Source organism: Triturus cristatus, chromosome 11, assembly GCF_964204655.1.
Source record: "Triturus cristatus chromosome 11, aTriCri1.1, whole genome shotgun sequence".
NCBI classification, from domain to species: Eukaryota; Metazoa; Chordata; class Amphibia; order Caudata; family Salamandridae; genus Triturus; species Triturus cristatus.
This window is the reverse complement of record NC_140594.1, coordinates 1,072,422,686-1,072,494,774: the sequence shown is the minus strand read 5'-3', so window position 1 is coordinate 1,072,494,774 and position 72,089 is coordinate 1,072,422,686.

The following is a 72,089-nucleotide window of genomic DNA, read 5'->3' as shown; positions in this document are numbered from 1 at the left end:
AAAAATCTTTTCCACTGTGTTAAAATGGAGCACAACCTAAATTCATTGCTAAAATAATCATCAATTTACAGCATTTCATGTTCAGTCAGTGATGAAATGGTTTCACAAAGTTTTAAAAACTTTATTTCTCATTCAGAGAATTAGTTTGTATTTTTTTATTTTTTTTTCAAGTTAGACAGATAAGTGTGTTTGCAGAAATATTAGAAAAATCATGGCTATAGACAGCATACAAAATAACAGCGTGTTCCATAAAGGAATACATTCTTATCTTAATCTAAAGGACCTAACCTCTCCTAGCAAGAACCCATTAAGAGTTCTTTTAGAAAAGAGCAGGTAAATTTGGAGCAGAAGTTTAATAGCTAAGAAAGGTCGAACGCCCCCTAAAGAGTAGTTCCGGAAACTCTGCCGAGTTCCCTAACAGCTGCCGTAACAACCATTAGGTTGAAAGAAATAATCACAGCAGTAACTATGATCAGCATAAAGATAGAAAGTCTCCTCACAAAAGGCAAGGAAACAAGAAAATCACTGTTAGCCGTAGCTTACAGCAATCTCAGGCAGGAGTAGCACAGTCAAGTGCTAAGGGGCACAGCAGGAAAGGAGTGCATAGAATGAATCTCCTCTCTAACTAGGAACAGAAAAGCACAAAACATGTTTCAAACACAAACTGTTGAATCATCCCAAGCCAATGGGAAAGGATCTCCCTATGGTCTCGCTTCTTCTTCCCTGATTCCCACGGTAAACGTCTATGCGACATGTAGTTTTTTTAATGCGACTACAACGTATTAAAAAAAAATACACCTAGGAAGGTTCTTGTGAGTACCTTTGCAAGCCTACTCTGTTAGCTATTCAGTATCCCATAGTATAACAATGTTTTCTGTCTGAAATGACACATTAATTTCTGGCATGCCCTGGTATGATCATGGATATCAAACCTATAGCATGCATTTTCTTTCATTAATATTTTTGCTCATTATAAGCATGTGGCAGAAAAAAAGATCAAAAATACCATGAAATCATATGGTGTGAGGTAGAAAGAAATACATTCTGCAGCAAACAGCACATTTCATGAAGATGTCAAGTTTTGCAGTTCAATTATAACATTAATTCAGCAATTTTAAAAAGGCATTTATTTTCTTAAAGGGATAGGAAAATATCAAGTAAATATTGAGGCCTAGCAGTAAAAGAATGATAAAAATGAGAGCTTTATGTAAAAATAAGCAGCATTTTTACTTGTTTGATAAGCATGTTCTAGGTTAACATTAAAATATATTTCTATATTTTTATGAGGTTATATTTACGTAAAAATTTCCGACTTCCACAAAGCTAAAAGTTTTACTATAGATTTAGGATGTCGGTACCTGCTGTGGCTTTTCTTTAGTGGAAGTGATTTAACCACATTCAGTTTTTGATGCCCTTTTAGGAGGGTGTTCCAAGAGGTATTTCCATCTTCTAGCCTGTATATATTAGATATTGTGTGCATACCATTCAGTTGCACTCACTGGGTAATGATTGAATGAGTATTACTATGTAGATTGTTTACTTGTGAGTAAGCCACACCACCTCCCTGGAATGTAGCACACATTTTCCTCAACTAAGGTTTCTTGTTGAAGTGCAGATTCTACCGGTTGCTGTATGCTGAGGAGGCAGTGCAACCAATAAATATGGTGACTGAGATCCTAGAAGATGCGACCATCTGGATGTGTGCAAACATGTGCTCTGCATTCTGAACATATGTTATGAATGGCACACATATGCAGCTTTGACTCAAGTGCTAAAGGGGCTAATTGATCATCAAGTGCACGGTAGGGAGCACCAGTATACCAGAGCTGAAAGACCCTCCTTTGAACACAGTTAGCGCCCTTTAACCACTGACTGCCCCGGGACCTCCCGAACCACCCATGCTATGAAAATGCAGACATAGTCCATTTAAACTAAAGAGCGTACTCATATCTGATGATTGGCTGGGATCAAAACCAATGTGCAGCCAACCATGTGACATTGTTGCATGAGCAAGTCATATGACCGATGATTAGTCCCAAGTTGTCATCTTTGTTAGCCCCCTTTCACTATGGACCCCTATCTAGTATCCCCTTGAACTAAGTGCCTCTCCCATCCCTACCAATTATTCAAAAAGTCCAGGGTCCTCCTATGATAATTAGTCTTTGTCCCTCCACAAAATCCCTATTGTTGCCTACAATACTTTTTACTGTCTGCAAATGCTTCCGAAATGTCTTCCTACACTTGCTCCAGATTCCAAGGGAGGTGGCAATTCAAGCCACAGCACTGTTGCATTTAGACTATGGCAACTTACTGCATTTACACATCCACAAACACCTGTCTGCCAAACCTCAGGTAGTCTAAAAACATGGCAGCACGTTCTTCACCTGGGAGTACCCCACAGGGCCTTAATCTCCAAAAGGTGGATTGTGCAGAGGGCTCCTTTTAAAGCATTCTGACTAGCTCTCTGAGCAGTCTAAAAAGTGGGACATCTGTACCTCCAGAGGTTGCTCTCTCTACACTCCCTGTCGTCCATTGCATTCATTCACTTCAAAACCTCTTCAGCTCCCCTATATCCCCAGTGCACGACAGTGGGGGCTCCTACTATCTCTACTTTTTCAAACAAATCATATGCTATTATTTAGTAAGTCTTTTAAAAGTCACCTTCTTCCACATAAGCATTAAACTCTTTACTCTCTTCTATCCACCTTTTTACGTCAGGCAGCGCCATAAAACACAAAGGGGCATATCAACAACAACCGGCGATAATTATCTCTAAGCGCACTTCGCTAGGATAATTATCGCCGGCTAGCGTGAATTTTTATCGCTGAGATAGCGTGCTATTAGCAACGCTTATCTCAATGGCGATAAAAATCCTCACGCTAACAGGCTAACGTGAGATTCTCGCTGGAAACCCAGCGATAATCTCACGTTACCTTGTTGATAGGGACAGGCAAACTTAGCCATGATATCCTCCTTCCATAGGATATCATGGCTAAGTCAGAAAAATACCAGATGTAAAAAAGCAGCGTTAACCGCGGTTAGCGCTGCTTTTTTTGTCTCTAACAGGGTTAGCGACATTCTTGATAATAGGAGAAATGTCGCTTAGCGACATTTCTCCTATTATTTTACTCTGGAACGCCCCCTTTGCATCTCATTAGAGATGCAAGGGGAAGCGTAGAGTAAAAGGGTGCTAACATGCAAATTTGCATGTTAGCACCCTGTTGTTGATAGGGCGCTAGTTTTATCTCTCCTTTTTTGGCTTTTAAAGCCAAAAAAGCAGGGATAAAGCCCTTGTTGATATGCCCCAAAAGGCGGTAATAGCGCACATTATAAACTGTAATAGCGCTCTTTAAAAATGCTGCCTTTTGGCAAAGTTTGCACTATAGAGATACCATGTTTCTACATATACATATATTTTCCATTTATTCATTCATTCATGAATTCATTCTTTCATGGCAAGGCTTTGCATATATGATGCAGGGATTGTACCTTCTAGAGTTAAAGTCATAAAAATAGGCCTTACCAGACCTATTTTCAGTGACTATTTCGATTTGAAAATATTTGAGTTCACTTTCTTCTTCCTAGATGGTCCATCCATAGTTGCTGAAGTTGCTCTGATGGATATGACAAACATGACTCTAGCCGGAAACCTTCCACGCCAGGTAGATCTGCATTAGATGTTTAGTTATGTGCGCACTGTAGCTTTTTAGGCCATTAGGGATGCTTCGTGCCATTAGCGACCAATTAATTGCTTCACACATTAGCTGAGCCACCTGCCAAGTCTGGAATGCATGGGCTTGACAAATGTCATTAGATGATCTTGATAAATGATTACCCTGTACCAGATTTAGATGTTCTTCCAGAGACAGAGTTTGCAAAATGCACGACTGTTTCTCAGCAGCGTGTCAGTTTGAATTTACTTTCTGAGAAGCAACTAATTCAGTTCCTCTCTGGCCTCTTTTAGCCTCAATCTCCTCGTGAAGTAATGCACATTTCGATCAAATTGAGACACATACATGTTGCAAGCCAATAACACTTGAAGAGTTGCCATGTGATTTCCTGAGTGCTCAGTTTTTTTTCTCCAAAACTCCTTTCAGAGAGAGTCATGGTGATGTACTTTGGTGTATATTTTTAATGAGCGCACTTTTTTTGCACTCTTTAGCTTGATTAAAAGATGTGGCCAGATATCCCTCAAATGCCATTCTTTCTTTTTGTTCATTTGACGCACAACCATTCCATTCAACTACTCTGTCACTGCGGTGTTCAGATCAGGGCTTCATTTATGGCATTATGGCGTAGGGCAGTGCAGCAAGGCACCTTGTTGCACTGCCCTACGTCAAAATGAAAGGGCAGGAAATGCACCGTATTTAAGCAATACAGTGCATTCCTGTCCTTTCTCCCTGCGCTGCGGCAGTTTTGGGAGCCTAGCGAAAACATAGGTACCCTTGCACCATGGTGCAAGGGTGCCTCCATTGCAGAAAGGATTGCTTTTGTGCAGGAAGGGCACCTTGCACAAAAACAATCCTCCAGAGCCGTTTAACTCCTATGTGGGCTACAGAATGCAGCGCACATGGAAAGAGGAGAAAACGAGTAGAAATTAACATATTTTTCCTAGTTATGCCTCACCTACAGATTTGACACTTCCCGAGGTTTACATCACCCTGTAAATCTGGGCAGCGTAAAATTCCATGGGTGTTGCATGGAAAAACACCACTACAGTGCTGATGGAACACCTCCCGGGCGCATAGTAAGGTGACGCAGCAATTTGTGCTATGTCGCCTTACTCATGATTAATGAGGCCACTCAAAACCACGCAGGGTGGCTTTGCGTGGCTTCAGAAATCTTTATGAGAGCCCTGTGTCATGCATGTACCACTTTACATGGTACGAAAGTGGCACAGAGCTCTCATACATAAAGCAAGATGATGGCCCCACTCCCTCTGCATACTGTGGCGATGGGCCCTTGAGCAGTGGCTCAAGGATAAATATTACCCCTCCCCCTTAAAAATGTGAGTCTCTATTTCTCGCCGTGATTCATTGGCCTTGCGCCGCTCATCTTACGCCCCTGCCCTTGAGACTCGCACATCTCACAGATATTCATAGGTCATTATCTGAATGGGGGACCCCAGATGGGACAGGACCATTTTGTGCCTCAGGCACACCAGGTGCCAGGCACCTGGGTTACAGCCCATGTTCAGTTTATATTAAGAGTGGTGCGATATTATTCGATATTGGAACGTATTATGTCATTTTCATGTCATTTGCCAGACTTTTCAAGCACACACACACCTCTTCTTATTTAACTGGACCGTTGGCCAGTATGAGATCCTGTGGGACCATTTGGTTTTGGATTTGCCACAGCATATGCATGGTGGATGGACTTGTAGCTTTCTTCCAAATGTGCAAAAAATGGGTTCTACAGAGTGGCATGGAATGCAACATGTGTGACGTCAATTACAAGTTATTAATCTTCAATGTTACCGTATGTTTCATCATTTTCTCATGATTAGACAATTACAAGTGGTAAATTCGGAGAATAAAGTGATTTAAATGAAAATATTTGATAAGCAATCCAATCCATGGGATAAAACATTTTATGCACTCAAAATCCCTGATACAATTTGCCCTTTAATCATAAGTTTGTAGGACGCGAAGATATTACACACAATTCTACCTTGTGCAAAGGTTTCACATGCAACAAGAACAACTATCCTAGCCGATACTTACCCCCATTATGATGTGGAATAACATGAGCTTTCAACTTTATCGACAATTGAAGCAACACACGTTTGAGGGTCTTAGTGCCAATGCTAATGACAACTACAGAGCCACATCTGCATGAAGGTGCAATGATGTGAATGGATTCCACACCTACCCAGCTTCTGTGAGGTTTCTCCAGATGTTATCCATCCACTCAATCCTTCCAGACTTACTATGTCCAAGGTTCACAACGTGTTGTCCTCTTAGGTAAAAAGGTGCATTTGGTGTGGATTTTACCAACAATGGCCAAGATCTCACATCAATGTCAAGAAAGAATATTCCTCATTCTCCACCTGAGGACATTTGATCTTGACCTTGTCTATGTCACAAGAGCAGTCAAACCTAGCAATTATCTTGATATTTGTACAGATACAGTTAGGCAGATTCACACAGATAAACTTAAACTTTTTGTGTAAGCTATCTACTATTCGGTATTCACAAAGGTAACTTATACCAACATTCTAACTTTACTACTTTTAGGTATTCACAAAAGTAACCTTAGAACAAAAGTTTAACTTTACTAATTTTGGTATGGATGGACCACTATGTTAAGAAAACACCTACCGCTTAGCACACTGTCAGCAACTTTGACACTAATGCAGTAATGTCCATCCACAAAGGGGATTCGTTATTTCAAATTTTGCATTATGCAAAATTCCACAAATTTCACCATTTTATTTTCTCAGGAGGGAGATTAGTTTGCACAGAATTTCTTGTTGGTGCCTTTTTCTCTTTGAACCAGTACCCCTGCCACATTTGTGTCCTTTTACAAAATGTTTGAAAAAAATTTATGAAAAAAAATTGGTAATTTCTTTGAAGGTGACTGCTATTGAAGTTACTTTGCCAATGGGTTGAATACCTAATTTGGTAACTGGTTCAGGGGGGTGCAGCCCTATTTAAGTAGCAATCACATTTCCTGTCACGGTGAAGTCACACGCAAACCCCAAATTAACCTGCATTTGACCCTAGCTTGCCATAAAAGCAGCCAAGCTTAACTTAGAGGAAATGTTTAAAGTATTTATGCAACACTTCAAACTGTAATATAGTGAAAACACAACAAAACCTAAATTGCACACCAATTTAGAAAAATAGAGTACAATTTAATAAATTGTTTGAGATCAAAACAACAAAAATCCAAGCAGTAGAACCAGAGATATGCAGTTTTGAAGATTTAGAGCCTAACAGCACAACGTGCCAACTGTGATTATCTGGTCATGCCAGACTAGGGCAAAGTCACAAGTTCAGGCTGATTGTAATGGAGCATGGGTCAGATACAGGGACCATTTTAGGACCGCTGAACAAAGTACTTTAAAATCAGGTTGCAGAGAATTGCGTGATCCCAATTGGAGGACATGTCAGCAGCAGCACTTCCGCTGAGCTGATGGCTGCGAAGTGAGGTCCTACGTCAAGGATGCAAGGATGATCCATTGTGCAGTGGCAATTCCGGGGGCTATGATGTGAAGTCCTGCATCGAGGAGGCATTGTGCGCCAGCAGTTCTGAAGAGCTGCAGCACCCTGCATCAGGGATGCACCGTGCATCAGCAGTTCCAACGCGGGCGGTGATGCGATGTGTCGTGCTGCGTTGGTTGTCCTTGGACCACAGCCCTGCTGGAAAGCACCCTCAGGCCCACTTCCTGGGGGTGGCAGGACTCACAGCATACAGAGTCCAGGAGCTGGGTTCAAGGTGGTTGGATGCTTTTCTGTCCCTGATGCTCCGAACAGGAGGCCAGATAACTAGCCCATGGAGTCACTCTTGTGGTCCTGGGTTAAGATGCAGGTCTATTCCTTTTCACATGGGAAGCAGGGTGGCAGGGCAGCATAGTAGCAGGGCAGCAGAGCAGCAGTCCTACTTGCAGCAGAGCAGACAAGAAGTTCTTCTGAGTCTTCCACAGGTCCAGAGGTGTACTGAAGAGTTAGATCTGAGAGTCCAATATTTATACTTGGTGCCAAGTCTGAAGTAGGAGAAGGTTCTAGAGGTTTCCACCCCAGAGGTGTTTGATATTTCCTGCCTCCCTGCCCTACCCCAGCATGTCTGGGGGCACAAAAGACTAGTGTCAAATCCTTTGTTAGTGTGGTCAAGTAGAGCCTTTGTGATGTGCAAGTGTGGTAGGTGACAGCTTCGCACCCCATCAAGTCAGAGATGGCCTATCCTGCCAACACCTATCCCTCCTTTGTCTCACTGTCTGGGAGTAATACACAATGACAAACTGCCAGCTACACCTAGTCATGTGACGCAAGATACAGGTTGCAGTTACCAAATGGTTGGGACAAGAAAATGCCAACTTTCTCAAAGTTTCAAAGAACAGCGGTCCCTTATACTTAAATTATTGTTACTGTAATTTACATAGAAAAGCACTGACAACTATTTTTTGACTGTCCAACTGGACATAATCATTTTAATGTAAACAATTAATTAGAACAACATGTAAGAGGGACATTTGACAAAAAAGAAAAAGAAAAGGACTCCGGCATTAAAGTAGTAAGGCCTATGGCATTATACAGTAGTTAGACCAACAAATACACATTATAGCACCATAGCACATTTTGGTAAAAACTAAGGTTGTGTCAAGGTGCAAAGAGTCGATGACGTTTTGATCCCTTTGTCAAAATACTGAGATCATCTTCAGGACAACAATGATAATGCCTGAGAAGAATGCTAATCGCAATAGTAGCCTGGAGCGCATGTCCAGAATGTCGAGCAGTACAGTAAGCAGGGGATAACAGTTCTGAGTGATTCATGAGCGCGGTGGTGTAAGATTCCTCGGGATGTTACAAATACGCAGATGTACAAGGATTAGTGGGTGGCCGTCCTGAGCCTGGTGGTCAGACGGTGTGCATTAGACCCGTAGCAACCAGTCAACGACCAAGTGACATGTCCCGGTCCGGGAGCATTCGCTCAACCTTATACTTACTCCACTTTAACCACATCGATTGCCTCCAACAGCTCTTTACGGAATTATGAGCGTTCAATTTTGGTTCGCTCCAATGCTCTCCGTTTTGAGGGAAGACCACCCTAAGTCTGGCAGGTCTAACGATACCCACAAATGCATATCTCATTAGCTGCTTATAAACATTATGAAGTACCCGAAACTGTTGTTTATTGTCAATAAGTGTTGTTATGTAAGTGAGTGGGAGGGTGAAAGTGCAGGGCCTTTTTCACTCAAAGGGCCTCATTTACAATAGAATGGCACAGCGCGGAGCTACAAGCAATTTTACAGCGCCACACTGTGTCATACTAAAAGTGCAGGAATGTGCCATACTTACAAGAATACCGTGTATTCCTGTGCTGACCCCTGCGCCGGTGCTAAAAAAACAGCCTAGCGCTGACGCAGGCACCCTTGAACTATGTTCAAGGGTGCCTGCGTTGCAGGGATGATTGATTCTGTGAAGGAAGGGAAACCTTTCTGCACAAAATCAATCAATTGAGGCGATTTCCTCCTTCTATGTGTGCTTTAGAATGCAGCACACATAGAAAGAGGAAAAAACAAAGACAAATAAGTATATTTCTCCTTGTTGCGCCTCCCTAACGCCACTCCTGGGGTGGCGATAGAATCTGACGCATTACCAGGTTTACAATTCTTCGTAAATCTGGGAATGCTTTAGAGTCCATGGTTGTTGCGTGGGAACACTCACAGCAACACCCATGGAATGCCCATTCACGCAGAAAGGAGCACATATTGACATGGCCATGAAAAGCCACGTACAGTGGCTCTGCGTATCCTTGCATATATGCTGCGGCACATTGCTCCACCGGAGCATCAAAAAAAGTGACACTCCAGCGTGCAAAAGTGCTGCTAGGCATCGTAAATAAGGCCCCAATAGTTTGGAGATGACCGTCGTGTGGCATGGAAAGAAATAACTTGTTCAACTGGTATATGGCTTTCAAATTTGGGTGATTTTAATGCACAGATTGTAGGCTTACGCCTACACCAACTTCCAAATGCTCATTTTTTATGAATCGGTCAATACATTTTTGGATAAAGCATTGCGTTTAGTTGGGGGGGTTCTTCAAAGTAGTGAGTATGATTCAGATTAGCTTCATAAAGATATTTTATAATCAGAATATTCCTTACCATTTCAACCTGCTTGCCTTTTATCACAAAATCTTGATGGATTTCTTAAATGTAGCTCTTTTTAACAAATAGCAGAATAAAGCAAAGAAAGCAGTCACAGAATGAATAAATGAGGCAGAAAATTGAGATGTTGGGCAGTTCAGCTATTCAGAACACCTATTGTAAAGTCCCAGCGATCTTTGCGGTCACTTTAGCTTTCATTTCATTAAACATGTTTGTGTCTCGAGCTTGTCCCTGAAAGGCGCACACAAGTGTGCTGACCTTGTACAAAGCTAGAAAGCAATTAATTACTTGCATCAACATTCTATATTTTCCAGACAGCTAAATAGAGAAATTGCCTCTTTACAAATGTGCTGTGCAGAGATCAATCACACATTGCCCTACTGCACAACCTTTTAGGGCAACTCTAATGAAAGAAAACTAAATAGGGAGAACTAGAGGTTCTCAAAAGTTTTACCTTGTTTTCCCTGATGGATATACTTATTGTGATTCATTAGGGAGGTTATTGAAATAACCTCTTATTAAATGAAGTGCAGACTGTTTGTCTTCATTTATTGCCAGATACAATTTGATTTCTCAGCCTACTCTGAAAACCTACCTTCGGATCAATTACATGATTTGCACCAATGACTGAACAACTTTTTTTTGTTGATGATTGCCATGGTGAACTGGTCAATCCATGTAAAAAGTTATTTATCCCCAGTGCATTTTTCGATTATACATGCAGTGCATGCAGACCAGCCCCTTTTTACTTGTAATTAAGAATGGCAAAGCTAGAGGGGCATGGCCAACCAAGATGGCGACAGGACATGCCTCTAGGGAGCTCTGTCTCTCTGCCGCTAAATCCTTCATCATTCTGCTGCACCATACCAAGAACATACCCTTCCATGTTGTGGTTCTCCTGCCCCATATCTGCGGCATGAATAGGGAGAGCATCAGCTGATTTGAAGCTGAGCTGGAGGACTTTAAAGGGAGGTAGATCGGGTTCAGTGGGCCGCTCAGCTTAGGCCCAGTATCACCGTTATTATTATTATTATTATTATGGATTTGTAAAGCGCATGGCTGCCCTAGGGATTCCCAGCTCTGAGCAGTCTGGTACTGATTGTGGACAGGTTATACCTTAAAGATATTCCATAAACAGCCAGGTTTTGATCTTTTTCCGGAACTGCAGTTCTCCATCTATCCGCCTGTGTTCCGGTGGTAGGGAGTTCCACAGTTTGGGAGCAAGGTAGGAGAAAGATCTTCCTCCCCATTATTCCCTTCTGACCTTTGTCTGTTTTAGCCGTTCTTCTGAGCTAGATCTCAACTGCCTCTTTGGAATATAGGGGGAGATTAGATTCCTTACTTTTTTGGGCCCTTTATTGTGCCGTGCTCTATGTATAATGACCAATACCTTAAATTGTGTTCTGGCCTCCACTGGGTGCCAGTGTAGTCTTAGTAGATGCTTTTTTACTGATTCACGTGCCGGGATGTCACACAGTAATCTTGCTGCAGCATTCTGGGCTATCTGCAGTTTCTGGGTAACATATTTAGGTGCCCCCGGAACAGTGAATTACCATAGTCCAGTCGCGAGGTTACCAGCGAGTGGATCACTGTTTTCCTTAGTTGTGTGGGTATTCTGTCAAAAACGTTTCGTAGACTTCTGAGAAGTCCGAAGCAGGTTGCTGTGACCCTATTGGCTTGTGAGATGATAGAGAGAACTGTTTCTAGCCAGAAACACAGGATTTTTACTGTTTCTGCCGGAGTGGGTGGTTTACCTAGGGATACGGGCCAGTCTATTATGGGCCTGGGTATTGCCTTATTTCCAAAGAGCAATTGCTCAGTTTTGTCTCCATTTAACTTTAAGCAGCTTACCATCATCCATTCTTTTACTTTAACTAGGCAGGAGGATAGTCTCTCACCATCCCTGCAATTTTTTGGGTCCAGGGAGATGATCAACTGCGTATCATCGGCGTACGAAGTCATGAATATATCAAATTCCAGTCCAATTTTGGCCAGCGGTTCAACATAAACATTAAAAAGTGTTGGACTCAGTGAAGAGCCCTGTGGGACTCCACACTTCAGGGACATGGTTTTGGAGAGAATGGTGTTTACCTGTACTTGAAATGTACGATCACTCAAGAATGATGTCAACCATTTGAGTGCCAAGCCCCTTATTCCACTCTCTGAGAGCCGTCTGCACAATATACGATGATCCACCCTATCAAAAACAGCGCTCAAATCTAATAAGAGCAGTGCGGCTGGTTTTCCTTGGTCTAATGACTGTTTTAACTCCTCCACTACCACCCGCAGGGCAGTTTCTGTACTGTGCTGTGCCCTGCAGCCCATCTGTGTGTGGTGGAGGCAGTGATTAGCCTCTAAGAATTCGGACAAATTTCTATTGACGTATTTTTCTAATAGCTTGCCAACATATGGTAGAAGGGAGATGGGGTGGTAGTTCCCTGGTTGTGATTGATCTGCATTTGCTTTTTTCAACAGCGGTTTTATCACAGCATGTTTCCAGGCCGCTGGGACTGTGCCTGTTTCTAGTGACTGATTCATGATCTTCATTAAGATGGGTGCAGTAATGGATGCTACTGTTTTGAGAATATGTGGAGGTGCTGGATCCAGGGGTGAGCCAGACTTCACCGTCTCTAATAAGGTTTCTAGATCCTTCTGTTCCATCTTCGGGAAATTAGTAATAACCTGTTGTGAGGAAGCTGCTACATGTTCTTCTTCCCACTCTGTTATGTGGTATCCATCCGTTGTGAAGCAGCTATAAATGTCTGTCACCTTCGAGAGGAAATATGAGGCTGTTATTACACCTCTCCTCTGAAGTTTCGGATGGACCACTATCAATGCGTGGATTGGTCAGGGTTTTGATTATTGAGAACAGTTCCCTTGCTGAGTTCTGTGCTCCCCTGATTTTCTCCTCGAAGAACTTAGCTTGACTCATTTTAATACTTTCTAATAGCTGATTTGTACTTTGTTTTAAGTTGGGGATCATAGCTTTTTCTCCACTCTCTTTCGATTTGTTTACAATCTTTCTTTTGCTCCAGTAACTGGGAGTTAAACCATCCCTCTGCTCTGGTTCTAGTTTTGGGCTTGTGGGCGACCTTAGGGGCTACTACGTCTAGAGAGTGCGTGATCCAGGATTCCCATTGTGAGTAGCCCTCTTCAGCTGACCCTGGTATCTCTGATTGTGAACTTACAGTGTTCGTTAAGATGTCCCCCCAAGTGCCCGGATTGATCTTATCCCAGCATCTTTTCATTATCGTGCCCTTAAGAGTAGCGTCTCTGTGCTCATTTCCTGACTTTCATACCTTGAAAGGAATGAAATGATGGTCTGACCAAGGCACTTGAACAGGAATGACTACTTTGAGGTCGGGGTCATTGGAGATTACCACATCCAAGGTGTGGGCTGTAATATGTGTGGCTGTTTCTACCAGCTGAATCAGTTGTAGACTTTCTAAGTCTGATAGTAGCCTCTTTACACTTGGATGGCTTTTATCCTCCATGTGAAGATTCAAGTCTCCAAGTATTGTAATGTGGGCTTTCTTGAGTAAGAGACTAGCCATCGCGTCGGGTAGTTCTTCTAGGAACTCCCCATGTGGTCGATAGATCATTAGGCCTGATAGCGTGAAGGTGTGAGATAGCTGTATTGAAAAAAGGAGACATTCACATCCTTTCAGAGCCAATTGTTCTGTTGTACATTTGTACTCCTTTTGTAGGATAATGGCTAATCCCCCTCCTATCTGGCCCATCCTATCTAGTCTACGTGTCTCATATCCTGGTGGCACTGCCATAACTATATCAGGGAAGGAGTGATCCTTAAGCCAGCTTTCCGTTACTAATAGGACATCTAATTTAGTGTATTCTAATAATATTCGGGGTTCAGTTGTGTGTTTGGGCTGCTGATCAATTCACAATCCCAGCTCTGACTTATTTCTAACCTCCTTGGTGCTTTATTTGTCCTCTCTGTAATGTGAGGAGTGATCCATCTCTGTTTGCAGTGCTTGAAATCTCTTACTATCGGTGTGCATTTTGAAAAGTCCATACTGTTTCACAAACATTTTCTTTGAATATATTATGTCTGTTCAGATCCTCCATAGAATATCTAATTCTGGTGATTTTTCCAGGGGTCCTGGCCCCTGGCTCCGGATGGGTGCGGACGGGCGCACTCAGGCTTGCGTTAGGTGTGCCTTTGGCATGCCAGCGGCGCGCCCGCTGCGTGCGTCCGCTGCGCTTCCAGGCCATCATTGCTTTTATCCTATTTCCCTGGAGTGGCGAGCGACTGGACCGCCAACCCTTAACTCCCAAAATGGCGTCTGCGCCAATATCGTGAATTTAGCCCGTGTCTCCCTCCGCACAAACGGGAGCACCCGCGGCGGACCAGGGAGTGAGGGACAGGTAAGGAATACAGAGGAAATACAGAAATACAGCATTGAAGCGTATTATAGCAGCAAAAAGTCAAATTACTTTTTAAGAATGCTTAAAATCAGATTGTGCAAGATACTGATTAGCAGCTGTACAAATTAGCAACATTTTAGTGGTGAGCAATGTTCCCCTGCGCGCACCTCAGTTATTGACTGCAGCACGTCCGGGCCATCATTGCTTTTATCCTATTTCCCCTGGAGTGGTGAGCGACTGGACCGCAAACCCTTTACTATCAAAATGGCATATTACGAAGGATTTGAGGGCGCTACTGGAGAGGGCTGACAGCATCCTAATGAGATCCTGACCAGGGGCATGTGTAAGTTATTTATTCGGGTCGCCCGTGACTGCCAGTCAGCATTGGACCACCCGTCTTGTCTGCGCTGGCCGAGCCTGTGGCCGAAGTGATGCTCGGGGAGTTGGAGGGGCTGCAGGAGGGACCTGATGCTTGAGGAGGCTTAGCACCAGGGCCCACCAGTGTTCATCTGAGGGGTCCTTGTGAAAAATTGGATGCCCCAGGGACCCTAGTTAGCACTATGTTCACACACATATCTTCCTCAAACTCATCAACCAAATGTACCCTTACACTTGGTTTACTACTCCTACACACAACAGAGAAATGTCCAACTTTTAAGTATTTTTGGCATTTTTTCCAATTGTCGGACAACTTGGATATTACCTAGATGTGCCTTTAACCTACATCTGTAGAAAACAATTTGCAGTTTATTAAAGGATTTACAGCTTTTCCATTTTTCATTACCACTTCCATTAGCATAGCTTCCACCACTCTAACTTGAGGTATTACTAACATAGTTTTTTGTAATTTTCTTTTCACTGACACTCCACACATTAGATGACAAATTTTTCACAGATGCTAAAAGTTTAGCAGAAATGATTGGCCTCTCTAGTCTTTTAGCAATCTCAATCACTTCTGAAAAAGTTGGGTTTCGACAAGTTACAATCTTTCCTGAATTTTCTTTGAATAGCAATGCAAAATAAATTTATCTCCTATGTAAACATCACTAATATCTTCAAATTCTCAGGTAAATGCCAGCATTCGTAATGCCGCTATATATTCTTCCACATTTTCTTCTGGCGCTTATTTCCTCAAGTAAAAGGTGTGTCTCTCCACCATTATAGTTGGTTCGCTTGTATACTGTTTCTCCATTCTTTTGACTACCTCAGTATATTCATCCCACTGACCAAATTGATCATGAGGTGCATTCACTTCAAGTAGATTGCAAAACACTTCTTGCCCTGCTGTTCCTAGAAATCCATACATTAGTGCTTTCTTCCTTTCTCCATCAAACTTTTTACCATCAATTGCAATCAAGTAACTTTTAAAATTTCTGTGCCAATTCGTCCATTTTATTAATGGTTTTCCAGGACTTTGTAAAAAGAATCCATACTGATTGTTTGCCATGTATATGACTTTTAAAAACAAAAATGTAAAGAGATTTTGTTATTTTAATTATTTCCTTTTTAATTTTTCCTTGTACTTTATCAAAGTACATATATTATACTTTTAAGCGTGCCTGTCGTTGAAAGCAGGCTAAATTAGTTATTTTAATTATCCAATTATGTGGTGGTTTTTAATTAGATCCGGTTTCCAGAACAGGTTGCAATAAGACGTGTGCATCACCGTAAATAAGCACTTACCTTCTAGAGTTTTCCTTCCCAAAACATGCCCGCCACATATAGCAAGTACGTGCTTTCTCAAGTAATTTGGGCTCTCTCTAATACCCAGAGGCGATCAGCAAATGCGTCAGAGAAGACGAAAGAGACAGTGGGAATCACGTTTGGAAAAAGATCAGCATCCCGCTGTGAAAGGTGAGTGCGTGCAAGCCCCTGAGCGCGTGATGTGATTCCGCTGTAAGTATGTTGAAACAGCTAATCAGCTCGCGCAGTAACTGCCAAAGCCATACGATTACAGCGGAGTTATTTGTTTTTAATTTTAAAAAAATCAATAAGCGGGACACGCGTTAAAAATATACACAGTATGAAGCCTTATGATAAATGAAGTACTTGCTGTGTCTCAGTCAAACAACCGAAATAGTAAATTTTCTGTGGACCCCATGGTAGTGCGAATTCAAGGCAGAGCTGAATCCCATCCAAAAGTCGCCAAATGTAGTAAATGAAGAACAATCAAACAGCTTGAGCAGTAAACTGTTTCATGCCAAGAAAACAAGGTCCACAGGAAACAAAGCAAAACGTCTTCGCTATACAGTCCCACTCTTGTCAACTGACCCCCACCAACATTCCACACCCAGAATACCCTTACCTAATCACAAATGGAACGTTAGAGAGATTCAATTCCACTACAACATAATACAACACCCTCGCTTGACGACTCCGCGCTCTGTTGTCTGAGCGGGTGGGGCGGCCGGCGGTGGAGTGTTGGCTGGGATTTGCTTGCAGCACTGGACTGTTCCTGCTCATTACAGGTGGGGATTACAGAGGGATTAGACGACTCGGCCCATTGGGAGGGGAGTGCATGGAAACTTCAGTCTAGGGCTGACTATGACTGGAATTCAGGCCCTGAAGTAATGGGGTCGAGTTGTTAAAGGGCTTAAAGAGAAATGGCCTTTCCTGGTCCTTGAGGTGCCCAAGACTGGGAGTAAGACGCAGGTGGTGAAGACCTTGCATCCGTCTCTGGGCTAGGGGTTCTTCCTGGGACTTGTTGGAGGTGCTTGCAGGGGGCCCCATGGCAGCCAGAGCAAGGGGTCGAATAATATGGCTGGACTTGATATGCTGGAAACACAGGCCTGTTGAGTTGATCCCTACAGGTTGACAGGTGCGCGGGTGCACTGGTGGGGAGTTAGTCCTGGATCATCCTGGCTTTTTGTGCTGTTCAAGATGACATTGAGCATCTACCGACTGGGGCTCTGCTGGATGCTTAGACCTCTCGGCCCTTTGGAGGAGACAGGGGGTGGAGCCCATAGAAAACTCTTGGCTGCAGGCTTGTCCTCCCGAATTGCATAACATTAAGGTTTGCCACTGGCCTAATGCTCCATGGTCGGGCCGGTGTTATACCTGCCCTGCCCACATTACAACTCCTGTGTGATTGTGACTCCTTGGGTTTGCTGCATCTTGCTTGCTGCGGACCTGTGCTTGGCCATTGCCCACATTCAGCATTGATCCTGTTCATTGAGGGAATTGTGAAATACTTGAACATCTGGAATTGTGCTGTCCCCCTATCTCTGGTACCTATTGCTGTCAGGCAGGGTGGACAATAAGAGGCATTGTGACCTGGACTGGGTTGTGCGCTTGATGCTTACTGGTTGTGCAGATACAACAACAGTATGGGGAGGGACAGGCTGCCGAGACAACAGCATGGGAACACAATTACCCAATATACCTAATATACACGATTGTTGCAGGGGCACTGGCGTTAGTGTAATCCAAGGCAATGGCACTATGGACACCATGGTGGTGGAACCTTTGCACGTGCCAGCGACAAAGCAGAGCAGGCCCTTGGAAGAGGACTAGTCCTCGGATGATCTTTTCCAGAACAGTGATGTTGTTATGGATATTGTGCCACCTAGATAGAATTAGAGTTGCTTTCCTGTTACAGGGAGAATCCATGTTGTCTGTTTGTCCAGGTACTGAGGTGGGGAGTGAGAATTTGGTCAACTATCCTCAATGGGGAACTCCTTGTAGGGGGGAATATCCCACCAGTGCCACTGACGGGGACTGATAACTGCTTGGAGGGTCCTAATGTGGAGGATGATTGTTTGCATGCATATGATCCGCCCATCATGGGAAGTGAGGGAGCTCTAAGGGTTTAGCTGATTGCCGGTGGCACCAGTTTTTCAATAGGGATGTTATTTACTTTGTTGTCAGTGTGCATTAATGCTTCTTTTGTGAGCGGCAGGGGAGAGTTCCTCTTTCATGTTGATTTGTCCTTGGGGGAGGTTGGGTGACAATGCTATACACCTTGACACATCAATCTCTTTGGGCTTGTCTGATGCTGTGGTTTGGTCTTACTTGTCAGGTTGGGGGGGTTGTTAGCTGTTTTGTTTTACTTCTTAGTTTGCTTGCCTTGTCGGTTTGTTGCCATCATGTCACTAGAGGAGGCACGTTAGTTTACCGGCATACATTAAAGTTATAATGAGCAAGCCCGAGACTTACAAATTCCTCTCTTGGAATGTGCGGGGTTTCGGGATTAATAGAAAACACTACAGGGTGCTCTCCCTCCTTAAACGCCACACTGTGGATGTTGCATGCTTGCAGGAGACCCATCTCTCAGATGCAGAGGCTATGAAACTGGCCAGGAAATGGAGGGGGGCATGTTTATTCAGCCAATTATTACACTTACTCCTGTGGGATCCTTATATGGTGCACTGTGGGGGTTCCCTTTGCCCTGACCTATATGGAGGCAGATGTAAAGGAGCGTTATCTGTTGTTGCAGGGCAAACTTGATGTAGCTGAGGTAGCCTTTACTGACACCTACGGGCCTAACGTTGATGACAAGTCCTTTTTTTCTGAAGGTGCGGGATGTCCTCCTACCTGCAGTGGACTCACAGGTGCTGTGGCAGGTACTTGGACTGAGTGCTCGAAGATGTCCTTGATCGTCAGTCCCCACTTCTTTATACTGAGCCAAAGATGACCACTTCACTATTGGAGGTTATGGCTCAACTAGGCCTTTGTGACGTTTGGAGGGCTTCCCACACTGCCTTGAGGGAGTTTTCTTGTTATTCCCCAACTCACAGGACTTACAGTAAGCTCAATTGCATATTACTCTCTGACCCCCCGGGACCCATAGTCTTCAGAGGGACGCATTTGTTTTGCTACTTATCTGATCATGCCCCTGTCTACTGCGAAGTTGAGTGGGGTGGTAGCGCTTGATCACCATTAACGTGGGGATTTGCTCCTGAGGTGTTGCAGGACCCTGTGGGCGGAGAGACATTGGTGGGTGCCTATAAACTGGACACACAAGTATGTCTGCTGCAGGTGTTTTCAAATCAAAAGTTATTGCACAGCGCCTCCCCTCCCTAGGTCAGCACCCACTGCAGCTGCACCAGTCGCATTACCTTACAGCCAGCCCTGAGGCATCGCACCACAATGAGTTTGCTGTGGCTAATGCACATGCTCCATGAAGTGAGGTGTACTGATGAGGAATTGGTAGTATTTTCCATTGACATTGCCATAGCTTTTGTCACTGTGTACTGGCATTATCTTATGAGGGTGCTTGAGGAGATAGAGTTTGGTGTAGGTTTTCGTGTTTGGGTGAGCCTGTTATATACCGGGCCCACAGCAAGGGTAGGAGTCTGTAGCTTATGCTCAAATCAGTGGAGGGTGGGTAGGGGCACTCGTTAGGTGTGTCCATTATCACCCTTCTTGTTTGCTATGGCATTGGAGCCTCTGGCCAACCAAATCCGACAGGTCATGGCTCGAAGGGGGCTGCAATTAATCACCTAGTACCCCTATTTGTGGACGACACCCTTTTCTATTCTTTGACCCATCGGAGGTCTCTTCCACTCGTATTACATTACTTGGATGCCTTTGGGGATATATTGGGCCTTAGAATTAATCACAGGAAATCTTTGGTCTTTCCTTTGAAATCCCTGGTAGAATGTGAGCCGAATTAATTTGTGGAATTGCCCCAGTGCTGGTAGACGGACCGGTCCCCTTACTTAGGGGTTATATTGGCACATACCCCACAGACACTCATGCAGTATAATATCAGGAGGGTTACGGAGGGCCTGCGGTCCTCTTCTGGTGAAGTGGTGAAGGAATGCTCCCGGGTAGGGCCTGGGTGATTTTTCCAACATGCCAGTATATCAGCCATAGTTAGAGATATATGTCCCACCTTCCCGGTGGCTCCAAACATGCTGCTTACTTTTAGGGGACTGTTAGAGTTGGGTGAGTGCTGTCTTTTGGTCTCCCAATTGTACAAAGACATAATGGCAGATTGTGAACAGGTCCCATTTCCTGTTCGGGCGGCCTGGGAAGGTGATCTAGGGCTGCAGCTTGAGGATGTGCAGTGGACTAAAATGTGTGCACTGGTACAGTCGATATCATGCAATACCAGATTTAAATGTATACACTTTATTTTTATACACCACACATATGTGACTCCAGTCTTTTTGCATAAAATGGACGTTGGTAGGTCGAGTAGTTGTCCTAGATTTCAGGCCTCTGAGGCTTCTTTTTTAATTTGTCATGGAATTTTCCAGTGGTACATGCATTCTGGTTAACAGTGGTGGAGCGAGTGAACAATATGGTGTGGAAGCCAGTCACAACAGAATCTATTGTCTGCCTGTTAGGAGACATTGGTCGGTGAAAGGGCTGGAAAGTTGAGTTTGTGTTTGAGCTTCTGCTGCTGCTACTGGCAAAACGTATGTAGGTGATGATAAGGTGGAAGTGGACTTGAGGGTGTGGGCGGATCTACTGGTCTGGTTTCTACACCAAAGGGATGTTCTATCTCTATTCTCGACTGAGCAGGGATGCTCTTCTGGCTCTACTGATATGGGCAATGGCTGAATCCTGCCCTATTCTCAAAGGTGCTTGCTCCTGCGATATTGTTTAATACAAGTTGTATGGTCTGTACTTCTCTGTGACATAGTTGAGAATGGCTATAGTTTGTGTAATTGTTGTCATTATTTTTTGACAAAACCAATAAAAAAAAGTCTTTACAAAAAAAAAGAATGGTAAAGCTAGCATGCAGTTCAAGAAATATAGACCATCAGAAAAACAAGGAAGGAGATAACTTATAAGGGAATCCCTCGCTCCTGGTTTGCAAAAGAGCTCTACATAGACCTTTGTATCTGTGAAGAATTGACAATGCAAGAAGTAAGGATTTGTACACTGACGACCTAACATTACGTATGTTCTAAGTACTGTTTGCATGGCACATCTACTTATGGAGAAGAGATATTATTTGCATGTAAACATACCTCTACCACAAGAGCAAGATATGATTAGAGGTATGTGAAGCCTCATGAGTTCTTTAAAACAATGAAGAGCCACATATGAAAATGGAAGGACCGATGGTGCTCATTGCCATCCACCCTGTGCTTTGTCTGACCCCTCCACCAACTAACACACATTTTCAAGCGGCATGTCTAAATCGTGCCCAGTCAATACTCGTTCTGCCAGACCTCCCTCAAAAACAACACCTGCTCACACCTTTCCTGATTATTGTAAGACTGAGTATCGACCCTCATAATATCATGGTACAAGAATATAAAGGAAAGAATATTGAGGGGAAATATATCAAAAGATAAGTACATGCAGGGAAGTTTAGATTCACACCTAAAAAACTTGAAGAGATATATACCACGTAGGCACGTGTCGGGCTAGGTATAGAAAATCTAGACTTATTTACCTGTCAATATTTTTTCAATATTTTGTCCTCGATATTGTGTCCCATCGATATTTTGGGGTCAATATTCAGTGTGCACACCTTCCTGACAGCCCTGTCCTGTCCCAGATCCCCACCCCCGAAACCTAACCCTGTTCTTATAGAGGGTGGACTATTTTACATGCCATTACCATCTCCATATTCATTCATTTCTTTTACATTTAATGTGATGTGGCATTGCTGCACGAGCTTTGTGAGGTAGCATAGCACGGGTAATCCATGCTGTGTAGTAGCACTAAAAGAAGCAGTGCACCACTATACATGTGAAAACGCACTTAAACACTGTTTCTGCATGAAATTTCCCATTCAGAGGTAAATCCATGGTGATGCCAAGCATACAGCATTGCAGTAGCGCATTTAATGTATTGCGCTACTACAATACATTTAGCCTCATCCTAAAACAGAGAAAAACAATTTAGTTGTAAACCTTATGCTAAAATCTGGTTTCTGTGACCATATTTTTCTCCTGGGCATGATCTTTGTAGTCCTCTGTCTGAAAGGTGGACCATCTAGCTTCATGTGTGCACATCACTGAGTTGGAATTGTACACCCCACTTGTTGAAGTATTTTCATCAATGCAAAAATGAGCCATCACAACACAACTGGATCATTGCTTCAATAGAGATGTTTTCTTACCGTATTACTGAGTCATGAAATGTGCCTTTCTTTTCTCAGAACTCATTCAGGCTTTACTTGACAAGCAGGGGTTATTGGGCCTCGAACCCGGGAGTTGGAGAGTTTTACTACTGACGTTCAGTGCTAAGACCTAATATAGCACTGCATACGGGGAGCCAAGTACACCATTCCCACACCTGCCTCTCAGGGTAACATGAGCGAGCAGTAAGAGGCTTCTCGGGAAGGTAGTGTGGGGGTACAGACTCAGAACTCAAATAGTCAAACAGATGTAATATGCACTCTCCAGCCAAGTGCTTGTCTTCATAAAAATAGAACCTTAAACACACACCAAAATGTAATACTACACATAGGAACTGTCAGCCATTTACATGGTTTTAATATAGGTGCGGCGGGCTTCTAAACAGACAGAAATTCAAGCTTAAATCTGGCATAGGTGAGACCCCACTGTAAAATGTTGAAAGTAGTTTTCATGGTTCTTTGATCCCTAGGTCCATCCAAACTAGTCTCTTTGCTAATATTCCTCAGGGTGATTCTGTCAGCAGATGAAGTTTTAACATGGGGCACACAATGTTCAAGTTTATTTGGCTCAGGTTAACTGGTGGATCTGGCGCTCACAATACAAAAGCCTGCACTGGCTGGTAACTGCAACATGGGTGAGCATTCCTTCGATATTACAGTCTGAAAGTTTCACATTCTACAACTCTCAGCTTCAGTTCCTGAATACTATCTAGGTGGGAGTAGCGCAGGTAATGCAGCATTGCAAGCCTCCTCATTGACAGGATGCCTCCCACCAGGACTGGTACAGGCCTTTGATTATAAGGCTCAATGCTGTGGCCGAGTCAGCACCAGGTCACTGGCCTCTTTCAGAAGATTGGCACATGGACCCATAGAATGATTCAACACATTTGGCTTCTTGTGGAAAGATTCGAGCCAGCATACATTTTAATCTCCAGTTCAGACCACTTCTTCTGGACTGCCCCATAACCAAGGCAATGTAACTAGACTTCTCCTCTTTGGGCAATATCTTCATGAAGGGTCTGACGCGCTTTCTGCTTATCAATATGGAAAATGAGGCATAAATCGATGTAAATAAAATATTGTCTTGATTAATAGATTAGCCCGTTGCGAACTTTACATCAACCTTGACTCACAAACATGCTGTTAGGCAGGCCCTGAGACCTAGGGTGGGGAACTGCTGATTGATAAGTCACAGGTGGGAGGGTGAATAGCTGGCAGGCAAACACGCGGGCAGGAAACTCTTGATCAATCTTACAGATAGGTGCAGCAACATCACAGTGATTAGGGGAGATTGCCCCAATAAAGAGAAACATGGCCGGAAGGGGTGCGCATGCTCCTATAAACACCATATGGTCAGGTGCCATCTGAGTTAGGAACACATTGCCAATCAGGATCTTCACACATAGTGATCATGCACTCTCCATACCAGACATCTGGACACATTCACCACTGGCCACACTGTGTCAATGCAAGGTCGAGACCCACCTGTAGTAACCATTGACCATTAATTTATGACTCTAAAGGCAGAAACCAACATTCCTCACCATATATTGTATGCCAGAAACATTTTATTACCTATTGTATTTTGGTGGTGAGGGATTCCATGCTAACATTACAATTACGACTCTGCTGAACCACTTTCTATATTATCATGCTGATTCCCTGACCTGAGGGCTATAGGCTAGAAGGGGTTACAACACTGAGAAGGTGCTTGGCACCTTGGATCAATAGAATGAGACGTTCAAACAAAATGATGTCATCGTGCTCCAGACGCAATTGGACGCGGCAAGCAATGACTGCACATAGACACACAACGACAGGAGACTGGGCATTGCCGGGATCCTGGAAGGGATGAACACAGTCACACACGTAACCGGGCAGGCGGCAGACCTTGATCCAGTGAGTAAAGGAGGTGAGGGCAGTAAACATTTCAGTGACCTATCCATACTCACCGTAGCCAGGCAGATTACCCCACCACCATTTAAAAGACCCTGTAACTAATGCCTGTATTATTGGCATACTCTTTGGTTTTGAACTGGCAGAGTGTGACTACAGGCATCGCTTCCCACCACATCTATGTCACGCATAATTTCCGTGACTTAAGAAGACGCACCACTGTATGCATAATTGGTATTTTGATGACCCGGCTCCATCCAGGGGATTGTATTTACACTGATTCCTGGTTTTCTGCATGGTAACATTAAACTTTGAGTGTTTTCTTGTGCGTACGTTTTTATTACAATGCTCACTACCACCGATTGTGTGACGAACCAGAGTATATCGTAACCAGACCGAGGAGGTAATCACCTTTGGGACTACCCCATGGCACAACTGATGCACAGGTCCAGGCTTACCCATAATTTGAGGTAGCTACATGGGCAATTAGGACCTCTAATGGGGGTCTTGTGTAACACGATTGAATTACTTGCACGAGAGGCTGTGCGATCATAACATACAATATCACACAGCTTGTACATGGATGGCACTGGGCTTTGGGTGTAAATAAATCTCACACTGTACTCGAACAAATCACAGTTCCACAATTTCCAAACATGTATGTGGCTGATTGTTTTGTGTCTCCTTTCCTCTTCCAGATAACTTTCATTGTTGGTGGATATCGTAAGTCATGAAACCACTTTTTACTTATACAAACCTTAGCTTGTTGGTGTCCACAACACTAGCTCAGGATACTATATAGCCTGAGTTCCACTGGTCCGAAGAAAGCCAGAAGAAATCAGAGGATTTGGGTGAAACAAGTAGACCACTTCACCCCCCTGGGATGTGTGAGGTCATTTCCCCTCTTTCGCATCCAACTTTGATTTTTTAACCCTGCCCCAGGAACGTCATATTAAATTCCGGTTCATACTGCATACACTAGTATCCCCAAGGTACTTTTAAGGTTTCCACTCACTTCACTCACCTTCTCACTTCAAAAACAACCTGGCTCCACTGTAATCAGGCGTTGAAGCACACCTAGGTGTCTCTCAGCCCCCTAGGTAGGAACCCAATTATGAAGCATGCCACCAACTAGGTAAGTGGCTGAGGGTTCTTCTAAAAACCTAATGGGCTTCCCAAAAAGGAAACTATTTCTATGAGGCATTATTAATTGGTCTTCTTTGACTACCTTTACCTCGTTCTTATTGTTTATTTACCAGTCACCAAAAATATAGAAATTCACTTAAAAAACCAAAGGTTACAGGGACATTATAGTTAGGAAATAGAATTTGAAAAAACACGGAAAACCACTGGAAAAATAAAGGTTGCAGGGACTTTATAATTTGAAAATAGAATTTTTAAAAACTACAAAATTCACTGAAAAAAACAAATGTTACAGGAACGTTATTGTTAGGCTCAGAATTCACTCATACAAAACCAGTGAAATTCAGCAGTTATAGTTACCTGAGCTAATTATAACTCACTCCCCGCAGTACACTGCTATGACCACACATATTACATCACTCATGACATGGTAAGTGATATCATGCATGACATGACTTATAACATCTCAAATGCCATCACTGATGACATCATCCACAGAACCACTAACACACCCACTCATACCCCCATAGAAACTCTAGCATTCCCACTTAAACACCCACATAACCACTCACATACTTATTCACAGACCCATACCAGTACTCATATACCTACTCACTCCTCCATTGAGGCACTCGCATACCCACTCACTCACTCGTACAGCCACTCACACAACCCTTCACTCACCCATACAGCCACTCATAAAACCAGTCACTCACCTGTACAGCTACTCACATAGCCACATACTCACCTACACAACTTCTCACACACCCACTTCTATACCTACAGTTACTCACCCATATAGCCTCTTAATACAGCCACTCATGCATAGAAACACTCACTCACTCACTCACACACCACACAGCAATTTACATCCCCATTCACTTATCCATAAAACACTCACACATCTGCTCACTCACCCATACAGCCATTCAAAGACACTCTCCAATACAGCCACTCACAAACCAACTCACTTATCCAAACACCCACTTAAACAGCCACTCACTCACCCATACAGGCACTTGCACACCGAGTCACTCACTATTTCACCCATTCAGACACCCACTCACTCACCCATACAGTCACTACACACCCACTTACTCACCAATACTACCACTCACACAGCATCTCACTCACCCACACAGCTACTCACCCACCACTTATACACCCCTACAGCCACTTACACACTCAAACACACAAGGATACATGCAGTCGCACAGCTACATGCAGTCGCACAGCTACTCACTTAATATATGTTAGAAGTAGTATTACTCATCAGTAGTGCATCTAGTATACTAATTTAACTTTTGTAGTAGATTAGTGTATATGTTTAACATCCATAGACTCTTAAAATCACTTATACCCACTTGATGATGTCATTTGAGATGTAATCAGTGATGTCATTGATGTTACTGACCATGTCATGAGTAATGTAATATGTGAGGTCATAAGCAGTGTATTGCAGGGGTGTAAGTTACAGTTAGCTCAGCTAACTATAACTGCTGAATTTCAATGGTTTTGTATGAGTGAAATCTGAGCCTAACTAGGACGTCACTATAACGTTTGTTTTTTTCAGTTAATTTCTAAGGTTTTTTAAATTCTATTTTCTAACTATAACGTCACTGTAACGTTTGTTTTTTTCCCCAGAGAATTTCTAAGGTTTTTCTAATTCTATTTCCTAACTGTAACGTCCCGTTGCTTTTTATAAGTGAATATAACTATGTATATATGTATATAACTCTAGTAAAATTATGGCTTTGTGATTTTATTCTATCTACCTTTTCTCAGCTCCCCTATCTAATGTTTGTTATCCATGCATTAACATTAGTTTTCTTCATTTCCTGTTTCTGCAGCTGACTTTCTCCTGTCAGTTGCTTTCTTCTGGTTTTTTTTAGTAAGCTTTCCCTCCGCCCTCTGTTATATGTGAGGTACTGTTAAGGAAACAGATTTTTGGTAACATACTAAATAAACTATATCTCATGGCTCTACCATGCACTGTGTTCTGTAAATCACCTTGATTGAGATGTCATGTGTTGTTATGAAAGCTATTTTTTCAGAAAGTATATGTAATGCCAAATGCAAGGGTATAACCAGTGCATTGAGAAGGCGAGAGTTATAGTTTATATAGTTTGATGAGGGAGGTGAGATCACTGTGTATGAGACTGCGTGACTTATAGTAATTTCAAGATAGTTTGTTAGGTTAAAATGTATGTTATAAATAACATTCTGTACCTAGATGTGAGACATAGTAATGTGAAGGTGGTGTGTAAATTGCAAATTAAAGTTATAACTATATTTTTTGAATATTTAAGGTTTGTTTGTTTAAGTATGGTTTGTATGGAAAAAATAAATAAAGTTTTCCTAACTATAGCTTATGATGCTGGGTACGCTGGACTCTTGTGCTGTGGCGCGCACACCACCGCACTCGCCCCCAGAGCAGCTGATGCTCCCACAGGGAACAACCCTTATTGGGCCTTATCTGTGGCTCCTGCCGAAAAAGGTACTTTCAGATAGTACTCTTTTGGGCAACAAGTTTTATTTCTGCTGTGTAGCTAAAAGTACATGTACTTCCTGAAATAAGTGAGTTCATCACTCGCTGTTGGTGCAAATTTCAATTTGAGACTTATATTGATTCGAAATTTCTGATTCAGTATTTAAAAATAATGAATTCTTACTAATAGCATTATGCCTATCAGAAAGGTACATGAATCATATATAGCAATTGCAAATCTGTTGTTTGTATTTGTTGCAATTTAGGAAATTTTAGACATTCTTCTTTTTGTGCCTCAGGCACTTTGCGCTTAAAGAGTGTTCAATTAATGGGTCAGTACACAGGAGCGGCTCCTCCATGTGGGCAGAGGAGCATCACCCCTCTTGCTTTCTCACAGTGCGAGAAGCAGTCACATAAAATGCTATATCATTTTATGTCACTGCTCCTCGCACTGCGGGAAAGCAGAAAGGTTTGGTTGGGGGTGGCTGGTGGGTAGTCCTGCAACAGGGCAGGGGAGGAGTGGCTAGCCCAATGTTGCAGGCCCTGACTGTTTGATCGGCCCTCTGGGGCCGACCGAACCAGTCATGCGCGCTCTGCCATTTTCTCCATGTAGGCTGCATGCAGCCTGCAGGGAGAAAACGGCCTCCCCATAGACGCCTGTGTGGTCGGCGTCCCAGCCAATCACAACGCTGCAATTGCAGCGTTGTGATTGGCTTAGGGGAGTGGAGGGAGGCTGCCTGCTTCCTGCTGCTGCCAGGAGCAGAGACGACGCTGGACAGGATCGGGCGGCTAAGGTAAGTTATTTAAAAAAAAAAAAAAAAAAATTAAACCAACACCCCCCACCCCCGTGTGACCCCCTCTCCATATGAGCCTCCCGTACCCCCACCCACAAGTCATGCTGGCCGCGACTGTCAGTATATGCAAATTGGCCAAACTAAAAGTTGAGATCGAAATGCTTTTTATAAATTTCCAGGTTTGAGAATAGCTCTGTGAATCTTTCCATACCTGATTAAGTAGTGTTTGATGCAAATCAAGATTAAGTTGCTCTGCATGTTCTGGTACTGGTATTCCATGGTCCACTGAAAATTAGATTACAGGTGCATTGTGAGAGCTCTAATAAAATCGAATTACTCTGCTAAAAATGTGTACTATGGCCAGGGTAGAGGTGCAACCAATCATGAAGTGTCATTATTTGGAGACCAGGGCATAGTGCAAACCCTGATGGGTGCATTGCAATATTTCTTTAGATGTCTTGGCACTAGTGTACTAATGTGACATCAGTGGTGGCTGGGACAGGTAAGAGAGGTGAGGCGGTGGGCAGGGACGGAGAAGTCAACATATTTTGGGATAAGTTAAATTCAATGTTTAAAATTTTTTAAAACTTACCTTCCGCCCGGAACTGCCGCTCTTACCTGTGCTTGCCGCGACTGTGCGTCATGTATGTCAGGATTAGGATGCATTGTGAAAACACTCTTGATCGCTCAATGTTAGGATAAGTTAAAGAAGTAGTGCATAATAGCAACTCAATGGATGTATCAATACTGTGAAAGCACAAGTGATTAAGTCTGGGCATATGTGCTTGTCGGTCATTTGAAGATAGTAACTGGGCATCTGAAGCTGTAACTAGGCATAGCATAGTTAAACCGGACATTTGAGGTTTCACTCGAGTATGCCAAGTTCTAATGAGCATTATGTTTCCACTTGGGGCACTAAATCACTTTATGGCATTTTACATCTGGATCTGGCTAGATTACGAATGTATTCCTACTTATTCTTTGCAGCTCTCTGTGTAATGTTTAAAGGGCAACAAAACTACTCTTTTGCCTGTTTTATTGACTTATTTTAATTTCACATTTATTTGAGCTTGCATTCATTGTAGGTTTCAGGGATGTTCATTCTGTAATGCTTTCAAGAATAGAGGGCATATGAAGTAACACCTGTGATGTCATCAATTCAAAGTATGAGTGATGTCAATTCCAGTGATGCTGTCGGGATCAAACGGCATGATATATAGTTTCTGTAATCCCTGGAATGTTGCTTAATTGATGTCCATTCTCCTGCAGCCAGTGCTTAAATTGAGCCAGTGCTTTGCGGTGGGGGCCACTGGCACTTGTATTTTCAGACCGGCACTTATTTTCCCTCATCAGATACTGACCACCATGAAGAGAGGAAAAACACACAAAGTGGAAAGAGAGAGGAAGAGAAAGATGGAAAAACTGGCACATAGGGAGAAAGCAGGAACCTGTAAGAGTGGGTGAGATAAAGGGGCAGCAGTGTCTGGTAGTGGTTTAGAGGAGCCAGAGGTGAATTCCAGACTACACAGCCTAGGTATTGGATTCGCCAGTTATTAATAGCACCTCCAGAGCACAACTTGGGGACACTGGCACTCGTTATTTTATAGATTAAGCACTGGCTGCAACCAAGTGCTACTTTAGATGAACCAGTGACATTAAAGTGCCCCACTCTTTGTCATTTCAATGCGGGTGTCTTAAGGAATATTACATTAAAATGCACATCTTAATGAGTTAACTGGACGCACTGAAAAGCCAGCTGAAAGATTTAAGATAAACTAGCTGCACTGGCATGTGTTAGTTGAAATAAAAGAACGCGCTTTTGAGGATTTTAGGGCAGGAAGACCATTTTTTATGGGTAAAATGACAAAGTGCCTAGTGGCACCCCCTGCAAAATGCATTGCGTACAATGCATTGCGAGTAAATCATTTTAAATGTTCATAAAGCATGATTTAACAGTGCTTCCTCGGCACCGGCGTGCGGAATCAATTGCACTCCTCGGACCCGCGGCAGATGACAGGCGAGGCGACAGAGATGATTTGGCGCCTAATCTGGTGATTATGGTGCACGAGCCCACTACAGGGGTCGATGGAACGGCCCAGAGCACGCGCCTGGAATTCCACTGACTGCCATCTTGAGTCAGTGCTGAACAACGCATTGCACTGTGCGCGTAATTCAATGTCCTCAATTTTAAACTTTACTGTTATCAAGGCAGGATGGCTCACCTGAGTGTGATGCAAAGATCTGTGCAAGTCACAGATCTAAATTCAGATGAGTTGTCCTGCCTCTTTTCATTTCAGTAAGGTAAATAAAACCATGCCCAGCGAGTTAACGCATGGACGAGTGGCATTTACAGCTATTTCGCATTGCACGACTATGGAACACATATATAATACATCTGAGACAATTTAATGTTTAAACTGTGACCGGAGAAAACATGCCATCATTAGTTTTACGGAATGCAAGTATATCCACAACAATCTACCACTGACAGTGCAATTGGTAGTAAAAACCTAGGGGCAGATTTACAAGCCCCGTGCGCCACTTTTGAGACACTATTCCCATGTTAAAAGTGAAGCAAAAGTGGCGCACAGGGCTTGTAAATCTGCCCCCTATTTTCTAACATGAGATCATTTAAATGTTGAAGGATAGTTTGTAAACACTTGTTTGGTCATTGTTAGAAGGCGACCTCAGAGGAGACAGGGAGCACCTTGAGACCTACCCTCGGGGTATCGTAGCCGGGCACTGGCGGGAGACTCCTCAGGGGAAGAGTCTCGTATCTAGGATCGTACACACTGCACCACACGACAAAGAGACACCACACTGTATGTTCTGGGAAACAGATCTTTATCTAATCAGCTTTGTAGGATCTTTATGATCAACAAGGTGGATATTTACAAATAGAGCACGGGCTCAAAGAGTCTCGGTAGGGATAGGGGGTAGCGGGACAGTCTTTGGGGATACGGATCAATGCAGGGACGTACCCGGCGCACAGCTCACAATCCTCGAGCTGGGGGATACGTTGTGGTCATTGGGGTCCAGCCGGACCGAGGGAGTCTTTAGGAGCCGCGAGTCACTCAGCAGAGCTCAAGCACAAGGTCGGAGGTCTTATGATCTTCAGGGGAGCCGCGAGTCACTCAGCAGGGCTCAAGCACAAGGTCAGAGGTCTTACGATCTTCAGGGGAGCCGCGAGTCACTCAGCAGGGCTCAAGCACAAGGTCGAAGGTCTTACGATCTTCAGGGGAGCCGCGAGTCACTCAGCAGGGCTCAGGTGTTCCAAGGTTGCAAGGGAGCCGCAACCACGTCAGCAGGGCTCTCGTCGTTCCAGAGTCGAATCTGCCGGATAGTCCCAGAGCACCCCTTGTTATAGGTCAACCCCTCATTGATGTCCGGAGTCTGTGTAGGCAGGGGTCTTAGCACCGGGGGGTTGCTCGTTGGAGCTTCCTGCCATGTCGTCCTTTGATCCTTTCAGGGCCGGGTCGTGAGGAGTCCCAGACACACAGCAGGCGTGGAGCCAGCCCTCAGGGAGGCCGGAGGGCCGATCGAAACCCATCTCCCAAGGGGAGGTCAGAGGTGCGATGGAAACTGCTCCTCCCTCTCTCCCTCCGTGGAAGCGCGATGTCCTCCAGCCGGGGCGGCGCCTCTAGGCCTGGGTTGCGCTGGAGCCGGGCGGCCATTGTAGGTGCATGAAGTGGGCACGCGGGCTCTGTGGTGCTGGGAAGATGGAGGGCACGGACGGGGAAGTCCGGGTCGGGTGTGTGTGGGTTCTGGTGAGAAGGACCAGCTAGGCCGTGTACTCGGGGGCTGAATGAGGTGCACGGGTCAGGGTGTGTGGCTAGGGGTCAGGGATGGCCATGCCACAAGGCCGGGTCTAACAGTCATTACTATGTAGCTGATTTAGAATGCAGGATTACAGTAGGTGTGGCATTGTCCTCTGTGCAACCCTGCACCATATATGTTTAATGAAAACAATTATAGGATCTGTCAGTGTTTTTTATTAAAGCGTCACAATGCATGTTTGCATAGCTAATCATACTGATGTTCCACATGAATAGTCAGATATACAAAGTCATTAAGCAGTTGCAAACCCTTCGATTCACTGAAACACATGGTCTGCAACCACTAAGAGGCTTATTAGAAAGTACTCATCCCATTTTGCGATGCACTAACAGGCTATTGATTAGCAAAATTGATTGAGAAGGGTATAGCAATCTCTGTTTGGGAGGGGGCGTGTTTAGGGCATCTCTTACAAATAGCGATTCATTATAGTATGTTTTAACATTTTGTGACCAAGATCCATTTAAACATTTAGAGGCAGATTTACAAGCCTCTTACGCCACTTTTGCGTCACTTCTCCCATGTTAAAAGTGACTCAAAAGTGGCGCAAGGGGCTTGTAGATCTGCCCATTAAATTTTACTGACTCCTAATAATGCGCTGTAAGGTTTTACAAAAGATGAGGGGTCAACTTGGAACCCTATCTATTTTGTGAATGTAAAAAAAATGTTGGGAAGTAGCCAGTGGTCCACCACTGTCTACTCCGAAACAAACTATTAGAACGTTTTTAATTATTATAAAATACAGCCACGTTTCCTTTAGGGAAATGGACTTCATTTAATAACAAGCATTGGCATAGCCAATAGGTCTCGCTTTTGGGACCTTCAAAGTATTTAGTTATGCAGCACAATATCCTTGGTGCAACCACATCAACCGTTGCGTGGCTAAACACTTATAAGGTCCCATAGGCGAGACCTATTGGTGTGGTTGTGTGTGTGTGGTTGTGTGTGGTTGTGTGTGGTTGTGTGTGTGTATGTGGTTGTGTGTGTGTATGTGGTTGTGTGTGTGTGTGGTTGTGTGTGTGTGTGGTTGTGTGTGTGTGTGTGGTTGTGTGTGTGGTAGTGTGTGTGGGTGTGGTTGTGGGTATGGTTGTGGGTGCGGTTGTGGGTGCGGTTGTGGGTGTGTGTGTGGATGTGTGGTTGGGTGTGGTTGTGTGTGTAGATGTGTGTGTGGTTGTGGTTGTGTGTGGTTGTGTGTGGGTGGTTATGTGTGTGTGGTTGTGTGTGTGTGGTTGGATGTGTGTGTGGTTGTGTGTGTGTGTGCTTGTGTGTGTGCTTATGTGTGTGGTTGTGGTTGTGAGTGGGTGCGGTTGTGGGTGTGTGTGTGGATGTGTGGTTGGGTGTGGTTGTGTGTGTGGTTGTGGTTGGTTGTGTGGTCGTGTGTGTGGTTGTGTGTGTGCAGTTATGTGTGTGTGTGGTTGTGTGAGTGTGTGGCTGTGTGTGAGTAGTTGTGGTTGTGTGTGTGTGGTTGTGGTTGTGTGTGTGTGGTTGTGTGTGTGTGGTTATGTGTGTGGTTGTGGTTGGGTGTGTGGTTGTAGTTGGGTGTGTTTTTGTGTGTGGTTGTGTGTGTGTGTGTAGTTGTGTGTGTGTGGTTGTGTGTGTGTGTGGTTGTGTGTGGTTGTGTGTGTGTGTGGTTGTGTGTGTGGTTGTGTGTGTGTGGTTGTGTGGGTGTGGTTGTGTGGGTGTGGTTGTGTGAGTGTGTGTGGTTGTGTGAGTGAGTGTGGTTGTATGAATGAGTGTGGTTGTGTGTGTGGTTGTGTGTGTGTGGTTGTGTGTGTGGTTGTGTTTGTGGTTGTGTGTGTGGTTGTGGTTGGCTGTGTGGTTTTGTGTGTGGTTGTGTGTTTGGTTGTGTGGGTGTCATTGTGTGTGTGGTTGTGTGTGCCGTTGTGTGTGGGGTTGTGTGTGAGGTTGTGTGTGCGCTTGTGTGTGTGGTTGTGTGTGTGTGGTTGTGTGTGTGTGACTGTGTGTGGTTGTGTGTGGTTGTGTGTGTGATTGTGTGGTTGTGGTAGGGTGTGTGGTTGTGTGTGTGGTTGTGTGCGTGGTTGTGTGGGTGTGGTTGTGTGTGGGGTTGTTTGTGGGGTTGCATGTGTGTGGTTGTGGGTGTGTGGTTGTGAGTGTGGTTGTGGGTGTGATTGTGGGTGTGTGTGGTTGTGTGTTGTTGTGTGTGGTTGTGTGTGTGTGGTTGTGGGTGTGTGTGTGGTTGTTTGTGTGGTTGTGGTTGTGTGTGTGGATGGTTGTGGTTGTGTGTGTGGTTGTGTGTGTGGTTGTGTGTGGTTGTGTGTGTGGTTGTGTGTGTGTCTGGTTGTGTGTGTGGGTGTGGTTGTGTGTGTGGGTGTGGTTGTGTGTGTGGATGTGGTTGTGTGTGTGGGATTGTGTGTGTGGGATTGTGTGTATGTGGGTGTGTGTGTGTGGTGTTGTGTGTGTGGTTGTATGTGTGGTTGTGTGTGTGGGTGTGGTTGTGTGTGTGGTTGTGTGTGGTTGTGTGTGGTTGTGTGTGTGGCTGTGTGGGTAGTTGTGTGTGATTGTGTGTGTGTGGTTGTGGTTGTTTGTGTGTGTGGTTGTGGTTGTGTGTGTGGTTGTGGTTGTGTGTGTGTGTGGATGTGTGGTTGTGTGTGTGTGTGTGGTTGTATGTGTGTGTGGATGTGTGTGTGTGGTTATGGGTGTGGTTGTGTGTGGTTGTGTGTGTGGGTGTGTATGTGTTGTGGTTGTGTGTGCGGTTGTGTGTGGTTGTGTGTGTGTGGATGTGGTCATGTGTTTGTGTGTGGTTGTGTGTGTGGTTGTGTGTGTGGATGTGGGTGTGGTTGTAGGTGGGTGTGGTTGTGTGTGGTTGGGTTTTGTTGTGTGTGTGGTTGTGTGTGTGGTTGTGGGTGGGTGTGGTTGTGTGTGTGGGTGTGGTTGTGTATGTGGATGGGTGTGGTTGTGTGTGTGGATGGGTATGTGTTGTGTGTATGTGTGGTTGTATGGGTGTGGTTGTGTGAGTGGGTGTGGTTGTGTGAGTGGGTGGGTGTGGTTGTGTGTGTAGGGTTGTGTGTGTGGGTTTGTGTGTGTGGGGTTGTGTGTGTGTGTGTGGTTGTATGTGTGGTTATGGTTGTGTGTGTGGGTGTGGTTGAGTGTGGTTGTGTGTGTGGTTGGATGTGTGTGCGGTTGTGTGTGTGTGTGTGCTTGTGTGTGTGCTTAAGTGTGTGGTTGTGGTTGTGAGTGGGTGCGGTTGTGGGTATGTGTGTGGTTGTGTGAGTGTGTGGCTGTGTGTGAGTAGTTGTGGTTGTGTGTGTGTGGTTATGTGTGTGGTTGTGGTTGGGTGTGTGGTTGTGGTTGGGTGTGTGTTTGTGTGTGGTTGTGTGTGTGGTTGTGTGTGTGTAGTTGTGTGTGTGTGGTTGTGTGTGTGTGTGTGTGTGTGTGGTTGTGTGTGTGTGTGCAGTTGTGTGTATGTGTGGTTGTGTGCATGTGTGGTTGTGTGTGTGGTTGTGTGTGTGGTTGTGTGGGTGTGGTTGTGTGAGTGTGTGTGGTTGTGAGTGAGTGTGGTTGTGTGAATGAGTGTGGTTGTGTGTGTGGTTGTGTGTGTGTGGTTGTGTGTGGTTGTGTGTGTGGTTGTGTATGTGGTTGTGTGTGGTGTTGTGTGTGGGGTTGTGTGTGAGGTTGTGTGTGTGGTTGTGCGGTTGTGTGTGTGTGGTTGTGTGTGTGTGTGGTTGTGTGTGTGGTTGTATGTGGTTGTGTGTGTGGGTTTGTGGTTGTGTGTGTGGTAGTGTGTGTGATTGTGTGGTTGTGGTAGGGTGTGTGGTTGTGTGTGTGGTTGTGTGTGTGTGGTTGTGTGGGTGTGGTTGTATGTGGGATTGTTTGTGGGGTTGTGTGTGGGGTTGTGTGTGTGGGGTTGTGTGTGTGGGGTTGTGTGTGTGGTTGTGTGTGTGGTTGTGGGTGTAGGTGTGATTGTGGGTGTGTGTGGGTGTGTGTGGTTGGGTGTGGTTGTGTGTGTGTGGTTGTGGGTATGTGTGTGGTTGTTTGTGTGGTTGTGGTTGTGTGTGTGGATGGGTGTGGTTGTGTGTGTGGTTGTGTGTGTGTGGTTGTGTGTGGTTGTGTGTGTGGTTGTGTATGTGTCTGGTTGTGTGTGTGGGTGTGTGTGTGGGTGTGGTTGTGTGTGTGTGGATGTGTGTGGGGGGTTGTGTGTGTGGGATTGTGTGTGCAGGATTGTGTGTATGTGGGGCTGTGTGTGTGGTATTGTGTGTGTGGTTGTATGTGTGGTTGTGTGTGTGGTTGTGTGTGTGGGTGTGGTTGTGTGTGTGGCTGTGTGTGGTTGTGTGTGGTTGTGTGTGTGTGGCTGTGTGGGTGGTTGTGTGCGTGTGTGTGGTTGTGGTTGTGTGTGTGGTTGTGGTTGTGTGTGTGTGGATGTGTGGTTGTGTGTGTGTGGTTGTGTGTGTGTGTGGATGTGTGTGTGTGGTTATGGGTGTGGTTGTGTGTGGTTGTGTGTGTGTGATTGTGTGTGTGTTGTGGTTGTGTGTGGTTGTGGCTGGTTGTGTGTGTGGTTGTGTGGTTGTGTGTGGTTGTGTGTGTGGTTGTGTGTGTGGATGTGGGTGTGGTTGTGGGTGGGTGTGGTTGTGTGTGGTTGGGTGTTGTTGTGTGTGTGGTTGTGTGTGGTTGTGGGTGGGTGTGGTTGTGTGTGTGTGGGTGTGGTTATGTATGTGGATTGGTGTGCTTGTGTGTGTGGATGGGTGTGTGTTGTGTGTGGTTGTGTGTGTGTGGTTGTATGGGTGTGGTTGTGTGAGTGGGTGTGGTTGTGTGAGTGGGTGTGGTTGTATGTGTAGGGTTGTGTGTGTGGGGTTGTGTGTGTGGGGTTGTGTGTGTGTGTGGTTGTATGTGTGGATATGGTTGTGTGTGTGGGTGTGGTTGTGTGTTGTTGTGTGTGTGGTTATGTGTGTGTGGTTGTGTGTGTGCGTGGTTGTGTGTGTGTGTGTGTGTGTGTGGTTGTGTTTGGTTGTGTATGTGTGGTTGTATATGTGTGTGGTTGTGTGTGTGTTTGTGGTTGTGTGTGTGGTTGTGGTTGTATGTGTGGATGTGTGGTTGTGTGTGTGTGTGTGGTTGTGTGTGTGGATGTGTGGTTGTGTGTGTGGTTGTGTGTGTGGTTGTGGGTGTGGTTGTGTGTGGTTGTGTGTGTGATTGTGTGTTGTGGTTGTGTGTGTGGTTGTGTGTGTGGTTGTGTCTGCGGTTGTGTGTGTGGTTGTGTGTGTGGTTGTGGTTGTGTGTGTGATTGGGTGTGGTTGTGTGTGTGTGTGGTTGTGTGTGTGGTTTTGTGTGTTTATGTGTGTGATTGTGTGTGGTTGTGTGTGTGTGGTTGAGTGGTTGGGGGTGGTTGTGTGTGTGGTTGTGTGTGTGGTTGTGTGTGTGGTTGTGGTTGTGTGTGTGGTTGAGAGGTTGGGTGTGGTTGGGTGTGTGGTTGTGTGTGTGGTTGGGTGTGTGGTTGGGTGTATGGTTGGGTGTATAGTTGTGTGTGGTTGTGAGTGGTTGTGTGTGTGGTTGTGTGTGTGGTTGTGTGTGTGTGGTTGTGTGTGGTTGTGCATGTGGTTGTGGTTGTGTGTGTGATTGTGTTTGTGTGTGTGGTTGTGTGTGTGGTTATGTGTGTGTGGTTGTGTGTGTGGTTGTGTGTGTGGTTGTGTGGCTGTGGTTGTGGGTGTGGTTGTGTGTGCGTGGTTGTGTGTGGGGTTGTGTGTGGGTGGTTGTGGGTGCATGGTTGTGTGTGTGTGGTTGTGTGTGGTTGCGTGTGGTTGTGTGTGGTTGTGTTTGGTTGTGTTTGTGGTTGTGTATGTAGTGTTGTGTGTGTGTTGTGTGTGTGGTTGTGGTTGTGTGTGGTTGTATATGGTTGTGTGGTTGTGTGTGTGGTTGTGTGTGGTTGTGGTTGTGTGTGGTTGTGGGTGTGTGTTGTTGTGTGTTTGTGGTTGTGTGTATGGATGTGTATGGTTGTGTGTGGTTGTGTGTGTGTGGTTGTGTGTGTGTGTGTGGTTGTGGTTGTGGGTGTGTGTGGTTGGGTGTGGTTGTGTGTGTGGTTGTGTGTGGTTGTGGGTGTATGTGGTTGTGGTTGTGTGTGTGGATGGGTGTGGTTGGGTGAGTGTGGCTGTGTGTGTGGTTGTGTGTGTGTGTGGTTGTGTGTGTGGTTGTGTGTGTGTGGGGGGGGGGTTGTATGTATGGGGTTGTGTGTGTGAGGCTGTGTTTGTGTGGTTGTATGTGTGGTTGTGGTTGTGTGTGGGTGTGGTTGTGTGTGTATGTGGTTGTGTGTGTGTGGTTGTGTGTGGTGTGTGTGGTTGTGTGTGTGGTTGTGGAGGTGAGTGTGGATGTGTGGTTGTATGTGTGTGGTTGTGTGTGTGTGTGGTTGTGTGTGTGGTTGTGTGTGTGTGTTGTGTGTGTGTGTTGTGTGTGTGTTGTGGTTGTGTGTGTGGTTGTGTGAGTGTGGTTGTGGGTGTGTGTGTGGTTGTGTGTGTGATTGGGTGTGGTTGTGGGTGTGGTTGTGTGTGTGTGGTTGTGTGTGGTTGTGTGTGGTTGTATGTGGTTGTGTGTGTGTGTGTGGTTGAGTGCGTGGTTGGGTGTGGTTGGGTGTGGTTGTGTGTGTGGTTGTGTGTGGTTGTGTGTGGTTGGGTGTGGTTGTGTGTGGTTGTGTGGGTGGTTGTGTTTGTGTGTGTGTGTTTGTGTGTGTTTGTGTGTGGTTGTGTGTGTGTGTGGTTGTGGTTGTGTGTGTGACAGTAATACTAAAAGCATCTCAAAATAAAGGAACACAAACATGGAGTTTGTGGAAAGAGAAAGCACGTTGTAAGTCAAACGGGCGCAGCAAAGCTCACTTAGCCAAGAGTGAGTGCTGATAATGGATACACACAGCCCATCATCTTAAGAGTTCGATTGCAGCCAATGTGCACTCAAACCTGCCCCCTCCTTGTGAGTTGCACACCATATTTCATGAGTTGTAAGTGCTGCACCCACCATAGCGCTTTGAGATCTAAAGCACTACATAGGTCTAATCGATTAACCAGTCACCAACATGCTGTGCTTTTAAAGAGAATGTGTCAAAAGTTTCCAGCTTCCTCATCATGTTCTCATGAAAGCACCAACGAAAGGACTCCCTGAATGGTGCAACGGACATGAAGCAGCCACTGCGATCAGAAATAAACACTGTGAAAGTTGTCCAGTGTTGGAAGGCGTTCCCCGGGGAGGCTGCGGAATGCGTTCCCGACCACCCGGAGGCCCACCTTACCCAGAGTTAGGCCGAGCAAGAGCAGGGAGGCCCTTCCTGGAAGGGTCTCGTACCTAGGATCGCACACGCTGCGCTTACTCTCTCTTCGGATAGAGGGGCACCACACAGTAATTCGTAGTAAGACAATATGCTTTTATCGGTAGTTGTCAGGGATCTTTATGATCCGGCAGGCAGGTGCAGAATTAATGCCACAAGCGGCAGCGATCTCGTGAGGAGGGAAAGGGTAGCGGGACAGTCTTTGAATCAGTGTCTCTGCGAGGTATCCGGCGCACAGCTCTCAATCCTCGAGCTGAGGGGATGTTGCTTCTCTCGGCAATCTCTGCCGATTCTCTTGGAGGAGCGGGCCGCGAGTCACTCAGCAGGCACCAGAGGGTCGTAGTTCGGGAAGCCGCGAAGGCGTCAGCAGGGCTCAGATGGTTCAGAGTTCGGGGAGCCGCGACGGTGTCAGCAGGGCTCAGATGGTTCAGAGTTCAGGGAGCCGCGACGGCGTCAGCAGGGCTCAGATGGTTCAGGGTTCGGGGAGCCGCGACAGCGTCAGCAGGGCTCAGATGGTTCAGAGTTCGGGGAGCCGCGACACCGTCCGCAGGGCTCAGGTGGTTCACAGTTCGGGTAGCGTTCTTCTGTTCGGTGAGCGATCGAGCCGCGACCAGGTCAGCAGGCTCTCGTCAGTCCAGGTCTTCTCTGCTCCCGTCCCTTCAGCACCCCTTCTTATACTTCCCCTCCTCTTTGAAGTCCGGAGTCCTCGCGGAGAGGGGTCTGGTGCCTGGGGGGCGGTGTGACGGGGTTTCCTGTCGCTCGGCCCTTTGATCTGTTCAGGTGGGTCTGGGAGGGACTCCAAACACCCAGCAGGCGAGGCGCCCGCTCACCGGGGGCCTGGTGGTCGATTGAAACCTTCCTCGGGGAGAGACCAGAGGTGTGACAGGGTCGGCGCCTCTCGGTCTGGTTTGGGGGGTTTCGCTCTCCCTCGGCCGGGCATGCGTGTTGGGGATCTGGTCGGCCCTCGGGATGTTGGCCCACGGGAGCCGGAAGGCCGTGTCCACGAGGTTCGGCGTGGTTGTAGGGTAACTTGCTGGTCGGGAGGGCCCACGCCACGAGGCCGGTCTCACATCCAGTTTCACAGTAACATTTCCTTAATGTTCTTTAAGTCACAAAACAGTAATACTAAAAGCCTCTCAAAATAAAGGAACACAAACATCGAGTTTGTGGAAAGAGAAAGCACATTGTAAGTCAAACGGGCGTAGCAAAGCATTAACACAACAACATGTTCTTTGATGTTTGATGTTCTTTGAACGAGAACATCAAATGGGCGCCGCGAAAGTGATTGCGGGTGAAAGTGAAAGTGATCGGGGGTGCTTAATGAGCATGACGAGGTTTGCCAGCCTCTGCTCCTAAGCGCGCGCCCCCGCACATGCACTGTAGCTCTAGGCTGGCCATGGTAGCATTTTTTGAGCCCTCACAAAAAGTCTCGCCAGTCCAGCGCATGCGCTGGGTCAGGCGAGACCTAAAAACTTAAAAAGCAGTCACAGAAATGGTGTTCTGGTGGTCTCTTTTTTAGAGCTCAAAACACTAGCGGCAGCAACATTGGAAGCTGTATCTGATGAAGACCACTCAAACTTGTACACCATTGCTGCAAGGTCCCACTGGCACTCTAGAGGTGCTGAAAGTCCAAACATTTTCTAAGTCCCAACTTTTAAGACTTTGTGGAGCATTTCCCCTGGGTCAGCTATAGAGCTTTCAGGACCCCAGGGAGAGCACTTAGAAGCTAGAACTCACTCAGGTAGAGGACAACAGTAAGGTTCAGTCAGGATCCAGTTGCAGCTGGTTTGCTGGGCACACAAGTGAAAAAGTCCTCTTACAGCTTGTCCTTACCCTGGAGTCAACGTCTCAGACCTGGGTACAATTGGGAGCAGGTTGAGCCCTACAGGTCTCCACACAGTTCACAGACAGCTGGTCCAGTCTACTTTCTTCCACAGATCGAGATGTGCTCTGATGAGCTAGTGGTGAGGTGGCACTTTTGTAGGATTCACTAGCCAGTGGGTGGTGGTGGCTCCTGAGCACTTATCACAAAAGAGGGACTCTGGGCTTTTGACAGGTCCAGCATACATGCCTAAACTTAGATAAATATGAAGAGTATGCAGTTCCTAACTGGGAGGGGGTTGGTGGGAATCAGACTTATGTGGTCAATGAATACAGGGGGAACAGGGGTTCCTCCTGTTGGAATGTAGGACCCTCACACACCCGGCTGGGTGTCATGCTTCATCATAGGGCATGCTCCTCGTCAGGTCGGCGCTGCAATACCTAACAGGCACCCTATGAGGAGCTCTTTGGCAGAGATCTTTTATTCCAAATTGTCGTTAGGTGCTGTGGGTGTGAGGGGGCCTAGACAGTGTAGATGAAGGGCCTGAAGGTAAGTGACCTAAAGGAAGGTTAAAACAGGAAATGGAAGTACCAAAGAAAACAATTTTAATCAATAGGCCTTCCAACCTGGTTAAAAAGATGAAAGGTGCAGTCCTGAGGTAATGTCTCAGATTGGTGCTATATTATTTGGTCAACATGTTTCTCAACTAATAGTCTTCTGATCTAGCGGTGATTCATCAGGACCTAGTAAAATCAAATCTATCTACACAAAGGTGGTTGTCTGGTGATATTGCCCTGATGAACCAACGTAAACAGAAACCTCAGTGTAGTATCTGGTAAGACATGACCAGCCCAGTGACAAATAGAAATATTAAACAATAGTTAGAATTGGGTAAACATTTCCAAAACAAAGCACACGTGTCCCCTGCGTGGCATGCTCACTCCACACAGTGGTGATGACTAACAACCATGTGAGAGACATGAGGGTAGCTCTCACTAGTATCATATGGTGACATCAGACACAAATGCAAATACAATTTGTGACATCGGACACAAATGTGTGCAGTGTGGGTCTCAGTAGTAGCATATAGTGACTTTTGGCACAACTGTGTAGGGTGGGGCAACCCACCTAGGTAGCAGAACGAAATGGGAAAATCACCCTAATCGGGTCTTTTAATTACTGCATCAGTACACAGCAGAAAAAGACACAAGGAGATTTCCCAGTGTCCTATGTGGGTATGCAGAGGGAAAAAGGGTATTTTAGATGCTGATCACACTCTTAAATTCTAAGAAAACTTAATAATTAAAAGAAAGAGGTTGAGTGTGTGTCAAGTGTCATGGCTGAGAAACTTGTGTTCAGTGTCGCCAAATCCATGTTGGATTTAGAAGGGAACTGAAAACAGCAGGGTGTATAGCAATGGCCATGAACTAAATTAAAAAGTGGTGTAGCTGCAAATAAAGGCATACTGTGGATGTCAAAAACAATGGTATCAGCGTAAGTAATCAATGTTTCGACACAAGGTATGGCGTGGCATCGTAACAGAAAACTAACATCGAGCACTGCTTGGTTAGTAATGGTGTAGTCAGTGCCGATACATGCTAAGTTAAAAGTAAAAGTGGTTGCGTAAGAGGCTGATTGATGCAATGAGGATTGTTAGCTGTTGAAAGAAAGGAAAGAGAAAGTACTCATGTTTGGTCATTAGCAACAGGCACACGGACCTACCCACAGCTGCCGGGAACCGGGAGTTGAAACGCCTGCTGCCGTAAACGCCTGCTGCCGTAAACCCTTAAGTAGTGCTCTGGAATCAACGCGGGTGGGCGGGCGATCTTAACGAACTATGCATCAGCGCTAGACTGCTGATAGTTCAAGCGTGTCGTGGGTGCTGTAAGGGGTCCATTTTGTGGTGGAAAATACAAGATAGCGGAACAACCCATAACCAATGACAAAAAAACTTCCTAGGGCCCCCCTTATCACTTTTGCAGCACATCATTTTTGTTTTCTACAAACTATCACACAGTGCACTATTCTGAGTTAAATCCAACATAGCATCACCCTTCTGCCCTCTAAGTTGGCTTGTGTGCCAGTCAGGGTAGGGAAGTGAGCAGTAACCCTTCCCCTCAACTCTACAAAACATTTGCTTGAACCAACTCCTGCTTCCGTTGGGCTATTGCCAAGCTGACTACAGTTAGCCCAGAGAATAAAGGTTTCTCTTTCCCAAGTGTCCTTTTATTCTTAACTGTGAAGACCAGGCCTCGCCCTGGTTCCGTTCAAGTTAATGAAGTCCCTAAAACTCCCTCACTTGCCCTTCCTGGGATGAGAGAAGTCATATACCTCACACCCACGTTTTCCGGTGAAAAGGTCTTAACCATTACTTTTGTTCTTGGATCCGTTTTCACACCTCAATAAGGGGAAGCACAGACAGGGCCACCTGCTGACTGGCTAATGCTAATTGCCGGGACCTAGACTGAACCCTCCTGTTGGCCTCTGCGGGCCACCTTTTGAGTATATAATTGCCTCCCATGAGTACCTTGGTGGTTTTAGAAATGTACTCCTGGGGTGGTTTGGGGCTTAAAGGACAAAAGTCAGAAGGTAAAATCTTTTGCCCAGGACAAGCCTCATTGGTGTATCCGACTCGCGCTCCTTTTAGTGTCATATTGCACCCGGATCCTGTTCTACCGTGTTTATTGGCTATCATTAGCACTTTGTGCTTTGGATGCTATTTCTGCTTAAAACTTTAACAATTAATATTTCTAGTTCCCCTTACTGTATTTCTGCCACTTTCCTGTCATTTTATTTATTAAAATGTGATATATTTTTCTAAATTGTTTTGGGACTTTTCTTGTGTTGTGTTTTGACTGTATTATTGTTTGAGTACTGAATAAATACCTTACACTCTGCCTCTAAGTTAAGCCAGACTGCTCTGTGCCATAGCTCTCAGGGGTTGAACTCAGGTTAATTCGGTGACTTTAAGGGTTTTTGCTTACAATGATTTTAATTATTACTTGAGATGGGCACTTACCCTCCCTCAACTAATAAGCCAAGTTCTTACAAAGATCACCTTGTGCAGATGATGCCCAGCCACTGAATCCCTGCAGTGATCATTCGGTCACTTAAAGTCAATGCTGCATTAACCCTTAAAGGAACTTCATCGCACATTCCACCATCATATATTTGCCCAAAGCATCTGTTCTTCACATTTGAGTGGTTTCAGTGCAATGGTTATCTTCTACTTCCCCAGCCATCAGCCTCACTTGTATGTGCTCTTCCACATGGCCTCTGTACCCCAGCAGTCATGCTTAGCCCCACTTCAGTCCCCTGTTGTTAATTGTTTGTGTATAAGCCATTATAACCCAGGCCACTGCGCACACACCTAGTGGAAACCCATTTGACAATCTTCATAATTCTTTGTAAACAGGCAGCTGTAGAGGGTAGTCCAAACAGCATCCTGATAAATCTGTAAGTACCCAGCGGTGTAACAAAAGAGGTCAGATGATTTGACTCTTCATGTACCATTACCTGGCAGTAAGCCGAAGACAGATTTAGAATAATATATTGGCCCCAGAAAGCACGCTTAGAGTCTCGGGAATGTTGGGTAATGATTGATGAACAATCCAAATGCACTTAATGGGATCTCTAAGATCATCACACATTGTTATAGGCTTCCCACTATCCTTGGGGGCCAACACCATCTTTGGGGGTCAACACCACTGGTCCCAACCATTCTGATGAATCGATTGCTTATATAATACCCTCCTCACCCACCCTTAAGTGTTTGCAGCAGTAAATTAGGTACCTTCAGTATTTTATGAACATATGACTGAGCAGCCTTTTTTAGGATTACTTTGTGCTCAAAATTCTTAAGTGAGCCCAGCTCATTACCAAACACTTATGAAAACTCTTTGCAGAAACCTCACAGTCACTACCTCACTTGCTCAGGAGCATTTGGGTTAAGGGTAATGCCCATGCTACTACATTGTTCCTTCTACATGTGGGTTCGAATCCCATCATCGTCACCAGTTTTAAGTTGCAAGCACCATATGAAGAATGGTGATAATTGTTGTATTTATTGTAAAATCCATGTAACAACACCAACAGCTCATTCTAGTTCCTGTCAGGTCTCCATAACCACCTCCGCTAGAACTCAAGAAGAGCTATTGAATCTTCAATAGATTTTAGCATTCACAATGTTCTAAGATGACTACCCCAGGTTGCTCATGCCCACAACAAACGCCTTTGCAAGATGTATTCTATTGGTTGGGGCCCATCCTCTGGAGGTCTGGAAGTCCAAACATTTTCTAAGTCCCAGTTTTGCAGAGGTCAGTCTTCTATTTCCCCAACTCATCACCTACGGCTCCCAGACTTCAAGGGAAGCTCTTTGGACTTTTAGGGCCTGATCCCGCTAAGGCTATTCTGGATCCAGGGAACGTCCAGTTGCAACTTAGCAATAGGACTTCAAAGGAAAGGTGTTTTCTCTGCTCGTCTCTCTAGGCAAAAAAGAGTCAGCTAACGGACCCTTGGAATCCACTTCTTTGCCCTGGGTGCAAGCGGAAGCAGGACCAGTACTCCGGGCTCCTCTCAGGTCACAGCAAACAAGATTCATTCCTCTTCTGTTCTTCTGCAGGTCCATTAAATGATCTGAGAAGGGTGTCTTGGGGTGCCACATTCATGGTTGGCAACAGTTAGTGGTTGGGGTAACTCCTGGCTCCTCCCTCACCAATTAAATAAGGTACACAGGGGCAAATCTACCCACTTTGACAACAATTCCTGTTTGTGCTATGGTAAACAACCCCACAGTGCACCTGGCTCCTAAAATTCAAGATGGAGAAACCCTTCCTCCCTTGTGCAGAGTCTGTGCGCCCAACCAGAGGTGTGGCCAGGGGAATCAACAGGCTCTGTGTTAGAAATTGGATTCCTGGTTGGCTGAGGTATGAACCCAGGCCAGGCAGGAAACACCACTCTAGTCAGGGTAAGCTAGATACACATTAAAGATAACCTGTACTCGCCTTCAAGTAGCTTGGCACAAAGCAGTCAGGCTTATCTAAAGAGGCAATGTGTAAAGTATTTGTGCAGCATACTCTCACAGTAACACAATGAATACACCACAAAAGACTCCACACAAGTTTAGAAAAAAGAGACTATCTGTGAAAAAGTAGAACAAAATGACGAAAATCCATTCGGTAGAAGTTGAGATATGAATTTTTAAAGATCAAACCAAAAATAGTGCTCAGAAGTCACTAGCAGTTAAAAGGTTACTTGAGGTCGCGAGGGACCGGAGCAAATCCAAATTTCAGGTTGACCGCGATCGACGGCAGGGTGGCTATAAGGACCCAGACCGGTCCAGCTGATGAAATACCTCAGATGGAGCTTTGGCCGCATCTAGCTCCATTGAAGTGAATGCAATCCGTCGTTGTCGAGACATGTAGGCTGTGGAATTGCTGTAGTCAGGCAGCCTCCGCGTTGGCGTCAAAGAGAGATGTGGCATAATTTCTCACGCAGTTGATGTAATGCGTTGGTTTTTTATGAAAACAGCTGCAGTAACCATTTATGAGGCATAGAGCTTTAAGGGGACACATGAGGCAAGGGTAGGACTCACAGAAGGCATAGTCCAACAGCAGCAGCAGAATTGTATAAAGTCTTTTGTGTACCTGAGACTTCAGAAAACAGGAGGCAAGCCAACAAGCCCTTGGAGATCACTTGGAGTGAAGGCAGAGTCAGGGAGCAGCAGGGCAACAAGCAGAAAGCAGCTCTTCCAGAAATCCGACCAGTTGAGCCCTGTATGCAGCACATCAGCCCTTCTAACAGAGGTTAATTTCAAGATCCAGAAGTGTCTGGTTTTAGGGGGTAGGATACCCAGTACTGACACCTAAAAGTGCCTTTGCTGTAGAAGGTGACTTCTTCAATGGAACTCTATGAAGTGCACATGGATCCCTTTCAACCCAGTCCTGTCTGTCAGGCTAACTCGGAGGTGGGGGGCGGGGGTAAATCATTGCTTTGTGTGCGCACAAGACACTACATACTGAAGTGTAAATTTCAGTCCCTCCCATTCCACCCTGTCCTGGAGACCTATCAGAATGCAGATGAGCGCCTAGAATGCAGATGAGCCTCACCTTCTTGTGTTTGTGGCTGTCTAGAAGGAATGCAAAAATTGAATCTGTCACCCAACCCAGAAACCTATTGAAGTCAGGCTGTAAGGACAGAGAAATGTATACTTTCTAAAAGTGGCATTTCTAAAACAGTAGGGTTAAATCCAACTTCACCAGTAAGGAGGATTTATCATCATCATTCCAAACATATGAAAGATGAAAAAGCTACTCCTCTCTGATCAGGAAATACAGCTTAAAAGAATATTAAGGAATTCCCAATGCTAGCCTATGAGAGAGGTAGGCTTCAAAGTAGTGAAAAATGAAATAGGCTGTTTGTCACTATCAACATATGCAAAACATAATGGTACATGTCCTACCTTTTACCTACATAGCACCCTGCCCTTAGGGTTACTTCGGGCCTACCTTAGGGGTGACTAATATGCAATAAAAGGGGAGTTTTAAGGCTTTTCAAGTAGTTTTAAATACCAAGTCGAAGTGGCTTTAAACTGCACACACAGGCACTGCAGTGACAGGCCTGAGACAAGTTTGAAAGCCTACTTCTGTGGGTTGTACAAGTAATAGCATTTGAAGTACAGGCCCTGGCTACACGGTATACCACTTTAAATGGAACTTACCAGTACAACAAATGCGTCACTCAGGTATACACCAATTTCATCATGTTTAGGGGAGAAGCTCATGCACTTTAGCACTGGTTAGCAGTGGTTACGTGCTCAGAGTCCTAAGGCCAACAAAAAGAATCAGCAAAAATGTGAGGCAATAGGTAAAACATTAGGGGAAAGACCACCCTAAGTATGACAGGTCTAACACGCCTCCTCTCTTGTCACTCAAACTTGGTTCTGGTCAGAGCTTCACTTTCACTTGGTTTTATGTCAGCCTGACTGATGGACAAAGGGCTGTCTTCTCCAGATCTGAACTTGCATTTGCCTGTGAATGAAAAGGCCCTTTTACAAGTTAATGAAGTTCCTGGGTCCAACCTAACTAGTCTTCCTGCAAAGGGAAGAAAAATACTTTCCGACACTCACGTCATTGTTCCTGCTCTGTGAGCAGTTTTCACACCGCATTATGGCCAAGCAGTTGAAGACTAGCTGTCAGTAGGCTAATGATCAGGCAGGTAAAAAGAAACTTTCCAAAAGTTACCATTCCTACCTATTTATTAAAAGTCCAACATAAGCATGAAAATGATTTTTTATCGATATTAGAATTAGTATTTGAATAACTTTTGCAGTTGTGTCCTGTCAAATGTTAAAGCTTAAAGCTTATTATCTGTACTTTAAATTTTTCTAGGTTTCAGCTACAGCCCTGCCACTTAAAGTGACTAGGCTGCTTTTTGGACCTAGACACTGGCGAAAAATGCCAATTTTAATTTTATACATGTTCCACTTTTAAATATTAGGGACCCTACCTTGTAGGCAAAAGGGTACTCAGAGATGACTTATTAATATTTAACAGCAGGGTTTCCACCTGTCAAAAAGGGTTAATCTGAGAGATGTGATAACAGGATTGTAGGCTGCTGTAGTCAATTTGCACATGATAGACTTGAAGGCATGTTTTCCAGGCACACTCTGTGGATGGTAAAATAGGTGCTGCAGTCCACAGGTGAAATTTAACATCCAGGCCCTTTGTACATTTTCTATACCATATATGTTATGTTATGTTATGTTAGTGCAATTTATAGAGCGCAACTGTTACCCAAGGGTGTCCTGGTGGTTTGTAAAGTCCTACAGAGGCCCGCGGGAGGGAGACCAAGCACGAGATTTAAGAAGAGAAAAGCCAGGTTTTTAAGGCCTTCCTAAAAGAGAGTACATTTGTTGTGGATCGGAGATGTAACGGGAGACCGTTCCAGGCCTTTGCTGCACAGGTCACGAAGCTTCTACCTCCCCAGCTAGCTTTATGCACTCTGGGTACCGAAATCAGCTTTGCCTCTGTTGAGCGAAGCGGTCTTTTGGGTACATACCAAACAAATTGTTGTTTAAGGAACTCTGGGCCGACTCCATGGAGAGCCTTGTGGACCAGGCACAGAGCTTTAAACTGGGTCCGTTTTCTTATGGGTAACCAGTGAAGCCGTTTCATCTCCTCCGAGATAGAGGCATATTTTGGTGTACCTGTAATCAATCATGCTGCTGCATTCTGAAGGGTTTGTAATCTGTGCATTAGTCCTTCTTGCAGTGTGAGATAGAGCCCATTACAGTAGTCAAGCCTGGATAGGGTTAAGGAAGTGACTGTTTGTATACTGTCTTTGGGGAGGTATGGCATTATTTTCCTGCATGCCCTTAGAGTATAGGAGGTAGAGGAAACCACCACATTGACCTGGTCTTTAAAACTGAGTTTGTCATCAACACAGACCCCAAGATTTTTTGCTTTTACTTGGGTGTGGGGAGGAGGCCCAGTGTGTCGGGCCACCATGCAGGAGTCCAAAAGGTGGTGTCATTACCAAACAGCACCACCTCCATTTTTCCAGAGTTAAGTTTAAGGCAGTTCTGAGCCATCCAGCCGCCTACGGCTGACATGCACTCTTGGAGATTTGATGCTGTTCTCATCATTGACCCTGGCAATAATGACACCACAATTTGGGTATCATCTGTGTAGGAGGATAGAGAGAAGCCGTATGATTTGATAAGGGGGGCCAGTAATGAGACATATGTATTGAAAAGTGTTGGGCTCAGCGAAGAGCCCTGAGAGACTCCACATGGCAAGGAGAACGGTTTGGAAGAGTATTCGCCTAACTCAACCGTTTGACTTCTGTTAGAAAGAAAGGATTCAAGTAAATCCCAGGCGGTACCATGGAATCCACTATCCCGCACACGGTCTATCAATAAAACGTGATGGACCGTATCGAAGGCCGCAGAGAGATTCAGCATGATCATCACCGCTTTTCCTCCTAGATCAAGTACGGACCTGATCTCTTCTGTGGACTTGATGAGGGCTGACTCGGTGCTGTGACCAGCTCTGAAACCGTATTGCGAGTGATCCAGCGCCTGTGAATCTGACAGGAACCTACTAAGTTGTGTGTTCATGAGCTTCTCTGCTATTTTAGCCGGGAGAGGGAGTCTGGAGATTGGTCTGAAGTTATTTGGGTCTTTAGGGTCCAGAGTAGCTTTTTTAAGGAGAGGCAGTATAGATGCGCTTTTCCAGATTTTGGGAAAGTGTCCTTCAGAAAACATCAAGTTTATGACGGATGATAGAGCCAGAGCAACTGGTTCCGATTCTTGTTTTATAGTGGAAATCGGACAGGGGTCATGAGGCGAACCTGATTTCATAGTCCTAATGAGATTTAAGCTTTCTATAGGTGTTGCGGGAGCAAACCTATCAAAACGTGCCTTAGTGCCCTTTCCTGATTGATCGTCATCGGATTGGGGGGTACTGGATTTGGTTGTTGTATTGGTGAAGATTGAGAAAATAGACTCCACTTTAAATTGGAAAAATTGACCAATTTTGGCGCATAATTCCTGGCTCGCAGTGATAGTAGGAGCGGTCGGGTATGTCAGAGATGTGACCGTTTTAAATAGTTCTTTGCTTGAATTTTTTGCCAGTTTAATTCGATTGGTGAAGAACTCTAGTTTGGTTTTTAGAAGCAGCTGTTTGTAGTGTGCCAAGCTGAGTTTATATTTATTCTTGTCACTATCATCATATTTCTTCCTCCAGTTTCTCTCTAGGTGTTTGCAGACCAGTTTTTGGTCTCTTAGTTCCTGAGAGTACCAGGGGGAGGAAGGACGGGTGTGTATGTGTATTTGGTCTAAGTTAGAATTTTGGTCTAACTTCATCTGGTGAATTGTGCCCTGTATTTCTTACACTATATTTGGGTTTACGATATTTGTGTTATATTTAATGGTAATGTTAAAAGGCAATAGAACTGTAATCCACATGTTTGTAAAAATTATTTTTTAACTTTATATATTTTTGTAGGAAAGTATTTTGAATGTGACATTTGTGTTGTTTTAATTATAAGTCGGGCTCCTGGTTTGATGGTATTTTTTTTTCAACATTTCTGTCTGTATTTAGCCATATATTTATTTTTGGGCTATTTTATTGGTAATTATCCATATTTATTTTATATTTTGAGAATAAATGGAGTCTTAAATGGTATATTTCCTCATTTATTTAACTGTTAAAAATGCACTCATACTTTGATGCCTGTCTCATTTTAGCAAATTAAGCAGCCAAATATAACAAAACACTACCCCGACAGGTAAATATTAGCATTTATAAAAAAAATATATGTTAACAAATGCCTGTATTTAAGGGAATCCGATCCTGTTTTTAAAACCCCATGGTTCCTATCTGCTTAGCAGTTGGTCTGGAATTCATGAAGGAGAGTCACTTACAAGAAGTTCAATTTCCTGTATTTTTCTACTTTTAAAAATAAATACAGACAGGAAATAGACTGTATTCTGTCTTTATTTATCTGTAAAAATCTGTAAAAACTGAAAACTGGAAGTCATGATTATAGGGTTGTTGATGTTATGGTTGTTTATGTTTTGAAGTGATATTATTGTAGGTCCATATTCTTGTTTTAGATATTCAATACTACAATCAGGAATGTATGAATTGTTATATGGCAATCATATATTGAGCTATTTTACATAGTAATTAAATATTCATTGTTCAGCCTTTTCATAAGATAAGCAGGTCGAGCTATGAAGAAAATACAGGGTAAAGTACAAGTAAGATTAAAATGTCCCAACAAATTAATAAATGATGAGTATTATTTCATTGGCTTGTAAATAAAGGACTGGGACTATCCTCTTAAGTCAGAAGGGTCTACCTTGAATAAAAGGCCACTCTCTTAGGGGTCTGTTAGGAACATCTAAGAGAACCTAAACTGTGGCAAGATTGGAAAGGAACACAACCAGAGGAATGACAATTGGGCCACCACTGTCAATGTGCTGAAGATGATTAAGCAACAGTTATTTGAGTAATCTATAGTGATTATGTCACAGCACCGTCTTGGATAGTAGCCATGTGTTTAAGGTGTTGTTAGTTATTAAAATACTTGGTACTTTTTCAGTGAAGTTACACAGGCATTGTATTAGATCTTTTCAAACCATTGCATATGCAAAGTAAGGCTTAGGTGTGATTCTCGTTCTCTCCTTTTCTCTCAGGAATTTTAGCTAATATACTGACAGTTTATTTGGTGAAACTCTTTAAAAGTTTGAACTGAAGAGTACAATTTATTTACTTATGTGTATCCTATTTTTTCAGTAAAGTTGAATCATTGTGTTAGCAGGCTCACTAGCTGTAATTGTTTGCATTGCGTTTACACCCACTTTAAGATTTAATGTTACCATTGATACCTTTACCAACTTAAAACATTATGTGCAGTTGGAGCCTGCACTTCATCTCAACATACACTCATGAGAAAATGTTCTTATATGCAAGTTTTTCTTAGATTGTAATGTCTGCTCTATTGTAGCTTAATTTACTCCCCTCACTTCTCGGTGACTTGTACAAATCAAATGTTTTTTTCTTTTTGTTTAATGAGGTCAATTTGAGATGTAATTCTGTTTAATCATTTGAGACCCAAGAGATATAGTGGCATATACATGGGTATATATGTGACGCATATATAAAAAGGACCGTGCATTGCAAGAGTCATGGATCATTGTGGCCCCCGCCAATCAAGAACAATTTGGAGAAACCTTCAATCCACCCACCCATACCCAAAAAGCACCACAAAGATCATTCTGATCTAATTTTAATTTCCCACTATCTCATCACATGTACATTCTCGTACCTTAACATTGAAGAATTTCTGTACTAACCTCACACAGTCAAAATGCAAATAAATATATCATTCTTCATCAAAAGATAATTCATCTAGTTCAATTAATGGCTGTCCCAGATCGACACAAAGGGGTACCCTGATAACTGATGCACCACAATGTTATACAAATTGTGGTTAGCATCATACAAATGCAAATATCATAACACTATGTACCCTAGCAAGTTGTTCCTGGAATAAAGTGCAACTCACAGCCATATCATGTTTGATGGCTTAGTAAATGACCATTGAAACATTAAAATATTAATTTGTTTCCACGTGCTCATAACAGTACTATTAGAGAGAAGAACAATAACAGATTGTTTTGGATATTTTGTCTACACTATTGCACATTAGCTCTCGCCTACAGGTAGCTTTAGCTATCTGTTTAGAAGAGTTTTTGTGAATAATGAAATATAGAGTATCAACATTGGGTTCATCCCTTGCTCATGACTCGTTAGCTTTGCTGCCTCTCAAAATTCCCTGCTCAGATTTGTTGACTTTTGTGCCAATTCGTTTTTCAGTCCCACCTTAGGAGCATTTTGTTCACACCATGTTTTGATTGGATGGCATGCATACTTCTGCTGCTGATATTGAATCTTGCATTGCAGTGCATATGAAGAACTATTTTCTCTCCGCGCTCCCCTTCCACTCGCACACTTCTTTTTATTAAACCCCCATGTTAGACCTGACATCCTTGGCGTGGGTTTTTCCCCTATCTTTTGCCTCTGCTACATGGATTTTTGATGCTGTGCTGGATTTCGTTTTGCTGGTTTAGATGCTTTGGACACTCTGCCACTGCTAATCAGTGCCAGAGTGTAAGTGCTCCCTGTGTAAAATATCGTATTGATTGGATATACCTGATTGGCATATCTGTATCACCATGAAGTCCCTAGTAAAGTGCACTGTGTGTGCCAGGGCTGGTGATGACAGATGCTACTAGTGGGTCTGCAGCGCTGATTGCGCCACCCACCTGTGTAGCCCTAAAACAGTGTCTCAGGCCTGCCGCCGCAGGCCTGCCTACAGTCCCCGGACTGCCATGTCCTCCTGGCCAGTGTCCACACTGACCGGGCCTAACCCTTCCCTTTTTGTACACATCAGTCATCCCTATGGAAGGCCCAAGGTACCCCCCTGGGCAGGGTGCAGTGTATGTAGAAGGTAGAGCATGTACTAGTGCAGGTAACATGTTCTGGTAGTGAACACCGGCCATTTTGTGTGTTCACTACTGCAAGGTTATCTTGTTCCATAGGCTAACATGAGGGAGGCGGGTGCCAATGGCTATCCGCCTATCTTCTCATACGAACAAGATAAGACATGAGTGTTTGATATCCCTGAGCTCAGCATTTAATAACACATCTTTTAGGAGAGATTGTTTTTAAATCCTGAGTTGGAGAACAGTACTTTTTAGAGAGTAGCTGTTCTCTTGTCTGACCCTTCTGTGTGCCTGGGCGCGCTTGTGGATTGACTGTCTGGTTTGAGAGTGACAGGGGCTGGGGATCCCCCGGGAGGTTGGCTGAGTCAGCCCTCTGCTGAATGGCGACAATCGCAAGGAGAGTGGAGGGAGGAGATAGCACCTGGGATTGAATAGGGCTGTGCCTGCCTGCCACTCTGCTGGCTCCACCTCCTGCTGGGCGGCTGACGACCTTGCCCCTCGCTCTGAAAAGAATGTAGAAGCCAGGAAAACAAAGTGCTCCAGCAACACCCAGAACTGGATCAGACCGGGCTCAGGACCCACTTGCACAAAGACTTCAAAGACTTCTAGGGGTATAAGTACAAGACCCCTGCCAACAGATTTTTAGATTCGACCATCGAGAGGAACCTCTGCTGAAAGACGGACCGCTGAAGAACTAAAGGAAGATTGCCGTGCTGTGTGCTCTAAAGGCTGACCTGTTCTGGCGTACAACTGAAGCTAAGGAGAAGAAGGGGTCCTGCTGTGTGCTGACCCTATCCACTTGACCAAACAAGACTTTGCTGTGTGCTGTGTCTTCAACTGAATCTCCAAGGGCCTGAGAAGAGCTGGCCTCCTGTTTCGCAACCCAGGGATAGAAAGGTTGCCAAGAACTCAAGACTCTGCTGTGTCCCACCTGCGCTGCTGTGTGCCGCAGGGACCGTGGACTGTTCTAACAAGCTTCTCAACATCTGCCTGTGAGGTGGGCTGGCTGCTCTCTGTCTTGCTGGAGAGTACCGCACCGAGCCGGGCCCGACACCTGCTGGAGAGTACCGCACCGAGCTGGGCCCGACACCGGTTGCCGCATCAAGAAGATCGACGTGCTCATCGGCACGTGCCTTGCCGCGACCCGGAGGCCTGAAGCAGATCGAGAGTCGTATTTCCCTGCTCTACGAAGCCGCGCTGTGAGTGGCTGACTCCGGTGACGTCGACATCGTCACTGGGGGCTCGTCGAGGGAGTTGTGGAATCCTTGCACCGAACAGCCCAAGGAGCGCTTGTGCAACGAGCGCAGCGACACTGCCGGAGCAACGTAGCTGCCTAAAACATCAAGAGCCTACAAAGTGATTCATTCTCAGTGAGTATCGAATCACTCCAGAGACTAGAGACTATCATCTTACGATCCCGACCAACCAAGAAAGCGAATATTGTGTAAACCTGTGATGCTTGCCTTCAACTGCGGAAACTAGATAAAGATATATTATTTTTGATAACTCACCTGTGTGGTCTAAGTTTGTGGTGTGCGGAGGAGGGATCATTGTGGTGTCTACGTGCAAATACCTTACACATTGCCTTGGGGATAAGCCTGTCTGCTCGAGCCAAGCTACCTAGAGGGTGAGCAGGGGTTATCTACCGTGTGTGTGCCTGTACCCTGACTAGAAGCAAGGGTCCCTATTTGGTCTAAGGTGTATACCTCTGCCAACTAGAGACCCCCAGATCTAACATTGGTGGTCAGCGGTGCGGATTAGAACCAGTATTTGCACTTGACCTGCAGTGATTCTTCGTACATCACTAATCTAGTAAGCAGTTGCATCGCACGAAGTTTTTGCGAAGACTATTCTTGGAGGATCGACGAAGCATCATGTCTCTGAATGGAGTAGGCGAGGAGCCGGAATTGCAATTCGAGGTGAAAAAGTTGCTCGAGTATAAGAAGGAGCAACTAAAGCAATTCTGCAAGCAGCTTGGATGCCCAGCGAAGGGTGGCGCCAACAAGACGGAGCTACAGAAAGCTCTAAGGGCCTGGTGGGAGGCCAAGAATGGTGCAACCGAGGAAACTACTGAAGGGGATGGCACACCGGAGCACGGATTTGGATCCGATGATCTGCCAGTGAATAGGCCAGCGTCTAGGGCTGGCAGCGCCCATTCCAGTAGGAGCCTCTCTCCAGAGGAGCTGGAGGAAAACCAGAGGGTTAGAGCCCATGAGATTGAACTTTTTAAGCTCAAAGCTCAAGTGGAAGAAAGGAAACTGTGCCTTGACAGTGAGAAAGAGGCGGAGGAGAGGAGGAATGCTCTCGCTTTGGAAGAGAAGAAACTCCAGTTGGCTCATGAGTTGAGCATGAGGGAGCTGGACATTAAAGCCAAACAAGTGGCGTCCAGTCCGAATGGTGGCAGCGCACAACCAGTACAGGCGGGTAAAGTATACATACCGAAAGATTTGGTGCAGAATTATCAGAGGGGTGAGGATATCTATGCATGGTTTAGATCCTATGAGCTCGCCTTAAAGATGAATGAAGTGCCTGAGAAAAGTTGGGGAGCGGGTTTGTGGAAGCATTTTGAGGCCTCTGGGAGGGATGTCTTAGCACCCTTAGAAGCAGCAGGGACCTTAACCTACCCCACGATGAAGGAGGCCTTATGCCTCAGGTATGGGCTTACACCAGAACAGTACCGCCATAAGTTTAGGAACTTCAAGAAACTTGATTCGAGTACGTGGGTGGAGTGTGTGAGTATGTACACGCGTGCACTGGAAGGTTGGATAAAGGGCAGCAAAGTTACTGATTATGTGGGGTTGTGTCACTTGATTAGTTGGGAGCACTTGAGTAGTCTATGTGTTCCAGAGCTGCGCCAGCATCTTTTAGACAGCAAGTTAACTGATCCCAGTGAGCTTGCTAAAGAGGCAGACCGCTGGACTAGCACCAGGGTCAACAAAGGGGTGGTAAGTATGCCAGCCAAGGGTGGACAGGGTCCCCAGCAGAAAGGTGGGGAGGACAAGGGTAACAGTAAAGAGTTCTCTAAAGGGCCCCAAAACAGTTCCCAGGAGAAGGAGTCCCAAGCCCCCAAGCCGAAGAGGTCTTGGCCCCCTAAGGGCAACAGACCACCGCCTACTTGCTATGCTTGTAGGGAAGTGGGGCACATCGCCCCTAAATGTCCCAAGAAACCCCCAGCACCAGCTGCTGCTCCAGTCCCAGGGTTAGCTAGTGTAGCTTTGGGAGGGGATTTGATTTCCAGTGGGGAAGAGGGATTAGCTATGATGACCCTTGTCTCGTTAGGAGACCAAGAGATGGTCCAGGATACCTTGATACCCGCTAACACTAAGAAATACGGGCAAAAGGTGACCATCAATGGGAGGGAGATAGAGGCTCTGAGAGACACCGGGGCTAGTGTGACATCTGTCAGGTGTCAGTGGGTGTCTGAAGAGCAAGTCATTCCCAATGTGCTCCGCCCAGTAGTGGCAGCTGACACTTCAGTTCGCCTCTGCAAGATGGCGCGTGTTCCCTTTACATGGGGGGGAGTCTCTGGTACCTTGGAAGTCTGTGTCAGTGATGCCTTGCCGGTAGATTGTCTGTTGGGTAACGACCTGGAGAGTTCTCCATGGAAGGACGTAGAGCACAGAACTCACTTGGAGATGTTAGGACTGCCAGCATGGATCTGTGTATCCACACGTGCCATGACAGCCAGTAAGGGTGGATTAGGAGAACTGGAGCCTGGAACGATGGCCCAGGAACCTGCCAGGAGAGGAAGGGGCAGAGGGCGCGGGAAACCGGCCCCCGCTGTTCCCACAGTCCAGGAGGAAGCAGAACCTGAGGGGGATGCCCTGGAACCTACAGGGGAGCAGGTGGCCGAACTGGGGGAGTTGTCTGAGCTGACCCATTGGCAGCAAGAGGGTGGCCCCTCCAGGGAGGAATTCTGCCAGGCTCAGAAGGAGTGCCCTTCTCTCGTCGGTGTGCGGCAGCAGGCTGCAGACCAGGCAGCAGGCCTAGGGTCCAAGGAACATATGATTTACTGGGAGGATGACTTACTGTATAGTGAGCCTAAGTTCGCTGAGCCCGGTGCAGCCCGTGTGCTGGAGGTACCCGAGCGCTTCAGGAACTTCTTACTGGGTCCGGCTCACGACGTGCCTCTCGCAGGACATCTGGGGCAAGACAAGACCTATCACAGGCTTGTCACCCACTTCTACTGGCCCCAGATGAAGAAGCACGTCGGTACCTTTTGTAAGTCTTGCCAAACCTGTCAAGCCAGTGGTAAGAGCGGAGGGAAGTGCGTGGCGCCCCTCCAGCCGTTTCCTGTAGTGAGCACCCCTTTCGAGCGGGTGGGCATTGATATCGTAGGGCCCCTGGATCCCAAGACCGCCTTAGGCAACAGGTTTATCCTGGTCTTGGTGGATCGCGCCACTCGGTACCCGGAAGCAGTCCCTCTCAGGACAATCACAGCACCCGTGGTGGGCCGTGCATTGATGGGGATCTTTTCCCGCGTGGGGTTCCCCCGAGAGGTGGTCTCCGACCGGGGTACCAACTTCATCTCTAGGTATATGAAGTCTCTGTGGGAGGAGTGTGGAGTAACTTATAAGTTCACCACTCCTTACCACCCTCAAGGAAATGGGTTGGTTGAAAGGTTCAACCGCACCCTGAAAGGTATGATTATGGGCCTAGCGGAGCCCATGAGACGGAAGTGGGACGTCTTGTTACCATACCTGTTGTTTGCCTACAGGGAGGTGCCTCAGAAGTCCTTAGGGTTCAGCCCCTTTGAACTGCTGTATGGCCACCCTGTTAAAGGACCTCTCACACTGGTGAAGGAGGGGTGGGAGAAATCCCGTGGGAAAACCCCCCAGGATGTGTTCAGCTATGTGCTGGCCATCCGCAACCAAACGCAGCGCTTCAGGAAGCTCGCTCAGGAGAACCTAGAAGCCAGCCAGGAGGAGATGAAAAGATGGTACGACCAGAATACCACTCTGGTAGAATTTCATCCCGGGCAAAAAGTGTGGGTGATGGCGCCGGTGGAACCTTGTGCGCTCCGTGACAAGTGGACCGGGCCATATGAGGTGGTAGAGCGCAAGAGTGAGGTGACCTACCTGATCAACATGAAGACTCCTAGGCAGCCCCTTAGAGTCTTGCATGTGAACCGCCTCAAACCCCACTTCGAGAGGTCTGAAGTGACGATGCTCATGGCTACAGACGACGGTGGGGAGGAGGATAGTGATCCTCTCCCTGACCTCCTGGCAACCAAGGAGCAAGACGGGTCAGTGGATGGTGTGGTCCTCTCGCCCACCCTGACCCCAGAGCAGCAGAGAGACTGTCGCCAGGTGTTGGGTCAGTTTGCCTCCCTGTTCTCCCTGACACCAGGTGTCACCAATTGGTGCGTCCATGATGTGGACACTGGAGATAGCCTGCCTGTGAAACAGAAGTTTTACAGAGTAGCTGACAAGGTCAGGGCCAGCATCAAGGAAGAAGTTTCCAAGATGTTGGCGTTAGGGGTAATTGAGCCCTCTAGCAGTCCCTGGGCTAGCCCAGTGGTCCTCGTTCCCAAGAAATCTGCTACACCCGGTGGCCCGTCAGAACTTCGGTTTTGCGTGGACTACCGCGGGCTCAATGCGGTCACCAAGACTGACGCGCACCCCATCCCCAGAGCTGATGAGCTCGTGGATCGGTTAGGAGCTGCCCGGTACCTCAGCACCTTCGATTTGACTTCAGGGTACTGGCAGATTGCCTTAACTGACGGGGCAAAGGAGAGGTCGGCATTTTCAACGCCAGAGGGGCACTTCCAGTTTCGAGTCATGCCCTTTGGATTGAAAAATGCCCCTGCCACCTTCCAGAGACTGGTCAACCGGGTACTGACCGGGCTGGAGCAATTCAGCGCCGCGTACCTGGATGACATTGCTGTGTTCAGCTCCACTTGGGAGGAACACTTGCAACACCTCTGTGAAGTGTTGAGGGCGCTGCAGAAGGCAGGCCTCACTATCAAGGCCAGTAAGTGCCAGATAGGGCAGGGATCAGTGGTGTATTTGGGACACCAGGTGGGGAGCGGCCAGGTGGCGCCCCTACAGGCGAAGATCGATACCATTCTGGCTTGGGAACCCCCCAAGACGCAGACAGAGGTGAGAGCCTTCCTAGGACTCACCGGGTATTACAGACGGTTCATCAAGGGATACGGCACCATTGTTGCCCCCTTGACGGAACTAACCTCTAGAAATCAGCCCAGGAAAGTGAATTGGACCGAGGCCTGTCAAACTGCTTTTGACGCCCTGAAAACTACAATGTGCACAGCACCGGTGCTTAAGGCGCCTGACTTTTCGAGTGAGTTCGTAGTGCAGACAGACGCTTCAGAGCAAGGCGTGGGAGCAGTACTCTCACAGATGGACGACGAGGGCGGGGAACAACCCGTAGCTTTCATTAGTAGGAGGCTACTTCCCAGGGAACAGAGGTGGAGCGCTATTGAAAGGGAAGCATTTGCTGTGGTCTGGGCCCTGAAGAAGCTGAGGCCCTACCTGTTTGGGACTCACTTCCGTGTTCAGACCGACCACAGGCCCCTCAGATGGTTAATGCAGATGAGGGGTGAGAATCCAAAACTGTTGAGGTGGTCCATCTCCCTACAGGGAATGGACTTTACGGTGGAACACCGTCCCGGTACAGAGCACGCCAATGCTGATGGTCTGTCCAGGTTTTTCCGCCTTAGCGATGAGAACTCCCAAGAGGGTGGGTAGTTCTCCCCGCTTTCAGCTGGAGGGGACACGTGTTAGACCTGACATCCTTGGAATATGAAAATAGGGGATTGATTCGATAAGGGTAACAGAGGCCAGAATCAGTTAACTATTATGAACATATGTTTGCCTCTGAACCCATAAATCAAAACTATATTTGATCTTCAGTCCTTTTTATTGACTGAGAATAACAATATCATTTTTCTTTTTTCACAATTTTCTGCAAACAGAGTAAACTCTTCAACAATAGACTCCTTTGTTCTTTACAATATTCACACATATATCCTGTACATAATATTTACATTTTTTACAAAGACATATACATAAAACAAATAATATGACGTTATGTAGCTAAATTCTCCACTATTAGTTTTTACAATTCTTTATGAAAATGTCCGATATTTTTCACCTTTGGGACCTTAAACTAATTGTTCCTCAAAACAGTTGGCTTTTACTGGTCCTAAGCAGAGTCAGAAACAATCGTTACAATGTTTTTACACGGGGGAACCTTGTATTTATTGGATTCCTTTTCTTAGGGAAGCAAAAACACTTTTTACGCTATCCCTGTTTGTTCTGGATCTCTGCTTGTCTAATTTTTATAGCCTACGCGTTTCGACCTTTGTATATGGACCTACAAAATCTTGGCAAGGTCTTCTTCAGGGCTTGCTTTACTGGAGTGTGGACATCTTTCTCCATAAACTTTACTGGTCTCCTAAATCTTTGTTGTGCCTATGTGGCTCGAACCGATAATGTTCTCTGTCCCGGCTGTGTTCCAATTTGATGGGATATGCCTGTTCGATTCTTTACTGGTTTGCACTTGTGTTGTTTTAGTGAGTTCCAGTGCCTTTTGAAGTTTTGATTTTTCGGAAGGAGAAGGCTTGAATTTCCTTTTCTTGCTCTTCGTAATCTCCGCGCCGATAGCTCCACAGTGGCGAAGACGCGGAGATTACGAAGAGCAAGAAAAGGAAATTCAAGCCTTCTCCTTCCGAAAAATCAAAACTTCAAAAGGCACTGGAACTCACTAAAACAACACAAGTGCAAACCAGTAAAGAATCGAACAGGCATATCCCATCAAATTGGAACACAGCCGGGACAGAGAACATTATCGGTTCGAGCCACATAGGCACAACAAAGATTTAGGAGACCAGTAAAGTTTATGGAGAAAGATGTCCACACTCCAGTAAAGCAAGCCCTGAAGAAGACCTTGCCAAGATTTTGTAGGTCCATATACAAAGGTCGAAACGCGTAGGCTATAAAAATTAGACAAGCAGAGATCCAGAACAAACAGGGATAGCGTAAAAAGTGTTTTTGCTTCCCTAAGAAAAGGAATCCAATAAATACAAGGTTCCCCCGTGTAAAAACATTGTAACGATTGTTTCTGACTCTGCTTAGGACCAGTAAAAGCCAACTGTTTTGAGGAACAATTAGTTTAAGGTCCCAAAGGTGAAAAATATCGGACATTTTCATAAAGAATTGTAAAAACTAATAGTGGAGAATTTAGCTACATAACGTCATATTATTTGTTTTATGTATATGTCTTTGTAAAAAATGTAAATATTATGTACAGGATATATGTGTGAATATTGTAAAGAACAAAGGAGTCTATTGTTGAAGAGTTTACTCTGTTTGCAGAAAATTGTGAAAAAAGAAAAATGATATTGTTATTCTCAGTCAATAAAAAGGACTGAAGATCAAATATAGTTTTGATTTATGGGTTCAGAGGCAAACATATGTTCATAATAGACCTGACATCCTTGGCGTGGGTTTTTCCCCTATCTTTTGCCTCTGCTACATGGATTTTTGATGCTGTGCTGGATTTCGTTTTGCTGGTTTAGATGCTTTGGACACTCTGCCACTGCTAATCAGTGCCAGAGTGTAAGTGCTCCCTGTGTAAAATATCGTATTGATTGGATATACCTGATTGGCATATCTGTATCACCATGAAGTCCCTAGTAAAGTGCACTGTATGTGCCAGGGCTGGTGATGACAGATGCTACTAGTGGGTCTGCAGCGCTGATTGCGCCACCCACCTGTGTAGCCCTAAAACAGTGTCTCAGGCCTGCCGCCGCAGGCCTGCCTACAGTCCCCGGACTGCCATGTCCTCCTGGCCAGTGTCCACACTGACCGGGCCTAACCCTTCCCTTTTTGTACACATCAGTCATCCCTATGGAAGGCCCAAGGTACCCCCCTGGGCAGGGTGCAGTGTATGTAGAAGGTAGAGCATGTACTAGTGCAGGTAACATGTTCTGGTAGTGAACACCGGCCATTTTGTGTGTTCACTACTGCAAGGTTATCTTGTTCCATAGGCTAACATGAGGGAGGCGGGTGCCAATGGCTATCCGCCTATCTTCTCATACGAACAAGATAAGACATGAGTGTTTGATATCCCTGAGCTCAGCATTTAATAACACATCTTTTAGGAGAGATTGTTTTTAAATCCTGAGTTGGAGAACAGTACTTTTTAGAGAGTAGCTGTTCTCTTGTCTGACCCTTCTGTGTGCCTGGGCGCGCTTGTGGATTGACTGTCTGGTTTGAGAGTGACAGGGGCTGGGGATCCCCCGGGAGGTTGGCTGAGTCAGCCCTCTGCTGAATGGCGACAATCGCAAGGAGAGTGGAGGGAGGAGATAGCACCTGGGATTGAATAGGGCTGTGCCTGCCTGCCACTCTGCTGGCTCCACCTCCTGCTGGGCGGCTGACGACCTTGCCCCTCGCTCTGAAAAGAATGTAGAAGCCAGGAAAACAAAGTGCTCCAGCAACACCCAGAACTGGATCAGACCGGGCTCAGGACCCACTTGCACAAAGACTTCAAAGACTTCTAGGGGTATAAGTACAAGACCCCTGCCAACAGATTTTTAGATTCGACCATCGAGAGGAACCTCTGCTGAAAGACGGACCGCTGAAGAACTAAAGGAAGATTGCCGTGCTGTGTGCTCTAAAGGCTGACCTGTTCTGGCGTACAACTGAAGCTAAGGAGAAGAAGGGGTCCTGCTGTGTGCTGACCCTATCCACTTGACCAAACAAGACTTTGCTGTGTGCTGTGTCTTCAACTGAATCTCCAAGGGCCTGAGAAGAGCTGGCCTCCTGTTTCGCAACCCAGGGATAGAAAGGTTGCCAAGAACTCAAGACTCTGCTGTGTCCCACCTGCGCTGCTGTGTGCCGCAGGGACCGTGGACTGTTCTAACAAGCTTCTCAACATCTGCCTGTGAGGTGGGCTGGCTGCTCTCTGTCTTGCTGGAGAGTACCGCACCGAGCCGGGCCCGACACCGGTTGCCGCATCAAGAAGATCGACGTGCTCATCGGCACGTGCCTTGCCGCGACCCGGAGGCCTGAAGCAGATCGAGAGTCGTATTTCCCTGCTCTACGAAGCCGCGCTGTGAGTGGCTGACTCCGGTGACGTCGACATCGTCACTGGGGGCTCGTCGAGGGAGTTGTGGAATCCTTGCACCGAACAGCCCGAGGAGCGCTTGTACAACGAGCGCAGCGACACTGCCGGAGCAACGTAGCTGCCTAAAACATCGAGAGCCTACAAAGTGATTCATTCTCAGTGAGTATCGAGTCACTCCAGAGACTAGAGACTATCATCTTACGATCCCGACCAAGAAAGCGAATATTGTGTAAACCTGTGATGCTTGCCTTCAACTGCGGAAACTAGATAAAGATATATTATTTTTGATAACTCACCTGTGTGGTCTAAGTTTGTGGTGTGCGGAGGGGGGATCATTGTGGTGTCTACGTGCAAATACCTTACACATTGCCTTGGGGATAAGCCTGTCTGCTCGAGCCAAGCTACCTAGAGGGTGAGCAGGGGTTATCTACCGTGTGTGTCCCTGTACCCTGACTAGAAGCAAGGGTCCCTATTTGATCTAAGGTGTATACCTCTGCCAACTAGAGACCCCCAGATCTAACACCCCACCTCTCACTGATTGGTCACTTGCCCCCACCAGCCTCCTCACTCTCTGAGCCCTCCCCTCGCCACACAGGCAAAATAGTTTTTACGCCATTCCAAAATGAGCACACAAGCATGTCCAAACATGCACAGAGGGCATCTTTAGATAAATTCTTAATATTTTTATTTTTTTTATTTCAATGATGGACAATGCTGTGGCCATGTTTGAATGAATTTTCGTAAAGGATAGGAAAATGGATACATTGATAAGTGAATAAAGGTGGAAGGAACACTTAACCATTTGTGTGCCTTTATTTCCCTCCATTGCATTGCTCTAGATGGTTCACAGCCAGAATGATAGTTGAGAAAAAGAAGGGCTAATGGCCCTTTAAATAAAGGCTTTGCTTTAAACTCAGCTGTATGTAAAAATCAGAAAGTTCCCTTGCGTCCTGCATGTTTTGCTGCTCCTCCGAACATAGAGCAGGCACTGAAGGGGGTGCTGAGCAAGTGAAGTTAATTGTTACTTAATTGGGTTCACAGTTTGAGATAGCTAGGGTTAGTGCATTATGTGAACGGTAGGCATTATTTTTAGTGCGCAAGCATAGGTTAAAATAGGTCACGTGATATTGTTTCAATCAGGGATTAATTGGGTGAACGTGGGTAAGCAGGTTTTAAGAGAAGACTTGTGTGGGACGGAAGTTAATGATTTTGTAAACACGGAGGAAGGCACTTACACTTCAAACTTCCGGTTGCAGATTCATTTGATAAAAGAATAAATTTTGCTTTCTGTGAACATTAGGTAAAGGGGCTGGAGCATGGATTTTGTGGCACTTAGCATTGTATTTATTCTTGAGCACAGGCACTTGCGTGGGTAAGGATTGGCGTCATGGGACAATTTGGGAAGAGCAACTGTTGTTGACATTATGATTTATATTTATTAAGCAGATTGTGGTTTTGAACTGCTTTTTATGTATTTGTTTGGTAATGTCAGCACCTACAAGGTGGCTTAAGGAGGGAGATTATGGGGATATATCAGAATGTTTTTTGTTGATATCATTGTTTACAGTTATTAAGCGCGTTGTTTGTAAAAAGTTCGAAATGCACTGGGTTATTTTACTGTGTTGGCTCGAAGGAAGGTTGACAGCACGTGTCTATGTTTAAGCTTGGATTGGCAGCATATGGCATTTGAAAATGCGGAATAAAGCATTCTATCTCAACCTAACTGTCTCTGGAGTGATCTACTAAATATGGAATACATGGATTACTTGATAGCAATAAAATTGTGAATTACTATGGATTACTTTGTTTAATAGAGAAAAAAATTGGTTTACTTCATGAGGAAAAGTTCCTCACTCTAGCTGTGCAGCAGCTGGGGACACCATTGTCGCACTCTTGGCAGTATAGTGTGAGGGTGCTGCCATATTGTGTCTGGTGTCAAAAACAAATTGCAGATCAAATTCAGTATATTTCACCCAGTCCCAGATCCGGATCAAAAATAGCTTCTGGAACCATGATGGTGTTAGATCCCTCACATTTCCTGCACTGGGTACTGTAATATCATGTGTTGAGATGACGTCACCCCACGGCGCTGTTATTTTATTGTATTATGCCGGGGTTGTGTTGGTGGTGTGCCCCACGGCAATAGCAAAGTGGTTTGTCCTGAATCACGTGGAACCTAAGCAATAAATTCCGCTGCTGCTGGGTGTGACCTCAGAGAGGAACCCCGGGCAGCAACGGGAACAATACTCCGGGTGTGTCAGTGTGTCAGTATTATTTATCTGGGCACCCACTAGCCAAAAAGCAATCAAGCCCACCTTGACGTGGCTTCACATACCTGGCGCCGAGACTTCCAAGGTGACACAACATTGGTGATGATGGTGGCTCACATAGCCACCGTGGACTCGTGGCGGCCACGTACCTGGTGCAAGGGTGCGCGGTGCTCATACTGCTTAGTCAGCCTGGCCCCATCTGCCTTTCACGTCTGCGCCGATACAGTGCACTGCTCCACTACATCATGCTGTGCAGGATCGGCCTCTGCAGTGAAGCAATTCAGCCCCTCTACTAAGAGAACAAGGAGCCCCTCCCAGTGGCTGCCGCATTCTCATGCTGTGAGGAGCTGCACTCAGCCTGCGGCTGTGTGAATAAACAAAGTGTAAAGGTGAGCCAAGCACTTCTGGTGGACCATTTGAGGTGCATACACTGCTGGGCATGAAAATACATGATTTCAACTACTATATAAGCAAAGTACGGGACACCAATAAAGAAAAATCTGAACTCATTGCTAGAGGTGTACTGGGTCCAAAGCAGTCCACAAGGTGGGTGCCCTCTGGCATCAAACCCTGAGCGGCACAAAGCACTCAAGTGGACACGAAGAATTAATAACAATAACTTCCCAATCATACAACAATGGCGAACATTCCGACAGTGGAGCCTTTTGTAGTAGAAGATGCACCGTTAGCACAGGCTCCTGCCTGGAAGGAGTGCGTAAAGAGATTACTGCTATTCTTTGCAGGAACAAAAATTGACAAAGCCCAAAAACTTGCTGTGCTGCTCCATTTAGGGGGAAGAGACATTTACAAGATATCTAAATCAATCAACGAAGTAGCCCCAAAGACACACCTCATCCTCATAGCGGCCTTAACTGCGGATTTTGAGCAAATGGCAAACAAGGACTACGAAAAGTTTGTGTTTAGACAAGCAAGGCAACAAGCGGAAGAATCCATCAATGTCTTCTACACCCGCCTAAAGGAGTTAGCCAGCAGATGCGGTTTCAATGACGAGACCGAAAGAAATAAGACTGGAGTGAGTGGATCCTGGAGGAGACAGGCAAATCCCTAGCTGACATCCTGATGCTAGGCCAGACCAAAGAACTGTCCAGAGCTTGGGCTGCGTACATGTAAGCCACATTACAGAAACCTATCAAAACTGAACCAGTCAACGGTATAACGCCGACCCATAGTGTCCAACAGGACAGGATGGGAAACAAAAGGACCCGAACCTGTGGGTACTGCAGTGGGCCCACCCATAGACCCTCAGAGTGTCTGGAAAAAGGCAAGAAGTGCACAGGATGCAGAAAGCTTAATCATTTCATGAAAATCTGGCGATCAGGAAAGGGGTGTGTTCTGCGTACAACTGTTAATGCCATCCCAGAAGGGCAAGAAAGGAGCAGCGACATGGATGACGGTGACAGTGAAGAACACACAATCCACTCAGTCTTCACCATTGGCACAGCCTCTCAAACAACAAGGTGTTTACTGCAATGTCAAGTCATGGTGGGAGAACACCCCTCCACTCCAGTGGTGGACACGGGTGCAATGATCAACATAATGTCAGCAGAAGCAGATGAGGCCATGGGATCACCTCCACCACTACACCCAGCCAAGTTTAAAGTATTTGCATTTGGACAAGAAAGACCTCTAGTGATGAGAGGTAAATTCAAGACCACCATAACATATGAATCTCAATCAATAGAGTCTCAAGTGGATGTGACTGAAAAAAGCCATGGCACGCTTCTGGGGTGCAGAGTGGCAGGGGCTCTGGGCATTGTGACTTTTGCATTTGGGATACATCAGGAAGCCATAAACCACATACTGGATGAATTTCCACAGCTTTGGACGGTCAAGAGACAAAGAAATTCACCTGCACATAGATCCGTCAGAACAGCCGGGGGCTCTCAGACACAGGTGCACTGCGTTCCATCTGCGACAGCTAGTGGAAAAGGAACTGAACAAGCAGGACACTGCCAGAATCATTGAGAAGGTAAAAGGACCCACCCTGTGGATATCACCCATAGTTGTTGCCAGGAAACCCAAGCAGCCTGGAGAGGTGAGGAAATGCGTAGACATGCTCCTTCCGAATGCTGCCATAATGAGAGCAAGACCTCACTCCAATGGTTGATGACTTGATCGGTGAGCTTAGAGGAGCTAGCTGGTTCTCTAAATTAGACTTATGCTCAGGATATCACCAGTTGATTCTTGCAGAGGAGTCCCGCTATATAACAACTTTTTCAACACACGTGGGGCTAAGGCACTACAAACGTTTGAGTTTTGGAGTTTCTAGTGCCACAGAAGTGATTGAGAACACCATTCAAGAGCTGCTCATGGACCTCCCAGGAGTCGTGAATGTCAGTGATGACATCCTGATTCACGGCAAAACAGTTCCAGAGCACAACGTCAGGTTACGGAAAGTGTTGCAACAAATTAAGGATTCTTGTCTTACACTCCATCGGAACAAATGTGAGTTCCTCCAACAGAAACTACAATTTTTTGGATACATCTTCTCATCGGAAGGGGTTGCTACTGACCCTAAAAAGGTGAAAGATATCAAGGAGGCACCTGCACCTACCACCGTGACTGAGATGCGCAGTTTCCTTGGCATGGTTAACTATTGTGGTTGTTTCATGCAAGAGCTCACCTCTCTGATGCAACCTCTCCAGGAGCTGACCAAAGGATCTGTCCCCTGGTCATTGGGATCTGAGCAGGAAGCTGCACTTCAAGCAACGAAGGATGCCTTGTCATCCTCCACCACGCTGAGGTACTTCGATCCGCAACAAGATACCATGATCGCAGTGGATGCAGGCCCTCGAGAGTTGGGGGCGGGTCTAATGCAGAGATCCAGGGATGAGCATGACTGGGCCCCCGTGGCTTTCACAAGCCAGTCCCTGACCAACACCGAACAACAGTGCTCTCAAATAGAAAAGGAACCAATCGCCATCCACTGGGGGTGCCGTCACGTTCACTTATATGTGTATGGTGAGCCGTTCCTGGTCACCACTGACCATAAACCGCGAATTCCACTATTTATGGGGACAGTGTCAAAGCCACCGCCAAGAATAGAAAAATGGATGCTCCAGCTTCAATAATACAACTGCAGAGTAGAGTATCACTGTGGATCTAATAACCCGGCTCATTACTTATCCCGGCATCCTTGAACCACCACAGCTAGTGAGGAGGACGACGCGGAGGAAAAGGAAGAGTATGTTCGGTAAGTCTTTGTAGTAATAAACTCAGGAGTCGTGGATCCTTTAGGTTGGTTTATTACTGGTCAACACAGCAGAGGCAACAAATGACATCCACCTTCGACAATTAACGTCTTCGCATACATTTGAAACACCTGGAATCCTCTGACACCATCACCCAGCAACCCATGAACATTCCTAAAGAAACCCTGCCACACAGGCTAACACTCTAAATCTAATAACCAGGCATAACATATCCCCCTTTCTCATTTTTTGAAAACAAAATAAACGTTACACATAAATATAAAACAACCCCAACTTTCACATAAACTCTACGACATAGATTCACTCACGAAAACGCATGGGAATTCTGCTTGTCCTACTACTCTTCCTCACAGTAGAACGCACATCACCAGTTCTACGACCAGCATCTAAAGCATCAGAAGAGTAAGGCTCTCCTGCCCCACTTGTTTCCCTAGCTTTATCAATTTTACCTACATTCCACCAACTTCCCCCTTCAACCTTTACAGCATTCCTACCGATTTCTATGACACGAATGGGTAGTCCAAACTTACTCTCTCCTTTCTTGACATGTATGGAAGATTTAATCCTAACAAAATCCCCCACCTGCACTTCAACAAGCCTAGCGGAATTTTTCTTATCATACCGCCGCTTTTGTTTGACTTGAGCACTCCCAACATTCCTTTTCACGATCTCCATCAGACTGTTGACATCATGTAACGATTTGATCCACTTATTCATCCAACCTGGTCAGAAACATGTATTGGCTTTACGTCCTCTCAATAGCTCAAATGGAGAAACTCTAGTGGTGGAATGAGGAGTAGTTCTATAGAACCAAAGCATACTATCAATGGAACCTTGTATATTAACTCTTTCACTCTTAGCCCATCTGATACAGTCACCCACCACTCTGTTCATGCGCTCCACTTGACCATTAGACTGTGGGTGATACAGCGAACTTTTCGTGTGTTTAATGTTGGAAGACTTTAGAAAAGACTCAAACTCTACACTAACAAATTGAGTACCATTGTCCGTGACCAATGTCTCAGGAAACCCCTCTCGAATAAACACCTCTCTCAAAAACATAATCACCGTAGAAGAAGAAATATCCTTAACAACCTTAACCTCTGGCCATTTTGAGACATAATCGATTAAAACCAGAACAAAACGTCCACCATTCTGCAAACCTTCTATTGGCCCCATGACGTCCAACCCCAACTTACTCCAGGGACCCGGTGGACAGTCAACTGGCAAGAGTGGTGGGGTCTTTACTTTCAAGCCTTTATCAGCTTTGCTGCATATGACGCACCTGTCAACAACTTCTGTGACATCCGAATCCATAGATGGCCACCAGAAACCATCTCGAACTCTTTGTTTGGTGAGAGTCAAACCTAGATGACCCTCATGAGCTCTGAGAATAATATCTTTCCTGACACCAAGAGGAGGAATAAGCCGTTCTCCCCGAACTAACACCCCCCCTTCAATGGAAATCTCAGACTGAACTTTCCAGTATGGTTGTAAATAATGCACCAAAGTACTCTCTCTAGGCCAACCATTCATCACCTAATGGTTCACTTGCTGAAGCACCTCGTCTTGAGCAATGGCTTCTAACCAACTCCCTTCGTCTCCAACAGCAATGTCAACCGCAGCTATGAAACAATCATCTGAATCGTCTTCGTCTTCTCGGTATTCATCTGAACAGACACCTTGGTCTAGGCCTACAGGAAATCTAGACAGGAAATCCGCTCTTGTATTCTTACCACCAGAAACATGGACCACATCGAATTGGTACTGCATAAGCCTTGAAACCATTCTCACAATCCTCGGTGAACAACACTTGCTAGTACCAGCACTAAGAATATTCACCAAGGGTTTATGATCGGTCCTCAAAGTGAACCGTCTTCCCCAAACATACGTACAAAACTTACTCACAGCCCAGAGACAAGACAACAACTCTTTCTCTATTACTGAATATTGCATTTCTGCATCCCTTAAAACTCTGG